This window comes from Eubalaena glacialis, chromosome 13 (assembly GCF_028564815.1).
Source record: "Eubalaena glacialis isolate mEubGla1 chromosome 13, mEubGla1.1.hap2.+ XY, whole genome shotgun sequence".
Taxonomy (NCBI): Eukaryota; Metazoa; Chordata; class Mammalia; order Artiodactyla; family Balaenidae; genus Eubalaena; species Eubalaena glacialis.
Genome location: NC_083728.1, coordinates 30847637 through 30904290, shown reverse-complemented (window position 1 = coordinate 30904290; position 56654 = coordinate 30847637). Strand labels below are relative to the sequence as shown.

Sequence of the window (56654 nt, the reverse complement as noted above, 5' to 3'; positions counted from 1 at the left end):
CTTGCAGTGAAGTGTCCTCCCTACATTGGCTTTGTCTCCCTGTCAAGACGGTGCCCTGGAGGGAGCACCATTTCTCAGGTCCCCTTCACAGCCCTTAGGATGGGTGGACCAGCAGCGAAGGCACGGATAAGGTGTGACCACCCTGATCACACTGATCGTCTCCAGTGCCCCCAGGGACGGCCGTCTGGGGCCAAGTCCTCCTGGAAGTCTCGAGAGTCTCTTCCATGCCTGGGTTGCCCATACCCACTCAGGTGGGAGCCCCCCTACTTGGGGAGGTGGAGGATCACCCTGGCTCATCTGCCAAAGCTCTGGCCTTTTCAGACCAGCTCCTCACATCCATTTCTCCTAACAGGCTCGTCTATCCATCACTAACTCTCCTCCTGAGAACGCTTTCTAGATATATCTCTATTATAAATGCATGATTACCTCATTGTGCAGATAAGAAACTTGGCTTAGAGAATTTACGTGACTTCGCCAAGGCCATAAAACCCTGAGTAGCGGTCTGAGATTCGAACCTGTATCTAGGCTATTAAGTGACTTCCAGAGCCGTCCATCCACAGCGGTGTTTTCCCTCCGCAGGTCCCGTCTCTGCAGCAACGTCTTCCTGTGGAAAACATTCTTGGAAAACGCTGACAGAGTCTTTTGAGCCTCGGCCGCACCCGTCACTCGCGCAGCATCCGGAAGTAGCGGGCAGTTGGCCGGAAGTGGAGCTGTGCGGCCCGGGTGTAGCTGGAGAAGTCGGCGAGGCGCGGCCACTCGCGGGAGTGGCGACTGGTGTTGCGGCGCCGGCGCTCGACAGGCTCAGGTGAGTAACGGCGGCCAGAGAGGAGGCCGCGGCGGCGCTGCCTGCCGAGCTGGGCTGCGCTTCCCGGCGCGGGCTGCGGGCACCTGTCCAAGGCCCGGCTCTAGGGAGAACCTCGGCGACCCGGAGTTCTGTGGCCTTTGGCAGGCTGCTTACCTGAACCTTGAGTTTTCCTCTGTGAGACGGAGATATAACAGTACTTGTTTCACAGGTCTGTTGTGAGAGCGTAGTGAGATATTCTGCCGCTTCTCTTATCACACTTCAATATGCATGCGATTCCCTGGAATCTGGAGGTTCGGATTCTGTAAGCCTGGGGTGGGGCCTGAGATTCTGCGTTTCTCACCAGTTTCCAGGTGAGGCTGATGCCGCTGCTCCGCAGGCCGCACTTTGAGCAGCAGGGCCCTGCGGCATTTTGCTTAGTACCTGGGACAGGTTGAGTCTTCAGTAAATATCAATACGATATATACCCTTTCCCCATTTTTTAACAGATAGTTTCTGGTTGCACAAGTCTAAGGGTGTTACTGATGTCCCCCTCCCTTTTTTTTTCTCCAGGGATAAGAAAAAGAATTGCCATTTCTCTTTCCGTACAAATCATGACACAGCTCTTCTTTCCTGACTCAGGGAGTTTTGGGGCCTCTCCATACCAGTTACGTTCATGGGCCTCCTCGGGTGATGCTTCATTGCCCACTCACTGGAGACCCTTGGACGGTGCTTCATCCTGTGGAGCTGGAGCCAAGTGCTTTAGCACCAACATGGCTAATGTTTTGTGCTTTAGTCATTTGTTGCTGCTGGAATCTGAATTTATGTTTTCTGCACTTTGCTCACACTTTGAATAGTAAGAATGGTCGCCTAGATTCTGTGACTCACTGCTCTGAATGGCCTTGGGCAAGCTCTGGGATGAATTTGCTTCTGCCTGGTAGACCAGAATAAAACCTAAAGACTCTGTGCTGCATAAGACAACTGAGAAAGTGAGGTTTTTGGCAGTTATGCACATCTAACTTGTCAGTATGATTTTCTTCCCCATTCATTGGTTTATTTTTCCTGGTCCCCAACAAAGCCTTGTCATTCATCATGCAAATAAATCAACTTTGATACCAAAGAATTCTGATGTTTCCCCTTCACTTGTCTGAAATACTATACTGTGCAGCCTTGCAAATCTAGGAAAACAGATAAAACCAAATGTTTGGTTGTGCTAACAGTGATAGGTACTTGGACTGTTTATTTGGAAATTTTTTCACATGATTGTGGGTGCAGGTAGTTTACATGTTGGGATTTTTGTCAATCCTCTCGTAGACTGCAGTGCCTAGAGAAAGTTCGTTTTTTGCTATTTTAATTCTCAGGACTACTCAACACGTTATTTGCTAAAAGAAAAATGGAGTTTGAAGTATCCATTTATTTGTGGTAATTTTATCAGGATATAAGTGGGTTAAATTTTTCTAGCAAAAGAATCAAATCAGAATTAAGGGATGAGATCCGGTAACTGGTAAATTGAATATGCTGAGGGTGTCATATACTTAATCTACAGTTAGCATGGCTGCCTTCCTCCGCCTGGCTCCCCTCCTCTAACTTCTGGACTGTAGTTTAAAACGAAGCTATTCAGCCTTGCTCAGACCTGTACCTGGAAGGTGGAAAGGTAAGATTTCTCACTCTTGTGAAATCACATCATTCAGGGTGGTTTGGACAGTGCCTTTCAGAACAGCCATGGTTGGTCCAGTGGTCTCTGAGGCTCCACTCTGGTTCTTTAGGACCCCTAAAGAGGATATGGAAAGGAGAGTATCCTTGGGGCACTTAACTAGGAAAGGGGTTTTGTGAAATGATGTCACATAAATTTGAACCTTTAGAGGAGGCATCGGGAGTTATTGATTGGGCATCTCATAGTGTTCTCTTTCCAGCTTTCTTATGGATTGTCTGGGAGCCCTTAAGTAAGGAGGAACTAACTCTCAGCTATATTTTTCTATATCTGGGCAAAACATTCTGGCCTCCTCTCCTTTGTAGTGCTTTTTCCCCCCACTCTTCTGCTTTATTGATTCTATATCTTCCTTGTGTTTCTTCCCTTTCCTTCTCCACAGTACTTAATACCCAGCTTCTGAAGTGGTTATATTTCAGATCTGTATACATAGATATGGTGTCTATACAGTTGTGCTAAAAGTTGCATGGTGAAAAAGTGAGTAGCTGCTGTTTGCCATTTGCTATTTCACTCTGCATGGCTCTAAGATTATTTATTTTGTCATCGTTCTGTTACTGGGCATCCACAGAGAAGTTCTACAGACAATAGGAAGTGCTTGTACTAGAAATAACTTTTCAGCATTTTCCTTGAGTATGTAGGTTGCTTTCTCTATTCACTGATTGTCTTTTTTCTTTTTATATATTTATTTTTATTTATTTATTTTGGCTGCACTGGGTCTTAGTTGCAGCACATGGGATCTTCGTTGTGGCATGCGGGATCTAGTTCCCCGACCAGGGATGGAACCTGGGCCCCCTGCATTGGCAGCATGGAGTCTTACCCACTGGACCACCAGAGAAGTCCCTGATTGTCTTCTTGAAGAACACTTCAATTTCCTGTTAGAACATGCATTTTGTAAATTTAAGTTTTTAAATTAAAAATACATGGCTTGGGGCTTCCCTGGTGGCGCAGTGGTTAAGAATCAGCCTGCCGATGCAGGGGACACGGGTTCGAGCCCTGCTCCGGGAAGATCCCGCATGCCGCGGAGCAGCCAAGCCCGTGTGCCACAACTATTGAGCCTGTGCTCTAGAGCCCGTGAGCCACAACTACTGAGCCCATGCGCCACAACTACTGAAGCCCACGTGCCTAGAGCCCGTGCTCTGCAACAAGAGAAGCCACCGCAGTGAGAAGCCCGCACACCACAACGAAGAGTAGCCCCCACTCGCCACAACTAAAAGAAAGCCCACGTGCAGCAACGAGGATCCAACGCAGCCAAAAATAAATAAATAAATTTATTAAGAAAAAAAAAATATATGTGGCTTATGTAGTTAAATTCCCTGGTGGCCCAGTGGTTAGGACTCTGCGCTTTCACTGCCAAGGGCACAGATTCAATCCCTGGTCCAGGAACTAAGATTCCACAAGCCATGCAGCGCCGCCAAAAAAAAAAAAAAAAGGCAAATAGTTTGACAGATCTTATAACACTAAAATTAATTCCCTTTCTTTTCTCCCTCCATTTTTGTTACCCAGAGGCACTTTTCAACTATTTGCCTGTTTCTTTTGGCATTCATTGGTGTATTTCTAAATAACATTTGTGTTTCTATTTCTTGATTTCTAGGATATATCTATGTCTATAAAATCTTTTGACTTCTTTGTTATGGACTTTGATGCTCTAGGTCTCTTGTATCACTACTCAGTTTTCTTCTACCCCACTTCCCCTCCCTTTAATGTCCCAACATAGGTTGCTCATAATTTTTGGTGAGGCAGATATTCAAGGTTTATATAAGTAAGATTATGTTATTATTGTTTACAGCTGAGTAAGGAGAGTAATATGATAACATTTTCTGTCTTGTACAACTTTTTTGTGTTGTTTGGAATTAATCATTTTTGTTGGTCCTCAGATTACCCGTCAGAAATGTAAATCTTCTCTCCTATGTAATATCCATCTCCTCCAGCATAAACTAGTTGCTCTTTGTGTCTGCTCACAGCTGTAGTCCTGGGATCTTCCTTCATCATTATCCTGGGGTTTCCCTTTACTTCCCTTCTATGTTGAACTTATGTACAAACTTCAATTATAGTTCTCTTTACCTTAATACTGGGGCATCTTGTAAACTCATTCCTTCATGTAGATTTTGGTCTTTGAGATCTTCTTTTTGTTCTTTTTATAAGTAGTATATACTAGTGATAGCTAGGATCTTAGACTATTAGAGGTATGAGGAGCTTTTGGGCTCACCTAGTTCTAGTCCTCTAGCTTCCTGGCACCTGGAAACCGTATAGATTGTTTGGGGTCCTCCCCACACCCCTGTCTGGAATCTGACTCCCCTTCTTGTCTCTCCAATACACTAGCAATGTGGGTTTTGGAATCAGATAATCTTTGATGTGATGTCAATCCCCATTCTGTTCCTTGGCTGTGTAATCTTCAGCAGGTTTCTTAATCTTGTGAAGACTCTTTTTCCTTATCAACAATATGGAGATAATAAAACTTACCTTACAGAAAAGTTGTAAGGATTGGAACTGATGCAGATAAAGCAGCTCATTCAAGGCTTGGCACAGTGGAGACCCTAAGACAATTGTGGCTCTTGTTATTTCCATCTTGGGACTTAGCTTGTATTTTTTTTTTTTTTTTGGCTGTGCCGCGCAGCATGTGGAATCTTAGTCCCCAGACCAGGGATCGAACCCACGCCCCCCTGCATTGGAAGCGTGAAGTCTTATCACTGGACCAGCAGGGAAGTCCCTTAGCCTGTATCAAAAAGAGCCACATCAAGTCAAAACACTGGATCTACACCAGTCAAACATTGATGTTCCACATGGTTCTTTTGTTCATTTCAGGACCACATACAGTAATCTCATTAAGTACTCTTGGGTAGTATTAATTACAGTAACTTAAATTATTTAATGTGCTTCTAAAATTATATTATTTATAAAAGTATTTGTTAAATTAATCCATGTACTCTTCTATTTAACAGTTTTAACCCCAATAAAAAGGGAAAAAAAGTTAATTTATCAAAAGTGTAGCAGAAAGTCTCCCAACAAAGAAGCTACATAGTTACTTTCCTTTTATATAAGTATTGGGTTGGCCAAAAAGTTCATTTGGGAAAACCCGAATGAACTTTTTGGCCAACCCAGTATATTTTAAGTGATGGCACTTGTTGTGTTCTGTTTGTTCCACTGACTATTTGTATGTACTTTTCCATGTGTTGATGCCTGACATACACGTATTCTGTAAATCACCCTCCTCCTTCTGGAGAGACATATGGGTTTTCAGTTTTTTGCTACTGTTAAAAAAAAAATTTTGTCTTTTTTTTTTTTTAAGTTATTTCTTCAGATCTAGTTCCCAAGATGAGAAGAAGGACTTTGAACAATTGCTTTAGTTGCACGTTGTGTTGAACTAAATTTAGATTCCAGGTTCCAAAACAGGTATTCTTTATTTATTTTTTTTTTAATATTTATTGATTTATTTATTTGGCTGCGTCAGGTCTCAGTTGCGGCATGCAGGACCTTTGTTGCGGCATGCGGGCATTGCGGAGTGCAGGCTTCTCTCTAGTTGTGGCACGCAGGCTCCAGAGTGCGCGGGCTCAGTAGTTGCGGCATGCGGGCTTAGTGGCCCTGCGGCATGTGGGATCTTAGTTCCCCGACCAGGGATCGAACCCACATCCCCTCCATTGGAAGGCGGATTCTTAACCACTGGACCACCAGGGAAGTCCTCTGAAACAGGTATTCTTAAAAGCCCTGTTCTGTCAGCTGAAAAGTTCCATTAATTGCTCTCTCCTTTGTTCCCACCATGCCTGTGCTGCAATATTAATTGAGATTCCTAGTGACTATTTTGAGGCATAAATCTTTAATTATCATCTAAGTGTTAAAGAAAAAATTATTTCAGTACTGTTTTTCTGATGTTTTCTAATTTTTAAAAAGTTGGCGGTATGCATTCATAGGAGTAAGCTAATGGTCTATAGCAAACTTTTTCTGTAAAGGGCCAGATAGTAAATATTTTATGCTTTGCAGGCCATATATTCTCTGCCAAAATTACTCAACTCTGCTCTTGTAGTGAGAAAGCAGCCATAGACAATATTTAACAAATGGCCTGGCTATGTTCCGATAAAATTTTACTTACAAAAACAGATGGAGGGCTGGATTTGGGCTCTGAGCCATAGTTTGCTAACACCTGATCTATAGCATCTGGACCCACAGATTGAAACATAGTGGGCAGAATGGTCCCCAGGCCACAGTAAGAAACCAAGCATATAAAGATTTGGCATGAGAGAATTCCGTTCTGGTTCACAAAGAAATTAGAGCATACATTTCTGCCATCCAGAGAAGCCTGTGTAGCTGGGCTACCTGAAAAAAGTTATTGGCCTGCCCTGCAGTCCTCTATTTCTTATGCTGTGGGCTCTGGAAGGAAGGGACTGACAGGGGAGTTGCTTAGGCATTTCAGAAAGTCATTCTGGCACCCTTAGAACCCTCATGGGATTTTCTGCAGCAAGAGCCCTGTCTGGTCCATATCTTGGCAGCTTAGGGCTCCCTGGGTGTTCTTTGTCAGGCCTTGGCATTTCTCAAGTGGAGGGAAAGACAATAAACATTGAAAGCAAGAGTACAGCAGAGTCATTTTCATAGCCTCTCATGGTTTCTACTATAGGAGAAAAATGGGACTTGTGCTGCTCACAGGCAGGATAATCAACACCTGACTCACTGGAAGCATTGCTAATCTGCCTCCTCCAGAGGAAAGCTGTGCTGCCCCCTTGTCAGCAGGGCAGTTGCATGAATTGGTGCTCCCTGAGCCCAGCTTTGAGATGCTCTTTGTGTCCCACCCATGAATTGACAGTGAGTAGGGCCTGAGCCTTCTGCCCTCCCCCACCAAAGTGGGTGAGTTTTTTTTTTAAATTTTTTTGGAGTATCGTTGCTTTACAATGCTGTGTTAGTTTCTGCTGTACAGCAAAGTGAATCAGTTATACATATACATATAGCCCCTCTTTTTTAGTTTTCCTTCCCATTTAGGTCACCACAGAGCACTGAGTAGAGTTCTCTGTGCTGTACAGTAGGTTCTCATTAGTTATCTATTTTATGCATAGTAGTGTATATATGTCAGTCTCAATCTCCCAATTCATCCCACCCCCCACCCTTGGTATCCATACATTTGTTCTCTACGTCTGTGTCTCTATTTCTTCTTTGCAGATAAGTTCATCTGTACCATTTTTTCTAGATTCCACATATAAGCTATATTATATGATATTTGTTTTTCTGACTTACTTCACTCTGTATGACCGTCTCTAGGTCTATCCACGTCTCTGCAAATGGCACAATTTCATTCCTTGTGAGTGAGTTTTTGAGTTTACTTCCCAAGTGCATGACTACTCTGCGATAGTGATTTAGACTGGAGAGGTCTGGAAGGAGGATAGGCATCTTCTAAGAGGTACAGGAGCAGCATTAGAACAACCAAATTCTGTAATCAAAAGGAGGAACAGGGAAGGTTATTGTGGGTATAATTAATTAAACTTTACCCCAGATCCCACTTTTTACTTTAGCTGTTAGTATGACAGCTTTTACCAACTTTCTTATTCTCCAATTATGCTCTTTATGTGTTGATATCAAAGAGGTGGAATAGATTGCTCACTTTTGTTCCCAGCTTTCTTTTTGGAAATCTGCCTGCCTCTTTCCTGTTGGATGTTAGTGGAACAGCTGTTTCTAAGCATAAAGGAAATCTGTCCAGAGGACAAAGGAAGTTCAGACTGAGGAGCAGTCCGAAGAACTGCCCAATAGTACCCTGGGTTTGGGGCTTTCCTGTGCCTTTATGCAAGGTACTTGGGGTTTATCCTTGATGTATGCTGTCTTGTGGTTTGGGCGTTCACCAGCATTGAACTTACTTGAGTGGACAGTGGTGTAGTTTTAATCCATTTTTTATAGTGTGTAAATTTTGGTATTATGATAGGTGGAAGCCACTTACTCTTCATCTACCCTTCTTTCAGTATCTGGCACCAATTCTGGCCCAGTCATTTGTGATCCATGGCTCTTGTGATATGCCGAAGATTTCCAGGCAGTTTCTGTGGAATGCCTTCCCATCCAGCTCTAATCAAGAACCATGTAAACAAGAAATTGCTTGGTCAAACCTGTGAGGACTGTGTTCTGACTGCCAAAATGATCAGTACTGACACCAGAATGGCAGCCACTCCCAAGCTGTTAAAACCTTTAGGATATCGAGCTTTTTGCAATCCTTTTACCTACAGTGCAACCCAAAGTGTGGCATGTTGGAATATGAGAAGCTGCACGTGGCGCAAAGGACAGGACTCTCCAGAAAACAGCCTCTGCCATCCTGCCAAGAAAGTTAACATTTGTAGCACCTCTGCTTCTGGGAGAATTCTGACAATTAGCAGTACCCTCCCCGGTTTGGAAGTCAGCAGGGCTTCTGCCTCTAAGGCCAGCACGTTGAAGCCGGGCTCACCCAGGGCCATGAGAGTTGATGAAGAGGATGTAGAAACTTTTGATTCCTTTGAAGACCCTCGAGTTTTCCTACAGCTAAGACCAGAATACCAGCTTCACAGCTATAACAGGTCTGAGACTTGTCAGCCCCTGTCTGTTTCAGAAGGTGAACTAATTTTGCACAAAGTCACAGTTTATCAAGATAATCTCCAGCCTCAAATTATTGCTGACTATTTTTGTAAGCTGAGCTCTTTGCCTGCAGAGCAGCATCCTGTTTTGCTGTCCAGTGCCAGCTTTGCTCTGCTCTGCCAGCTGAGTGTGAAAAACATAAATCTCTTTGATGCCCCAGATCTGATCAGTATTTTGAAAGCCTTTGTCAGTTTAGGAATTCCTCATTCCCATTCAATGCTAGATGTGTTTGAAACCAAATTTTGCCATAAGGTATGGGAGATGAGTCTGGATCAACTTCTCTTGGTGGCTGACCTCTGGCGGTACTTGGGCCGCAGAGTACCTCGGTTTTTAAAAATCTTTTTTAGTTATCTTAATTTGCACTGGAAAGAGCTATCCTTGTCCCAGCTGATTCACTTAATTTATATTATAGGTGAAAGTCGTCAGGCACCTCAGGACCTAATGAAAAAATTGGAGTCATTAATCCTCAAGTATATAGATTTGATCAATTTAGAGGAGGTTGGTACAATCTGTTTGGGGTTTTTTAAATCAAGTAGTAGTCTCTCTGAATTTGTCATGCGGAAAATGGGAGACCTGGCTTGTGCTGACGTGCAGCATCTGAGTAGTTATGCCTTAGTGAATATTCTTAAAATGTTCCGTTTCACTCATGTGGATCATGTAAATTTCATGAAGCAGTTTGGACAGATTGCTCCTCAGCGAATTCCTTCCCTGGGAGTTCAAGGTGTCATGCACCTGACTCTTGCCTGCTCGGCCTTACGCATCCTGGATGAAGGGGTAATGAATGCTGTGGCTGCTTCTTTGCCTCCTAGGGTAGCATACTGTCGAAGTAAAGATGTTGCCAAGATTCTGTGGTCATTTGGAACTCTGAATTATAAGCCACCCAATGCAGAAGAGTTTTATTCTAGCCTGATAAATGAGATTCACAGAAAGATGCCTGAGTTCAACCGATACCCAGAACACCTGCTCACCTGCCTGCTGGGCCTGGCATTTTCTGAGTACTTTCCAGTAGAGCTCATAGATTTCGCTTTGAGTCCAGGATTTGTCAGGTTAGCTCAGGAGAGAAGTAAGTTTGAGGTCACCAAGGAGCTGTATACTCTTGATGGTACAGTTGGCATTGAGTGTCCAGATTACAGAGGCAATCGTCTTAGTTCTCACCTTCAGCAAAAGGCATTGGAAATGCTGTGGAATTTAGCAAGGAAGGATATGAACTCAAAGCCTGAATTCCTAGAAGCTCTCTTTTTACTTGAGACCATGTTGGGTGGGCCCCAGTATGTCAAACACCATATGATTTTGCCTCATACCCGATCTTCTGATTTAGAGGTTCAGCTTGATGTTAACATGAAGCCATTACCATTTAACAGAGAAGCCACACCAACTGAAGATGTAGCCAAATTAAGGCTTAAGCATGTGGGAATCAGCCTCTCAGATGATTTGATGAATCAGCTACTAAAAGGGAAATCAAGAGGGCATTTGCAGGGGGAAACTGAGTCAGACAGTGGGCAGCAGCCCATGAAATTAGAGGAGGAGGCGGCCATACCTATGGGGAGCTCCCTTTGCAATACAGCAGACAGATTGGAGGCCATGGAGATGGCTGGCCTGTGCCCCCCGGCCTGCAGGCAGGCCCCACAAGTGAAGCTGGCTATTCAGTTGACAAACAAGAACCAGTATTGCTATGGTTCCAGGGATCTGCTTGGACTACATAATATGAAGAGGCGGCAGCTGAATCAGCTTGGGTACCATGTGGTGGAGTTATCTCACTGGGAATGGCTCCCGCTACTGAAACGAACTCGCTTAGAAAAGCTGGCCTTTCTCCATGAGAAAGTGTTCACCTCTGCTCTCTGAAGGGCTTTCAGGGTCATTTCTAGTCATAAATGCTGTAGATGTGCACTGTGCCAGGTGTTGTGAAACAGTTATAAAAGCCAGAATGTAGATTTGGTAATAAAATCATCTGTTGAGGAGACTTAGTTGTGTTCTTGTCTGTGGCAGATAGAAGCTAGCCTACGTTACTGTGAATTAATTGTAACCTGGTTCAGTTGTATAAGTTGCTGTTAATTTGTGCAGGTAAATAATAAACATCTTAAAATGTCTTATGGTCAAGTAACTCCTATCTCATTTTCCTTTCTGTTTACCGGCCTCATCTCATGGTTATTTTGAATTTTTAGGACAGAAGTGTAGTCAGGCATTGTCTAAAGCTCATTTTAAAAAAGTGGTTTTCTTATACTTCGTTTTAAATAAGAATCTTTTACAGCTTCACTTACATTTCACCATTTTTCCCCCATGCATGTTTTCTTCACACCCTCTAAAATTAAAGTCCTTTTCATTTTCGTTTAATTTGGTTGGTTGTCCTTAGTTGCTGGTTCTTCCTGTTTCAAAGAACCATTTCAGAACTAGCTTAATATCTTCCTCTTAGCCCCCTCGTCTGCATTTCTACTTCTCTTACATAATTCCTCCTCGCCCCACTCCCAAGGATATTTTCTCCTTAAATTTGGACCTAGAAGAGTAGAATTACATGAGTGCCTGTTGGGCCAGTGGTTCCCAAATCTGGTGACCAGGCAGAATGTTTTTCATGGCAAGTAGCTCTGACAAGAAGGAAATGTATTACTCCCATAATATGTAGTCTAGGGGGCTTCAGGTTTGTATTCGAGCCGCAAGCATAAGAAGATTATATATATGTAAGAAACAATACAGGTAACTTTTATAAACACTTGGGGTCTATGAGAATTTGTTTTAAAATGGACTCCTCCCACCATTATTTAGGTTCTTCTCAAAAGTCACTTCCCCATCCATGCTAACTAAAATTACCCCATTGGCCTTTGATCATGCTCTGTCACCTTCAGCTTCATTATCCTCATTGCATTCAGCAGTATCAGAAATTATTCTTTATTTACTTACTGGTTTCCCTGTTGGAAGGTAGCTCCTTGAGTTAACTTTGTCTAGAATTTATCTGCAGTGCCTAGAATGGGTCCTGGGACATAATAATGTTTAGTGAGTGTGGTCGGGGAATTTAGAGTGGTTGGGCATTGCTGGAGAGTTGGGGGTAGAAGGAAGGCAGAGGGTGGGGCTAGAGAGAGAGAGAGAATATCTGGGTCACAAGCCTTATGGCCTTGTTAAAGAGCCTAGGTTTACAGGGGCTAGAGTGCCTCTAAAGGGTCTAAGTCAGGGAGTAGTTGAGAGATTCATGTTTTAGAAACGTTAGGTAAAAAGCAGGATAAAACTAGACTGAGTGGTGGGGGTGTGCGAGATCAATCAGGGAGAATATTTCACAAATGTGTGCAAGAGCTCATGTGAGAGACAATGAAGGCCAAAATTATGGGAATGGAAAGTTTAAATTTCAAAGATGTTTGGAAGGGGAAAAAGATCAATACTTGCTAATTGATCAGTTTGGGGAATGATGATTTTAGTGCCTAGATTGATAGGGAGTCAGCAACTAAAATTGAGACTAAAGCAGGAAATGTGTTTGGGTACAGAGTTAATGCTGAGTCTGCCCGGGTCATGCTGAGATGGGCCTCTAGGCAGAAGGGTCCAGGCTGGGGTCTCAAATGGGCATGAGGTCAGATGGCAGAACCATGAGTGAAATTGCCTAGGACAGGTGGAAAGTAGGTTATTGCAGGTAGGGAGGGGAAAAGATGACCAAGAGTAGAATATCAGAATTTATAGGGAGGGCAAAGCAAAGGGATCCAGTGATAAAGACAGGAAAAGAACAGTTAGATAATCAGACTTAGGAAAAAATAGGGGCATAGAAGTAAGTCTGGGCTCCCCAAGACCGCTTTGACTAGAATGATTCACAGAACTAAGAAAAACTTATAGTTGTGGTTTATTATAGTGAAAGGATACAGATTAAAGTCAGCAAAAGAAAAAGGCACACAGTGTAGAGTCTAGGAAAGGCCAGTCACAAGCTTTCAGTTGTCCTTGTCCAGTGGAGACATACAGTCTGCTCTTAGTTCATCCCAACAATGATGTTTGCCAATATGTACAGATATTGCCAGTCAGGGAAGCTCACCTGAGTCTTGGTGTGCAGGGTTGTTATTTGGGGTCAGTCATGTAGACATGGAGTGAGTGCCCACATGGCTGACCTTAGTTACTCAGTCCCCAGCCCCTCCAGAGGTCTAGCTTATACAGCGAGACCCAAGGCTCCCACCATAAATTACTTTGTTAGTGTAAACTATCTGGTGTGGCCCAAGGTCCTAGATGTATATACGACAGTCGTATCAGGCACAGTGTTCCAAAGGCTTAGAGATTATATCCCAGGACTTGGTGAAGTTTCTTTGGAATGTGCAAGACTTGAATACCCCAAACCTGCTGAGTTAACCTTTCACTGCACAGAAGCCAAGGGTAAAGAGTATTTCAAAAAGGAAAGGGTTTGTATAGTCAGTTGCTAGGGAGAGAGCAATTAAGGCAAGAACTGAAAAATCTTCAATCAGTTTAGCAACTTGGATATCACTGATGACCTTAACAATAGCAATTTGAATTGAATTGTCAGGGCAAAAGCCAGACTGCACACCTGTTGAATGAGTGGAGTTAAGGAATGGATTGCAAATATTGAGGCAATTCCTTGGGAACCTTTGAAGGGATGGGGAAACTTGAGCAGGATTTAGAATGCGACTAGGATTGCCAGATAAAATATAGTATGCCCAGTTAAATTTGAATTTCAATAAGTAGTGAATAATGTTTTGTAAAATACATGTAAAATTGGCCATTTTAAACAAAGTGTACAATTCAGTGATATTTAGTACATTGATAGTGTTGTGTAGCCAGTCATCACTATCTACTTGCAGAACAGTTTCTTCACCCCCAAAGGAAACTCCATACCCATTAAGCAGTCACCCCACATTTCCCCCTTCCTCAGACCCTGGCAGCCACTAATCTGCTTTGTCTCTATGGATTTGCATATATGGATATTTCGTATAAATGGAATTGTACAATATGCAGCTTTCTGTGTCTGACTTCTACTTAGCATAATATTTTCAAGGTTCATGCATGTTATAGCATGTACTAGTACTTCATTCCTTTTTATGGCCAAAAAATACTCCATTTCATATATATACAATATCTTATTTATCCACTCATCAGTTGATGGACATTGGGTTGTTTTCACATTTTAGCTATTATGAATAGTGCTGCTGTGGACACATATACAAATTTTTGTTTGAACACCTGTTTTCAGTACTTTTGGGTATATACCTAGGAGTGAAATTGCTGGGTCATGTATTAATTCTATGTTTAACTTTTTGAGGAACCACCGTACTTCTGCAGTGGCTGTACCATTTTACATTCCTACCAGAATATACTAGGGTTCCAATTTCTCCACATCTTTGCTATTTAAAAAAAATAGCCATCCTAGTGGATGTGAAGTGATATCTCATTGTGGTTTTGATTTGCATTTCCCTAGTGACTGATGATGTTTAGTATCTTTTCAATCTTAATATCAAGTATTCCAACCCATGAACACAGGATGTCTTTCCATTTACTTAGCTCTTTAATTTCTTTCCTTTTTTTTTTTCTTAAAATAAATTTATTTATTTATTTATTTAGGTTGTGTTGGGTCTTCGTTGCTGTGCACGGGCTTTCCCTCTAGTTGTGGCGAGTGGGGTGCTACTCTTCGTTGCGGTGCGCGGGCTTCTCATTGCGGTGGCTTCTCTCGTTGCAGAGCATGGGCTCTAGGCGTGCGGGCTTCAGTAGCTGTGGCATGCGGGCTCTAGAGTGCAGGCTCAGTAGTTGTGACGCATGGGCTTAGTTGCTCCGCAGCATGTGGGATCTTCCCGGACCAGGGCTCGAACCCGTGTTCCCTGCATTGGGGGATTCTTAACCACTACGCCACCAGGGAAGTCCAGTCTTTAGTTTCTTTCAACAACATTTTGTAGTTTTCAGTGTATAAGTTTTGCACCTTCTCAGTTAAATTTATTCCTAAGTATTTTATTCTTTTTGATGCTATTGTAGATGGAATTTTCTTAATTTCCTTTATGAATTGCTCATTGCTAGTGTATAGAAATACAACTGATTTACCCTGCACCTTTGCTCAGTTCTTTTATTAACTCTTCTAAGTTTTGTGTATGTATATGTGTATATTCTTTAGGATTTTCTATATATGGGATCATGTCATCTGTGTATAGAGATAGTTTTACTTCTTCCTTTCCACTTTGGATACTTTTTAATTTCATTTTCTTCCCTAATTGCTCTGGCTAGAACTTCTAGACAAAGTTGAATCGTAGTGGTGAAAGCAGGCATCCTCGTCTTGTTCCGGATCTTAGGGGGAATGCTTTTAGTCTTTCACCACTGAGTATGATACTAGCTGTGGATTTTTCGTAAATGTCCTTTATTGTGTTGAGGAAGTTCCTTTCTATTCGTAGTTTGCTGAATGTGCAATAAATAATTTTTTAGTGTATGTCCCAAGTAGTACATGGAACATTCTTATACTAAACAAACAACCAAAAAAATCCATTGTTTATCCAAATTTCAGATTTAAGTGGGCATTTAAAATTTTTATTTGCTAAATTGACAACCCTAGGAAAGACAAGGCTGGGTTCTTTTGAGGTGGCCGATGGGGGCAGAAGAGACTTGAATGTTGTTTACATGTTGAGGAAAGGGTCCAATAGTCAGAGATAAGTTGAAGATTCAAGAGAGAGGCAAGAACAGATGGAATAAGGCCCTGGAGGAGAAGGACAGAGTTAGGGTCAGGTTTGTATGTGAGGAGCTTGGTTGCCTTACCTGGGTTCCCATATGATTTTTCTGACACTGCTATTAAGGTACCGAGTAAATGGTATTAGAACCCTTCCCCATCTGTGCCTTGTTTTGATCCTGTGAGTTTCTTAAGAGTAAAAACTGTGTCCACTTGTGCCTAGCAGAGTGTCTTGCACATATTAAGCTCTTGAAGGGTGAACTGGCTCCAGGTGTATAACATTGCAAGCTTCTTTTGGGCCTACACCTGTGTTCTGGTCTTCCTGCTTCCCTCTCATCGGTGGGTGACTATGTGGGATAGGCTGGGACAGCTGTCTTTCATTTTAACCAGCTATAAAAAAATGCACACAAGTCAGATTTTTTACTTGGATGGACCAGTAACTCAATTTAGAAATTATAAGAAGTATTGTACTTCTTTAAAAGCTGAAGTGCCCAATTTATGAAATTGCTCAGTGCCTTGGTATTCTACCCACTCTTTGATGCTAAATGCTTTTCTCTTATTTGACAGGTAATCTTTTTTTTTTTAATTCTGTAACCTGTTTGAGCCTAGTCTTTAAAATATGTGTATTTGCCAGAATTACTTTCCATTACATTTTCATGAGACTCAAAAATCAGCTTGTATAACTCAGCTATGGCAACTTCTTTGTAAGCCAAAGGAAGATGGATGCACAGGTGTCTAGAAAGTGTTATGGTCACCTTATTCTCTTCTAAGTTATCCCTCCACACTTCCCCACCTCTAGGTTCTGAGTCTTCAGCAACAAAAAGGTTTGCTTGGCTGCTTTAAGCTCCAAGGAAGCACAGACAGAAACCTTCCAGATAGGATGTCCCAGTTTGCTTGGGACTTTCCTGGTTTTAGCACTGAAAGTTCCACGTTCTGAAAAAAACCCTCAGTCCTGGGTATACCATATTGTTGGTCACCCTACCTCTGGGTCCCTTCTCAGTCCTTCCCTTGCATTTTCCCTTAGCCTGAGTACAGGGAGGCAGAGGAGAAAGGTCTGTCTGCATGTGGACATCCAGTCCTATAGGGGCTGTCAGCTGCAGGAAATACTCTGAGCATGTATCTAGAGCCTCATTCTTCTTTTTCTTTTTAAAATTTATTTATTTATTTATTTATGGCTGTGCCCAGGCTTTCTCTAGTTTTGGCGAGCAGGGGCTACTCTTCGTTGCAGTGCGCAGGCTTCTCATTGCGGTGGCTTCTCTTGTTGTGGAGCACGGGCTCTAGAGCGCAGGCTCAGTAGTTGTGGCGCATGGGCTTAGTTGCTCCACAGTATCTGGGATTTTCCTGGACTAGGGCTTGAACCCATGTCCCCTGCATTAGCAGGTGGATTCTTAACCACTGCACCACCAGGGAAGTCCCTCAAGTTTGTTTCTTATAGTGTGGGTAGTGGAATTAAACTGGAGTCTTCAGTTGAGGAGCTTAGATCTGGGTGAGGAACTTTAAGACTTCTGTGGTAATAGAGTATTTGGATTTATAAAAGGACAGTACAAGGGATCCTTGTGATGGAACTGTTCTGTATCTTGACTTTGGTACACACAAAGTGATTACATAAATCTGTGCATAGAATAAAATTGCACAGAACTTAATAAACAGGCACACACAAATGAGTACATGTAAAACTGGTGAAATCTGAGTAGGATCAGTGGATCGTATCATTGTCAATTTCCTGGTAGTAATGTTGCACTATAACTATGCAAAATGTTATCATTGAGGGAAACTGGTTAAAGTTATGTGAGATCTCTTTGTATTGTTTCTTACCAAGCACATGAATCTACAATGACCTAAAAATTAGAAGTTTAATTAAAATTTTTAAAAATAAAAGATTTCTTAGAAGGTAACTTTGAAATCCTTGAGATACTCAGTAATATGTTATATACATAGTTCATTTTTCTCCTTCGTCCTCTTAAAAAATCCCTTCCTTTAAAAAAAAAAATAAAGAAAGTGCCAAGGGAAAAACAGACTGCTAGTTTATTTCTAAGTAGTTTGTACTTTGATATTCTTCTTTGATATCTTCAGAAAGCCATTTGCAAAGATAGCCCCTCATATAGTACAAAAAAGATAGTGTGAACACATCAGCCAGAGGAAAGGAAAACCACTTGAAGGGTGAATTGCCTCTAAGTGGTGCAGAATTGCTGTTGTCATCTCGGAGGTTAATGGCAGACTTTTTATTAGTGTCATTTCTCTCCCTAGTTATAAGCCTTCTATGACTTTCCTCTGACCAGTAGCTTTCAAATTCTTTTACTACAGCGCTTAGTAAGAAATACGTTTTTCATCAAAACCCAGAATAGAGTGTTTCATATGTACATATATCTGAAACTAAAGTTTCACAAAATACTGATCACCCTCATGTATGATGCATTCTGACCTTTTCTTTCTTTTCTCCTTAATTTTTTAAAATGCTGGTTACGGCTCAGTAATTTGAGTTCTTGATTCTTGATCTGCGGTTTGGAAACATACTGCCTCAGCGCACCAGGTAAAGTAGGCTAAAGCCCCTTGGCATGTCATTCAGGGCCCTTCCCATCACTACCATCTGCCTTTCCAGCCCTGCTTCCTCCAGCTAAGTGGCATATTCAGCATTTCCTGGATTGGCCTCACGTTGTCCTGTTTCTGTGCCTTGACTCTTACTGGTCCTTCTCCCTAGTGCCCTTCCCATTTTGTTCCTGTTCTTGTCTCTTGGCTCCTATAGTCAAGCACATATTGTACTATTTACCACTAGTATGTAGTATCTGTCCTTCTTCAGAGTTGCCCATGAGGTCAGACATGTGTCAGTTGTCTCTAGTTCAAACGTTACTCCTGTGAATTCTTCCCTGACTTCTGGGTATACCTTTGGCCAGTGTTTTCAGTCTTTTTCATCAAAAGCCACAGTACATTTTATATTGAACCTAGTATATATTTGTTATATGTATTTGTATAAAACTGAAACAAGAGTCTCATGAAATAATGCACTATGTGCACTTTGGTATTTTGTACTTTTTTAATTCATATTTCTTTTCTTCAACCTATAACTTGATTTTAAAACAACAAATTGAAAAACATTGATTAGACCATCCTTCCCTACTCTTAATGTCATCTGTGAAAAGCTCTGTTACAAACCTTTGTATTCCATAATCACTGTTGGAAGGAAGTTTGTAATGCTTCAAGACTTGAGGACAGGACCATGTTATTTAACTTTTATTCCCAAAAAAAGACTTATAGAGAATATTTACTGCAGCTTTTTTTCATAGTAAAAAAATTAAAAATATAAGTATTAGGTCAATGGAGAAATAAACTGTGTTTTAGTCATACAGTGGAATACTATGAAGAAGTTAAAATGAACAAACTAGATATACACATTTCAACATGAAAAAACTTAAAATAATAATGGTTAATAGAAAAGCATGTTGCAAGATAATACATGGTAAATTATCATTAAGGTACATTAATGAGACATGAACGTGGCAAAATGTTAGCCTTTGCTAAATCTAGGTGGTGGGTAGAAGAGTGTCTACTATGTTATATTCTTTACCCTTTTTTTTTTTTTTTAAATTTTTTCTTTTTTATTTATTTTTATTTATCTTTGGCTGTGTTGGGTCTTCGTTTCTGTGCGAGGGCTTTCTCTAGTTGCGGCGAGCGGGGGCCACTCTTCATCGCGGTGTGCGGGCCTTTCACTATCGCAGCCCCTCCCGTTGCGGGGCACAGGCTCCAGACGCGCAGGCTCAGCAGCTGTGGCTCACGGGCCCAGTTGCTCCGCGGCATGTGGGATCTTCCCAGACCAGGGCTCGAACCCGTGTCCCCTGCATTAGCAGGCAGATTCTCAACCACTGCACCACCAGGGAAGCCCTATTCTTTACCCTTTTATCTAAAATATTTTGTAATGAAAAAATCTTTGTAATGAAAATTGATATCTGCTTATAAATATTTATTATCTTGCTATCTTACAATGCCATATTGTCTGGCTCCAAGCTGCTTCTCTGAACTGCAGGACACTTTAGCCATGATCTGTGGTCCCCAGCTTATACTCAGACACGGTCTCTCTTGTACTTAGATGCCAAATTTGGATAAGGAGCCTATAATTCGTGAGTATTCACTGGAGAGTGTTTGCAGTGAATTCAGGTAGCTTGGCTATTTCCTAGGCAGAGCTGAGGAGGCCGTCTTCCTGGATGAGACTGCATTTTCATATGGTGAGCCATTCTTTTTTTTCTGTGTTAAGCATAAAGGCAGGAAATACTTGCCTTAAAAGATCAGGAGTGTTGGAACCAGAGAGAGGAAAAGATCATACACAGACCTCAGTGGCAACCAGAGTCATATAGAATCCTACAATGTTTGGGCATCACTATTTCCTAAAGAAACAGATACCATGATTTGTAAGATTTTCTTTAAAGGGTCTGCTACTCTAATCCTGTAATGGCACAGTCACTTGTTTTAGTTTGCTCTCCAGTCCTAATTTGTTTTCAGTCACTTTTTCCCCAATCATTCTTTATTATTATTATTATTATTTTATTATTATTGTTATTAGACTATTTAAGAGTAGTTTTAGGCTTACAGAAAAATTGATCAAATAATACAGAGTACCCATATACGTCCTCTCCCTTGCATACAGTTTCCCTATTATTAACATCTTGCATTAATATGGTATATCTATTATAATTGGTAAGCCAGTATTGATATATTATTTTTATCTGACGTCCATAGTTTACATTAAGGTTTATTCTTTGTGTTGTACAGTTCTGTGGATTTTCACAAATGTATAATGCCATGTATTACAGTATCATACAGAATAGTTTTACCACCTGACCATTTCATTTTTATCTCCACTCCAGTTCCTAGCATAGGGCTTGTAAATGTTACATGAATGTGCAGTGTTATCTCATCTAGAATTAAATATGACCAATCAAATTCAGTAGAGTTTGAAAAACATTTAAAGAACAATCTTCCACAACCAACTAGAGCCTATCTTAGGAATAAAAAGGTGGCTTAAAATTGGAAATTTTGGGACTTCCCTGGTGGCGCAGTGGTTAAGAATCTGCCTGCCAATGCAGGGGACGCAGATTCGATCCCTGGTCCAGGAAGATCCCACATGCCGCGGAGCAACTAAGCCCATGCACCACAACTATTGAGCCTGCACTCTAGAGCCCACGAGCCACAACTATTGAAGCCCGTGCACCTAGAGCCCGTGCTCCACAACAAGAGAAGCCACCACAATGAGAAGCCTGTGCACTGCAACAAAGAGTAGCCCCCGCTCGCCGCAACTAGAGAAAACCCACGCCCAGCAACGAAGACCCAATGCAGCCAATAAATAAATAAATAAATAAATAAATTTATTTTAAAAAGTTGTACTAAGACAAACAAAAAAGACAAAATCTGCTTAATATTTTTATCTTAGTATTACATAATAATAGTAAAAAGTTGCAAACAACCAAAATGTCCACCTATAAGAGGATGGTTTGTTATTTATTTATACCCCATCCTGTTCCAAAATGATTTTAAGGTAGCTTTCACAACATACATTAAAAATAAGTGAAGAATTCAGGCAGAGAGAGATTTGAGGGATGGGCCACAGATTTCATTCTGAGTTTTCTAGTAGCCAAAGTAAAGAAAAGATCATGATCAATTATATGATTCATATTCGTACTTAAAATATTGAGTTGATTGAAAGAAGCAACTGTTCCTAGTACTGAGACCAAAGAGAGAATTTTCTCATGGGTCTCAAAGAGAGGATGCCATGCAGAATAGAGAACGATCATTTTGACAACCTAATAAAACAGCACCCAACTTTATAGAGCTGTTTCGTATAAAATTCCTTGCTAATAGCCACACAGAACCAGTGAACTATTTGGTAAAGAGCATTTGCAGTGGGGCAAGGAATGTGGTCACATCTGGGCAACTGCATCTCATGCTACCATTTACTATTGAGTTGGGTACTCAGATAAGTTTTGAAGGCTTTTCCATTTGGCTTCATACTCACAGGAAAGCTCTTCATCATGGCTCCAAGAAAACCCCCGCCCAACTTCTTCTGGTCCTGGCATTTACATTCTCAGATAAATGAATATCATGATATGTAGAATAAATCAAAGTGAAGTGTGTAAGTAGATAACAGAAGATAGGAAGAATGTATATGTTAGTGAAATCAGTGCCTCCCACTGAGAAATCAAATCAGTACTTCAGTGGGTTGGCATTGTTACCTCTGCCAGAGTTTGTTTTTGTCTCTGAAAGTCAGAGAAAAAGCCTCGGATGTGGACTGTGGGGATAGAAATGATTGCAGACTAGAGATGATTGCCTTTATCTTACTAATATGAACCACCTCTCAGTATTTTGGTATTGTAACACAGTTTCTTTCTCTTTGTTTTTTCTTACCAAAGCCCCCTCCCATCAGGGCAAAGAAGGGAGAAGAGAACTGCCTGTGACAGTGAAAAGAAAACCCTTGCAAACCCCAGAGCGGGCTAACTTCACGGCTTTACCTAGGACCAGCTTAGTTCTGCACTTGGAAATCTGTCGTGTCACCACCTGTGTCAATATCATATTGTCTGTTTTCCTTTGGCAAATCTTAGGCTTGCTTTTTTAGGAGAAATGTTTTGTTTCCTTGGTCTGGGCTGTATATTCATTTTAATACTTCTATATTAAATTAAACTCAATGGCTTAATTTTTCATTTAAAACAAAACAAAAACTTAACAAGAAGCCACTGGCCTAGTTGGGTGGGAGAACTGAGGGAAGTGCTGCTCTAAATGAGCTCTGGTTTCCTGACCAAAAGGAGGTACATACAAGGGCCCTGAGAAAATTTACATATGTAATACCTCACACACTTATTTTTGAGTTATTGTGGAGAACAAGAAGGTGTTAGAAGCCTGGAGATATTAATATAATCTTCCAAAAAAGGAATTCTATCAACTAGTCCATGTTGATTCCAGGGCAAATTCTAGGAGGCTCTGGCAAAGAGATGGCATATATGCCTCAAAAAGTGAGAAGCACAAAGAGTTTCAGCACACGTTCGGAACAAAGACTAAGAGACTTTAGGCCAAGGATTCTCTACCGCATCAGATTCATCTCTCTTTTAATACATATTTTGTAGTGTACTGTCCTGAACTTAAAATCAAAGATAATATAACCTTCCTATATAGTTATAAAACAAACATATATATGTGCACACAAATGCTTTAACAGTAACTTAAAGTAAAAACTTTGAAGTGTGATAGTAAAATTTATTCTCATGTATGAATGTTTAGGTATGACCATACTGGAAGGCATAAAGAAGTAATCAAGTGGGACTTCCCTGGTGGTCCAGTGGTTAAGAATCTACCTCCCAATGCAGGGGACTAAGGTCCTACATGCCGCAGGGCAACTAAGCCCGCGCGCCCTGGAGCCTGCGGGCCACGACTAGAGAGAAGCCCGCATGCCGCAACAAAGAGCCCGTGTGCCACAAGGAGAGATCCTGCATGCTGTGACGAAGATCCCACATGCTGTAACTAAGACCTGACGCAGCCAAATAAATTTTTAAAAATAATAATAAAGAAGTAATCAAGGGAAGTCCCTGGTGGTCCAGTGGTTAGGTCTTGGCACTTTCACTGCCTGGGCACGGGTTTGATCCCTGGTTGGGGAACTGAGATCCCGTGAGCTGCGTGGCACAGCCAAAAAAAAAAAAAAAAGTAATCAAAAGCTTTTACCAACATGTAGAATCACCATGAATGCAGACTTCTACAAATGTGGACTGTTAGATATATTAGCATTTCTGAATACCACAGTGATGTGGTTTTCAGAAGTGAATGCTTCTTGGTAAAGACCTGAAGTAAACAAAGTATGATCTTCCTGTGGTTTACATGGAAGTTCCCTTCCTAGAAAATTCAGCATGTATTAAAACCATGTTAAAAAATATTCTGTGTTTATATGTAAAACTGACATAGGGGCTAGGCTGAGACAGTAAACATTCACAGGTCTCGTGGCAGATCTTCACTGTGCAGAAACTACTCACTAAAATGTTGCAGGATGCCCAACATGCCTGGCCTCTGCAGGTGGCACTTATGGAGCACGACAATACCAAGACCCCAGAGGGTGGCCCTGTTGCTATTGGGAGTTTTTCATGGCCTTGTCTGTTAGATGGAAAAGCACAGAATGGCTGGCTGGCCTCATTCAAGGAGTTCAAATCCGTTGCAGAGGCTTACCACTGGGAGGGATGTTTCTAGTGCCTTCCCTACTTCTCTACAGAGAAAAACGAAGGCTGTTGGACATTAGTCTTTTTCTTTCAGTCTTATTGAGCTATAACTGACATATAACATTGTATAAGTTTAAGGTGTACAACATAATGATTTAATATATGTATATATTGTGAAATGATTACCATAATAAGCTTAGTTAACATCTATCACCTCACATAGTTACATTTTTTTTTTTTTTTTGTCTTGTGATGAGAACTTTTAAGGTCTGTTCTCTTAGGAGCTTTCAAATATACAATACAGTGTTAACTGTAGTCACCATGTTGTACATTACATCCCCAGAACTTATTTATCTTAACTAGAAGTTTGTACCTTTTAACCACCTTCATCCATTTCCCTTACCCTGCTTATTGGTCATCAAAATGACTACAGTTGACCCTTGAACAGCACCGGTTTGAACTATGCAGGTCCACTTACATGTGGATTTTTTTTCACTAAATACATACGACAGTACCACACAATTTGAGGTTGGTTGAATTCACTTATGTGGAAACAATACAGAGGGCAGACTGTAAAGATAAACGTGGATTTTCAACACCTGTGTGGAGGGTCAGTGCCCTTAAACCCTGTGTTGTTCAAGGGTCAGATGTGTGTGTTTTAATTTATTTATTTTTGGCTGCATTGGGTCTTCATTGCTGCACGCAGGCTCTCTCTAGTTGTGGTGAGCAGGGTCTACTCTTCATTGCAGTGCGTGGGCTTCTTATTGCAGTGGCGTCTCTTGTTGCAGAGCACAGGCTCTAGGCATGCGGGCTTAGTTGTTCCGCGGCATGTGGGATCTTCCTGGACCAGGGATCGAACCCATGTCCCCTGCATTGGCAGGCAGATTCTTAACCACTGTGCTACCAGGGAAGTCCCGAGGGTCAGCTGTATTTGGAGTAGATGTTCTTTTTTTTAAATATATATATATATATATATATATATATAAATTTATTTTTTATTTATTTTTGGCTGTGTTGGGTCTTCATTGCTGCGTGCGGGCTTTCTCTAGTTGCGGTGAGTGGGGGCTACTCTTCCTTGTGGTGTGTGGGCTTCTCATCTCAGTGGCTTCTCGTTGCGGAGCATGGGCTCTAGGTGCGTGGGCTTCAGTAGTTGTAGCACGTGGGCTCAGTAGTTGTGGCTCGCGGGCTCTAGAGCGCAGGCTCAGTAGTTGTGGCGCACGGGCTTAGTTGCTCCACGGCATGTGGGCTCTTCCCGGATCAGGGCTCAAACCCATGTCCACTGCATTGGCAGGCGGACTCTTAACCACTGCGCCACCAGGGAAGCTCCTAGATGTTCTTTTAAGGTGCTTTTCAACTCTAAGATTTTCTACTTCTCAATAACGACATTTTTGGTTCTTCTAATTGTTTTCGTGTTAATAAGAAAACATAATTGCATTAACAAGTGTTAAATGACAATGATGCATAGCACCACTACGATTATTTTCTGTGACCCTTTTCGTTCTAAACCTTCTGGCTAAGTAGTCCTCTTTTTTCTTTGAGCTCATCCACTTTTGACCCTCTCTTTCCTGTGGGGAGCCCCCTGCAGAGCTGATAGGCTCTTGCCTCCACTGGGGCTTTAGAACAGTTGTCATCCGGAGAACCAAACTACACAGTCTGCAAAAGAAATCTGCTTTGTAATTTTTCAGTGACTAATTTCCCAGTATCCCATGTAGTATACAAAAAGAGTGAGTATAGACCATGAGAATGTGTGTGTGTTAAAGTTTTATTGTTATCCTGTTTGATTCTCATCTCTTTTTTTTTTTAACATCTTTATTGGAGTATAATTGCTTTACAATGGTATGTTAGTTTCTGCTTTATAACAAAGTGAATCAGCTATACATATACATATATCCCTGTATCTCTTCCCTCTTGCGTCTCCCTCCCTCCCACCCTCCCTATCCCACCCCTCTAGGTGGTCACAAAGCACCAAGCTGATCTTATGAATCAACTCCTAAAAGTTTAGATTTGAATTTTAACTTGTCTAATACCAAGTTTTATTTTTTCATTTAAGGCTATTTCTGATGCTTGGAAGCTATCCTTTCAGCCGTAAGGATGGTAATAAATCTTTGCCTCCCACAGTTCAGACCAAGAATTTACTGCAACAAGGTAAACAAAACAAGTATATACACATAAATAAATATATGACATCTATTTTTCATGTTTTTCCCCATTTCCTGCCCTCTGTATGTAGACTTAATTCAGACTTAATGTGCTTTCACCCTCATTGTTTTAGAGTCTACCAGATGATATTTAGGTAAGCATGGGTCAGACTGCACTTCTAGAGTCAGACAGCACCGTTAACAAGCTGAGTTGTGACTCATTTTGTGGAGGGTTCTCTTCCCTTTGACAATAAATTTTAATTTCACTCAAGGTCAAAGTGAAGGTAGAAATTCTCTCTCTCCCATGCTGTTGTTCTTGCTAACTTCTCATGCTAGAAATAATGGCTTATATTTGTTATATGGATTCCTTGTTCTTTATTATTTGAATTAAACTGCCTCGCCTTTTGTACAAAGCTGGATATCTTCCACAGTCCAGAGCAGGGAGTAAGGATACTCCAAGGGGAGAATTGAACTTCTTCCCCAATTTGGAATTTCTGCACACAGCACATTATTTCAGGTTCCCAGATTGTTAAGCTGACTCCTTCAGACAAGGATATCTTAAAATTTCCATTGGTTATAACAAGTATTGGAAACATTAAAAGGGAGAAAGGAAAAAGCTACTCACAATCCCACCCCTAGCACATTCACTGTTTTAAATTTCCCATAGTCTTTTGTGGTCCTTGTCTCTGTGCAAACTTTTTTTTCCAAGTTTCATCATTCATAGATTTACAAGAAGTTCCTTTGTTATGCCTTCCTAGGGAAACTCTTATAATTGATAGAGTCCAAATACAAAATTGAGAACTTCAGTGAACATCTTTATTTTTCCCTAAATCTGTACATTTTCATCCTCTGAATTTAAAAACAAAAAAAACCCCAAAACCCAAAAGCAATCCAAAAAACACTTGTAAATCTGCCCCCTTTTCACAGACATGTTATTTTGAAGGGATTTTTTTGTTGGTTAGGCAGAGTTTTATTGCTCATTTTTAAGGATGGGCAGTATTTGGGGACACAGTTGCCCTCAGCCTTTGACCTGATCTTGGATGCCTGCCAAAAAAAAAAAAGAAAACCCCAGGAAAATTTGATGTAATAGAGGAAATTTCAAATGAGGAACTTCAGATTTTCTTTAAAGAGTTTTCTTAGAAGTGACAAGTTGTTGAAAACTAGTTGTCTTCATTTGGATCTCGTCAAATCAATGTGTCTCATTTTTGTCATTAAATCTAGATATCAGCTGATGGTTATGAAGTAGAAAATCTCATCTCTGAAGACCTCACAAAGAGAAGTCATGGTTTTAGGACAGAGTATTTCATTAAGCCACCAGTCTATGTGACAGTTTCCTTTCCCTTCAATGTGGAAATCTGTAGGATTAACATAGACCTCACAGCTGGGGGAGGCCAGAATGTCACTGGCCTGGAAATGTATACATCTGCCTTGTCCAGCAGAGTGTCTTGGAATACCCCCGAGTGCCAGACCCCAGGCCCAGATGAGCCATCCATTCCGGACAAAGAAGCATTCACTTTGGTGGGCAAAGTCTTGCTGAAAAACCAGAGCCAAGTGGTGTTTAGCCACAGGGGCTTCAAAGCCAGGCCACCTTTTGGCCCGATGGAAGCCACACTCCCCTCCCCTGCTGTTGTGGCCCAGGAGCTCTGGAATAAAGGGGCTCTTTCTCTTAGTCATGTGGCCCATCTCAAGATTTGTATCACCCATGTGACAGGCAGTGGTATCCCTTGTATCAAGCGGTTGGAAGTATGGGGTCAGCCAGCCAAAACCTGCTCTCAGGAGGTGATAGACAGTGTTTTGCTGGTTGCCTCAGAGAGCCTCCCTCAGGACTTGTCTCTACAGGCCCCAGCCTTGCCCATGGAGAGTGACTGTGATCCTGGGGGCCAGTCTGAGGGCCAGCAGGCCCCCTCCAGCCTACTGGAGCTGGCTGAGGTAATTCAGGATGTACCTGAAGAGTTCCTGGATCCCATCACCCTGGAGATCATGCCTTACCCCATGCTGCTGCCCTCAGGCAAGGTCATTGACCAGAGCACGCTGGAGAAGTGTAACCGTAGTGAAGCCACATGGGGCCGAGTGCCCAGTGACCCTTTCACAGGAGTAGCCTTTACTCCACACTCCCAGCCCCTGCCTCACCCCTCCTTGAAGGCCCGGATCGACCATTTCCTGCTCCAGCACTCCATCCCTGGCTGCCACCTGCTTGGGAGAGCACAGACTGCATTGGCAGTGACCCCTTCTTCCATTGCTCTGCCCTCTCAGAAAAGGAAGATGGAGCAGGGTGAACATGCCCCAGACAGTAGCCTTGGCTTAAATGCTTCCTGTTTTTCTACCACAAGCCTTCTGGTCTCACCCACTACCTCAGAGCACACTGCTAAGAAAATGAAAGCTGCCAGTGAGCTCATGGATTGTTCAACAGGTAATCCCTCGTCTTATGTCCAAGCCCGTCGTCATCTCTACTCCTCCCGGGTGACATTTGGCACTTGCCCTTTGTTTTATGCTTTGCTGGCTTAAATTACACCAAAACTTACTGGCTTAAAGAACCACACATTTATTATCTTACAGCTTCTCCGGTCAGGAATCTAGGCATTGCTTAGCTGGTTTGTCTGCTTCAGGGTGTTCCAAGGCTGCTATCAAAGTGTTGGCAGGGCTGCAGCCATCTCACGCCTTGACTGGGGAAGGATTCACTTCCAGGGTCACTCGTGATTGTTGCAGGATTCAGTTCCTTGCTGAATTGTTGCACTGGGGGCTTCACTTCCCTTTTGTCTGGTGGCTGGATTCTGCCCTCAATTCCTTGCCATATGGGCCTCTCAAGGGCAGCACACAACATGGTAGCTGTGTACACCAGCATGTGCAAACAAGTGGAAGTCAGTCTTGTAGAACCTAATCACAGAGTGACATCCCATCACTTCTATTGTATTCTGTAAGAAGCAAGTTACTAAGTTCAGGTGGGATTCATTGGGGGCCATTTCAGACACTCTCCGACACCATTGATTCCTATTTTATTCAATGTATTTACCCAAGATTGGTGGTTGGATTTTGTCTAATGTCTTTTCAATATCAGTAGAGATGATATTATGATTTTTCATCCTTAGATCTTTTAATACAGTAAAGTACATTAATAGGCTTCTTAATACTGAACCACTGTTATATTCCTGCAAGAAACTCCATTTGGTCATGCTGCTTTTAGTGTACTGCCTAATTCTGTTTGCTAGTGTTTTTATTTAGGATTTTTGCCTTCACTAATGAGATTGGACTGCAGTTGTGTGTGTGTGTGTGTGTGTGTGTGCACGAGTACACATCATCTTCTGTCAGGTTTTGGTATCAATGATTTGCTCCATAAGAAGAATTAGGAAATTTTCCTTTTCTAAACTCTGGAACAATTTAATAGTATTAGAATCATTTACTCTTCCTTCCTTCCTTCCTTCTTTCCTTCCCCCCTTCCTCCCTTCCTCCCTTCCTCCCTTCCTCCCTTTCTCCCTTTCTCCCTCCCTCCCTCCCTCCCTTCCTTCCTTCCTATCTATATGTCTATCTATCTATCTATCTATCTATCTATCTATCTATTTATCTGTCTATGCCGGGTCTTAGTTGCGGCATGCAGTATCTCTGTTGCTGCGTGCGAGATCTTCGTTGCGGCATGCAGGATCTTTTTTTCTTTTTAGTTGCGGCATATGGGATCTAGTTCCCTGACCAGGGATCGGACCTGGGCCCCCTGCATTGGGAGCGTGGAGTCTTAACAACTGCACCACCAGGGAAGTCCCTCATTTACTCTTTACATGTTTGGTAGAATTCCCCTGTGATTTTCATTGCTTGGTGCTTTTGGAGATAGCTCTTTGACAACTTTTTCTTTTTCCTTATGAAAACTAGTCTGTTTAGATTCTATCATTCTTTTTTTTTAACATCTTTATTGGAGTATAATTGCTTTACAATGTTGTGTTAGTTTCCGCTGTATAACAAAGTGAATCAGCTATATGTATACGTATATCCCCATATCCCCTCCCTCTGGAGCCTCCCTCCCACCCTCCCTATCCCACCCCTCTAGGTCGTCACAGAGCAGCGAGTTGATCTCCCTGTGCTATGCTGCAGCTTCCCACTAGCCATTCATTTTACATTTGGTAGTGTATATATGTCAATGCTACTCTCTCACTTCGTCCCAGCTTCCTCTTCCCTCCCGTGTCCTCAAGTCTGTTCTCTACGTCTGCATCTTTATTTCTGTCCTCCCACTAGGTTCATGAGTACCATTTTTTTAGATTCCATATGTATGCGTTAGCGTACAGTATTTGTTTTTCTCTTTCTGACTGACTTCACTCTGTATGACAGACTCTAGGTCCATCCACCTGTATCATTCTTTAAAGTTCCTCTCTTAGTCTAAAAGGCTTATGCAGATAGCACACTTAAAGGTTACGTATGTGTCTTCTCGGACTTTGAGTGTAAATTTTAGTTAACAAGACCCCCAGAAACTCCTGGAAGCATCTGAGGTGCAGTGAGGCAAGATGAGGAGAAAGGTACTTAGACCTTGATATTTGTGGAGGTCTCCAGTGGCGTTGGCCTTGACAGATTTGTTGGTGACACAGGACCACGCTGACCAGTGCTCCTTCAAGGCCTCAAGCTGATATCCTATGTCCTACATACTGTAGACCAAACATTCCACTCCCCACTTTGGGGTACTTCTATGGTGCCACTTTGGGGAACCCTGCTATCAGGCAGATCTCTAGGTCCTTTCTTCGGCAGCTGTCCCCATCTCCTGTTACCTTCACCCTCAGCCCATATCCAGAGAAGGCCCTATAGATAGTGGAGTGGGCAGAGTGAGGTCTTCATTATTCCACTCGATAATAACTGCTTTGCTTTACCTAGGAAGCAAGAGGACACGAACACCAAGGGAGTGCAAGCCAGTGGCCCTGCAGAGTTGAGGGGGCCCTAGCAGGGAGGAGATGGGGAAAGAGCAGACTAAGGCTGTTGGGGAGGGAATGGGGGCAGGGAGCAGGGGTACAAAACTGGGCGTTTACTTGCCCCAGTCATTTCCTTGGCAGGCAGGGAGGCCTTCAGAAAGTAGGGTACAGTTCTACAGGTGAGCCAGGAGGTGGCCCAGGCCTGCCCAGCAATTTGTACAGGAGGAGAAAAGCTAGCGCAGAGTCCAGGAATCCTGAAAGCAGTGTGGGATGGGTAAGAACTGCCAGGGACCCCAGGGCTTTAACTCCTGGTATCCTGTCGTCACAGTCTATTAGTAGACATTAGGGAGGACCTTCTTTATGTTTGTGTCTATTTGAAGTTAGAAGTACCATTTGTGGTTCTCAGAGGACTTTGTGTTTTGGTCTTCGCTTTTGCCAAACCTCTCTGGATATTGTGGTCTGTGCGTCTCTCAACAGGTCCAGTATCCCATGAGCAAAAGCTGTCACAAAGCTTAGAAATTGCCTTGACGTCAACCCTTGGCTCCATGCCCTCCTTCACAGCTCGGCTGACCAGGGGACAGCTCCAGCACCTCAGCACAAGAGGGAGCAGTGCTTCCTGGAGGCCAGGCTCCAGCTCGGGTAAGAGGGGCCCTGTCTATCTCCTCAGAGCCCTTGAACAGGATGCCGGGCCATGCCTCTGGGGCTCTGTGAACCTCTATGCCCAGGCTCCTTAGCTCCAACACCCAGGCCTTTCCTTTTCCAGGGGGAGTTCAAGGGCTGCCTTTGAAGTTTAACTCTTCACAAGAAAGTCTTTCTTTAGTCAATTCTTAGTAATTCTGTGGCGTTGGGGATTGGTATATTTTGGTAAGATCTAATGTTAATTACTCTGTCCTGAGGACTTTTGTTTGTTTCTCCCTTTTTGCTTATTTTTCTGTAGGCAAAAATGTAGTCTGTCTCTCATCTGACATCTGGGGTACTTTATGTAAATGTGGAGGGTGGTTTCAAGTTGAGTATGTCATCTTCATCCCTTCCTATTAACATTTTCACCAGTATCTTAGAACAGTGATAGCTTACTGTGCTAAGTTCTGCCTAAAATGAACCTGGGACCACAACGGATGATAGGATCGGTTAGGATACAAAGTGAGAGAACCTGGAGCATTTTTTACAAAATGAAGTCTGGTGGGGCTAATGATAAGGTATACACTTGCTTCCTCCTGCCTATCCAAAGTTAGTCTGTTCTCTTATTGCCTGCCTCCCAGGCCATCTTACCTTTTCTGCCTCTTGTCCCCTCCACCCCCTGTCTCTCTGATTATGTTTCCATCCTAATCATTCCCAGAACCTGTCTTGTCCAGGTGACCAGCAATTTCCATGACTCCAAATTCAATGGTCACTTACCCTCTCAGCAGCGTCTCTTGTGGCTAACCAGCTCTCCTTCCTGAAACACCTTCTGTCTTGGCCTTCCAGATGTTATGCTCTTTTTCTCCTCATTTTCAACGGTCTCTCTTCAGTTTCCATTGCTGATTCTTCCTTCTCTTCCAGACTCTTGTCTTAGACCCTCTTCTCTATACTCTGTGTCACTCAAGTGAGAGCCCACTTGGCCTGTGACTGCCCATATTCACCTGTAGCTCCTTCCTCTCCTTGGAACTCAGATCCTGACCTCCCTTACAGCTTCTTGGCGCCTCTATGTGGGAAACTCATGGATATCTTAAGTGAATTTCTAAGTCAGAACTGCAGGCGCCTCCAAAGGTTTTTCCCCATAGCCCCCCATCATCCAGTCACTGGTAAAAGAGCAAGCATCTTCTACCCTGTGGTCAAGCCTATAACATCGAGGTCATCCTTGGTTTCCATCAACATTCCTGACATTCTATTCATCATCAAGTCTTGTTTACACAGACTCCAAACTAGATCCAAAGTAGATCTCTCTACTTTCATCTCTACATTTCTCTCTCTACTTTCATCTCTACTTTCATCATCAAGTCTTGTTTACACTGCTCCAAAGTAGATCTCAGGGATGTCCTCTCTGCTCCATTACTCTTGCTGCTACCCTGGCCCCAGCTCCCCCTTGCCTTGCCCATCCTCCTCATAGGAGCCAGAGGGATCTTTTTATGTAAGCCAGATCATGATACTCCACTTCTTAGAATCCTTCCAGGGTATCCCGTTGAACTTGGAATAAAATATAAATTGCTGCCTGTGAGGTCCTGCATGTTCCAGCCCTGCTCCACCCTCCTCTGCCACTCTCTCACACATCACACCTTTGTCTTTTCTGTTTCTTTAATGGACCAGCCACTCTTTGTAGTTGCTGTCCCTTTCGCTCATGCATGGCTGGCTCCCTTTCATTCTTATGGCTCTTCACCCGAAAGGTCATCCTTGCCCTCTCCAGATGGGTGTGGATTGGGGAAGAAAGAGCAGCCTCCCTAGGCAAGGGCCACGAGAGAAGAGCAGCAGGTATAGCTTGGGGAGGAGGGGTGGCAAGACCTGCCCACTGTGGCCCTCATTCAGGAGACCCTGTGGGAAGCATGAAGGAGAGAGCCTGCAGCACAAGAAAGGGATTGATGGGTCAGGAGGGGAGTTGCTGGGCTACAGGGCTAAAGAGACTCAGGTGCCAGGCTCAGCAGGCAGGTCTGCTACAGACAGACCTCAGCCCTGCCCCTCTGGTGACCTCCGTCCCCCCTTGACCTGCCCAACCTGGGCACCTCAGGCCATTTTTTGCTTTTTCTTCTTGTCGCATCTCACCTTTCTTGCAGTTTATCAAGGTTGTCAGGGTGAGCTTGTGCCTTGCTCTGACCTTGGCAGCCTATCCAGGGGAAAGTCCATCTTGCTGGGAGAGCAGCAGGAAGGGCCCAGTGCTGCCCGGCAGCCCTCAGAAGCCAGCTTTTCTTGAGCATTCATTGGAGCACCGAGAGGAGGCTCCCCAGATTCTCAGGCTCCCTGGCATCCTCTCCTCCCAGATCAGTCAGGGGCGGCCTAGGGAGGGAGGAAGCCAGGCTGCTGAAGGGATGCAGGGAAGGGAAGCTTCTTGTCCTACTCCAGGCACATGCCCGCCTCCAGGATGGAGCCTGGACTGGGGGCAGCTTTTCCTAACCCTGGCCTATTTTCTTCCCTGATTCACCAGAGCAGCCTGGGAGCATCCTGGGCCCCGAATGCACATCCTGCAAAAGAGTGTTCACTCCCTACTTCAAAAAGGAGCCCATTTACCAGCTTCCCTGTGGCCATCTCCTGTGCCGGCCCTGCCTGGGTGAGAAGCAACGCTCCCTGCCCATGACATGCATAGCCTGCCAGCAGCCATTTGCCAACCAGGACGTTCTGCGGGTTCACTTCTGAGTGACTGGCCTCAACCTGAGAAGACCCATCGCTGGGAGGAGCTGAGGAGGAGCGAGTAGGGGGTCAAAGCTCCTGAGGTCTGGCCAGGCCCCAGGCACAGGGGGGCCTCTGCTTTCTCGCAGGCTTTCCCTTTGTCTCCTCCCACAGCGTAGCACATGGGCCTGCGGAGTGAGGGGTCAGGGAAGGGGCTCTCCACGCCCGCTCAAGTGGCAATAGGATAACAAGGCCATAGTTTGAGCTGGGAGGGATGGGGGAGATGTCCCTGCCCTCCCGTGCCTCCCTGCCAGCAGCCCCTGCCAGAGCCCAGGGCCTGCTAGAGCCAGCCCCACCCTCTGAGGCCCCCCAGGTCGTCTGCACACACCCCTCAGCCTACAAGGTGGATGTGAATGTGGCTCGGGATCTCAGAGAGAGCCTCCACCTTCAGTGTCACCCAAAAGTGGAGCATGGCAAGGATCTGTGGAGTGAATGACTCAGCCCCTCTGACTGGCAGACCACTCCAAGCCTTAATAAAGCAATGGTTGACGTCTGCTGTGGGCTTCCTCTTGTCTGTGTCATCATACTCCTCTATCCCACCTGCACCCACACAAAGTGGGACTGTCACAGGGCAGCCGTGAGCAGTCACTGCAACCCAGTCAGATTGTAATTTGAGTCAATGGCCTGAAGGGACAAGAAGTTGCATTTGCAGGTGCATCTGATGCATGAGGGTTTGCAGGTGGGTGTGCATGCCAATTGGGAGGGTTGAGCAGCTCCCTAGGCTGGTGACGGCTTGCTTAGCTGCGTGTTGGCAGAGCTGCACTGCCTTCCGAGGGGAGAAGGTACCTTTTCTGCATGGGGCCTATTTCAGCAAAGATACTTGTGGATAGATGCATTTTTTTTCCCATTCAAAATTTTGGAGTCCCAGAGGGAAAATAAGTATTCCTACAACTGTTTACTGTATGGAGTAGATCCTAGTCATGGAAGGATATCCGTGAGAAAATACACTGTGCTAGTCCCTGTTCCCTCTGAGCATGTTTGGGAAGGAGGAGCACAGCGATGCTTCTTATTTTATTCTTGAGATTTCATCCCAGCCACCGGTGGACAGGCTGCGGGGGTCCCTCAGGCCACTCAGGATACTGAGCCACCTGCTCTCCGCTACTCCCACAGGCCTGCTGCCTCCGCTTTGCTCTAGTGGGACCCTCCAGGGCAGAGGCCAGCGTTCTCTCTGGCTTCCACACTTTGCTCACAGGGCAGAGAGAACTATAGTTCTTACACTAATGGGGGAAGGAGGGAGCTTATTAAAAATTCCATTCTTGGACTCCAGATCGTAAGAATTTAGAGATCTGGGGTTGAGGTTAGAGAATGTGTTTTTAATAGTTCCTAGAAGGTGTGTATGGCCACAAAGGTGGCTGTGGAGAGGCAATCCCACCCTCCCCTCTGCCTCCTGGTGACACTTCCCTTGACCCCTCCTCACATGAGCCTCCAAGGTCTGCATTGGTGGGCTTTCCTCTTGGCTGGCGAGGCTCCCGTGTGTCCTTTGGCTTTAAATGTCTGGGTCAGTCCAGATTATTGCCTTATCTTCCTTGTGTGCTTGTGTTCTAGGAAAAGCCCCACCGTTGCAGCAAAAGCACTGCTACAGAGGGGAGGGCAGTTCCTACCCTCAGCCTGTCATGGGCTCAGGGTAACAGCCTAGTTCCCCAAGAGCAAGTTCACTGCTGGGAGGCCTTCCCTCTGGGGTTTGTCTCGTCGCTCCCAACCTGGGAGCCTGAGGAAGCCGCCAGCGTGGGGTCAGCATAAAGCCCAGAGTGCCCAGATGAGGGCAGAGGTTCCTCCCCTCCTGCAGGGGGCCTGGTGATCTGCATTTTGAACAGGCTTCTGCTCCCCAGGTAGCTCTGGGAGGAAGCCAGGCATGGGAGCCCCTGTGATGGACAGGTGGAGCCATATCCACATCCTTGGAAATGCATCCATTTTTATCTTAAAGAGTCCCCTAAAATGAAGTGGTCTTTTCACCACCCTTGCCAGAAACACACAAAGCACTGCTGGGCTCTGTTTCTCTCCCCTAGAAAATGAGAATAACTTTTCTCTTGCTGCCAACTAGACTCAAAGGATAGTTTGTTTCTCACCAGAGCCCAGGGCGGGCGCAAAGCAGCTAACCAATAAACTCAAGGAGCTGGACTCTACTGACTCTGAGAAGACTCGGTACTTCAAAGCCTTGTGACCCCACTGCCCCCTTGCCTGACCACAGGGTCTGGGGGGGCACATGTCCCCTTTCCTGTAGCATTTACTCAACAAAAAGTCCATTTGGGGGCACGCAGCCCTGGGCCCTTTGAGAGCAGGAAGCTGGGCCCCAGCGGCTGGTCTCCAAATCTTCATCCCCAAGGTGCAGAGTGAGGCCTTGCCCCACATCCTGGCCGTCCCCTTGTGGGGCCAGGGCCCCAGGCCTTGGCTACTCCGCCCTCACTCATGCTCGCTCTGCCTTCACCCTCCAGCCCCAGGGGCAGGCAGAAAGGAGGGCCACTCAGAAGTAGTCCTGAAGGTAGAAGAAGTAGGAAAACCAAATCACCAAGAGGAGCAGCTGCTCTGTGCCCGAGTACTCCATCTCCAGGCGTCTGCGTCTGGGTCCTGGAGCTGAAAGGCTCCCCCATCCCCTCGTCAGCCCTGCTTCCTCCCGTGGGTCTCCAGCCTGAGGCCACTCAGCTGCTGGGTGCTTTTCCATTCCCCAAGAAATGGTCCTCTGCTGCCTGGCTTGCTGTAAGTAGGTCTGCAGACAAAGAGACCTGCCCCTGGAGGGACCCCCCTGACAGGCTGCCGGGCTGCCGGGCTGCTGCTCACCTCCCGTCTGCAGTATTGTGATGCTGGGCTGGCTGCCTGTGTGCTGGCCACTGGGGCAGGGGCGGGGCTGCTGGTGTGCTGGGCCCTCCCGCGGAGCTGCCCTCTCCCCTCTCCAGCCCACACCGGCCTGCTTGGCCGCTCAGTCCACTTACTTACACAGGCAGGATCTTTCCTTCCAGTTCTAGGCTGGAAGGGGAGTGGCTGGATTGGGAATTGGCCAAAGAGGCACTGGCCAGTAGAGTGGCTATTTAAAGTAAATAAAAATAACTCAGTTCCTCAGTCACACCAGCCACATTTGAAGTACTGGATAGTCACATGTGCTAGTGGCTACCCTGTTGGACAGCACAGATACAGAACATTCCACCATCAAAGAAAGTTCTATTGGACAGTGCTGGCCCTCGGTGTTCCCCTTACCGCTTAGGAACTTGTCTCGCGGGAAAGTAGGGAAACACCCCTACACGGGGGTGGAGCTTGTAACGGAGAGCAGGACAGTGGGGTAGGGAATCAGATGCGCCCGCACCTTGCTGGCCACCCCCACCCCCGACCTGGCAGAGGCCATGCCCCCAGGCTCCTCCCTGCTGTAATGCGCTCCCTCCCTTACAAAGAGATGCCTTGGCCCAGAGGGTGACAAAATCTCCAGAGTGGCACAGGGAGGAGGTGAGGAGGAAGGAGGAAGAGGCAGCCATGTGGCAGTTGGCAGGTTTTTTCCACCAAGGTTTGCATCAGTAACAAGGTAATGCTACCCATAGCCATACTACTGAGAGATGACCACTCAAACATGGCTCTCTTGGCTCTTTTCCCTTCCAATATTTTTTTATAAGGAAAAAGAGACACGTGTATATACTGTGTGGTTCTGTTGCCTGCTGTTTCCCTTAACATTATTTAATGGACATTTGCCCTCATTACACACTATTCTTATTATAAAGATGATTTTGAAGACCAAGCCAGAATAACTAGAAAAAAGCTGAAAATGAACAGTTTGATTTGGGGGTGGGGAAAACTAACCCATGAATACACAGACAGAGCAATGAAAAAAATTTAAAAATCCAGAAACAGGCCCAACTGCATATGGAAATTGGGGCGGGGGGACCTCTCAGTAAGTGGTGCTAGAGTCACTGGAAGAAGGAAACCATCTAAGAACTAGAAGAAAATGGAAAATGAGGAAATTCTTGTAAACCTGGAAGTGAGAAAAACTTTCTTGAATTCAGAATCCACATATAGTTAGGGGAAAGATTGATAAATTTGACTACATAAAAAATTAAAACAAAAAAAACCTCTTACATAGAAAAAGAAAGCCACCATTAGCAAAGTAAAAACACAAATTACAAACTGGGAAAATACAATATGTAAGTTGTATTACAATGGTTAATATTCCAATATATAGCTTCTAAAACTAAAGACACACAAAGAAATGCAAATGGCCTTTTAAGCATGTCAAAAGATGCTCAAGGGCTTCCCTGGTGGCGCAGTGGTTGAGAATCTGCCTGCCAATGCAGGGGACACGGGTTCGAGCCCTGGTCTGGGAAGATCCCACATGCCGCGGAGCGGCTGGGCCCGTGAGCCACAACTACTGAGCCTGCGTGTCTGGAGCTTATGCTCTGCAACAAGAGAGGCCGCGATAGTGAGAGGCCCGCGCACCGCAATGAAGAGTGGCCCCCGCTCGCCGCAACTAGAGAAAGCCCTCGCACAGAAACGAAGACCCACACAGCTAAAAATAAATAAAATAAATAAATAAATTTAAAAAAAGATGCTCAACCTTGCTCATAATATGATGAAATAAAAAATAAGCCTGAAATACCATTTCTTGTTTAGCAGATTGGCACAAATCTCAAAATGTGGCCACAATCTGCTGGTGAGGCTGTGGGAATGCAAGGGGTACACCCTCTGTGGAGGAGAATATCTAGCAAAGTTACATACTCATGATCCCTCTGACCCAGCCATCTCAACTATAGGATTCTAGCCCAAAGATTCTTTGGCAAAAAAGAGAACGATTCCAACCCTACCAACAGGCAGCCTGAGCAGCCAGGGCTGGTCTGGGGGGCTTAGAGCCACATCATCCCCTGTGGAGTGGCCAGCTGTGTCCAGAAGATGGGCCCAGGAACAAGTGGTTTGCACACACATGATTTTGCATGTATTATCAAGGAGATTATAGAGAATTTGAAGCCCATCCAGGTATGAAAAACAACAACAACAACAACAAAAACCTTTTCATTCAGAAGTCTTTCAGGTGGTCCAGTGGTTAAGAATCTTTCTTGCAATGCAGGGGATGCAGGTTCAATCCCTGGTCGGGGAACTAAGATCCCACATTCCAAGGGGCAACTAAGCCCGCACGCCACAGCTAGAGAAGCCCGAGCACCACAACTAAGACCCGATGCAGCCAAAAATAACAAATAAAAATAAATAAATAAGTCTTTTAGAAAGTTTCTATATATTGAGCATGCCGTCCTGGGAATTGTGCTAAGCACTTCATACATATTATCTCATTTAATCCTCACAACTCTCAGTAGAAGGAGTAAGCCGAGGCCCAGTTCCATGAAGAGCTCATCTGACTGACTCCAAGGCCACCAACTTAACCCCTGAGATGCTCTGAAGGTAGTAGAGGCTGGCAAAGATCAGACTCAGGTCCCCTCTACAGGGGTGGCCTGGATGTTGTCACCACAGAGCCACTAAAGATCCCTCCATTGAACGGGAGCCTAGTGCAGGGAACGGGTCACTGCCAGCACTGATCTGGTGGGAGACCACCCAACTCCACGACCTACTGGAACCTTTCCACTTGGGCCCAAGTCCACCATGAGACCCAGAACTAAAGGCACAAAAAAGTCTATGGAATAACAACTCATGACCAAGCTACAGCACAGCTTTTGAAAATTCAAAAATATTATACCTCTAGGCACAAAAAATAAAATAATTCCCTTCCCCCCACTACCGCCAATAAAGACTCAGCAGCATTAACTTCCTGTAAATGGATACATCTTCTGGTTGAAATGAAAATGGAAAAGTACCCGTCACGTACAATTACTGAAAGAGGTGAGTGTGGGAAGGAGCAAGGAGACAGATGGAAGAGTGGCTCAGGAATGGTCTCTGGCAGGCTGCGGCCAACGGCAGTGGGTGCTAGGATCCTGAGATGTGGTTGCCATGGTACAGACAGCAGCTCCAGTTGTGTGATGTATGTGGCTGAGGGAGAAAGAGAAAGAGAAACTGGGTGACGGGGAAACAATAACCAATGAGCTCTATGTGGTCCTGGGCGGGTGGGCAGGCATAAGGGATGGACAGACTGGGGGACAGTCCCGGGAAAATATCAGGAAGCAAAGGTAGGAGTAGGGAGGAAGGGGGGCTGCTGACACCCTCTAAGGTGGTAAGAAGAACTGGGTTTGAAAAGAGAGGGTCTAGAGAATGAGGGTCAGGGAGGCAGAGACACAGCCTGGCCTCCGCCTCCCATGATTCCTCATATTCTCCCCTTGGGGTCGGGGCCCAGACATCAACTGTGACTCAGCTGATGAAATGCAACCTCATGGCTCATTAATTAGGAAGCCTGTAATTAGCCTGTCTCAGAAACCAGGATCCCCCAGAGAGAGCCCCTCTCACCTGCCTTCCTCTCCCTCCCACCCCAAGAATGAGATCAGGCTTGAGGGGATCTGGCCCCTGGGAATGAGGAGGGGAGAGGGAGCATGAACACCAGGGGTAAATGAGATGCCGAGGCATGCGTTTATGCACCAGGCGGCCTTGGCAGACTGACCTTCTGTAATGAGATGGCAGAAATGATGGTAAGTGCCTCAGCCCCTGAAAGTTTCCTCGACTCAAGAAACCTGTGGGCAGGCTTGAGCGGCCTGGGTGGACCTGTTCAAGCTTGGTCTGTTTAAGGCCTGCAAAGCTGTGGCCCACACGGCTCAGTCATGGAGTGATCTGGAGCAAGAATACAGATTCAGCCGCCAAAACACAGTTTCACATGATACGTGATGTCTGTCAGCAACTCTTCTTCAAATTCCCCCTTTATCCTCCCATCTACCTCCTGCAGTCCTTTTGTGCACCTGCTCCCATACCTATTTTTCCAGTGCTCCCTAGAAACATCTATTCCAAACGTTAGTCTTCATCCTTTCCTCCTTACTTCACACCACTGGGACGATTTCAAATGATTGGTTGCCAATTATTCAGTGCTCCTCCCACCCAAAGGGGCACTTTGTTCCTTCTCTTGACCCTGGACAGGCTTGTGGCTGCTTCGACCAATGGAGTGTGGCAGCAGTGACCCTACGAGATTTCTGAGGCTACCAGTCTGCTTTGTTTGCTGGAACACTCACTCTTGAAGCCTTGAGCCACCAAGCAAGAAGTCCAACTATCCCAAGGCCACCAGGCTGTGAGGAGCCACACAGAGAGGCCACAGGCAGGCAGGCAATCCAGTTGGCAGTCCCAGCTGGGCCCAGCCTCTGAGTCATCTCAGCCCAGGTGCCCAGGCATGTGCATGAAGAAGTCTCCAGATGATTCCAGCCCCAAGCCATTCACTCTTTCCAGCAGGGATGCCACACATTGTGGGGCAGAGAAAAGGTGTCCTTGCTGTGCCCTGTTGGGACTCCCGACCTTCAGAATCCATGAGCATAAAGAAATGGTGGTTGTCTGGAGCACTGCATTGTGGGTGGTTTGTTACACAGCAGTAGTAACAGGAACAACCACAGAATCCTAGACAATTGCTGCAGAGGGGGCTGGGGAAGGAGGAGGAGAACCTGGGAGCTCAAAACCAGAATCCTCTTAGCAGAGAGGGGAGGGGAAAGCCTGAAAATATTCCTATGCTAATATTTTGTACCTGACCGTGGGCAGCCAGCACAGACAGAGGATCCTAATGCTCCCGGGCTGGCCAGCACACTGACTTGGCCATTTACTGAAGAGCCAGTGAGGGGCCCGATGCAGGGTCCTGGGGACACAATGATGAAAGAAACACTGTCTAGTGGGGCAGGGAGACAGGGAAACACATGATTAAGGGATGTCTAGGTACGGTACTACATCAACCTGCAAGGAGAGTCAAGTATGCTAAGGTCAGGGATGGGGGCAAGAAAGATGGGACTCTGGTACTGATTTCAGAAAAACATCTCAGTGGATTTTGGGGGGAGGCATCCGCTGACTCTTCATAATAGCATCCTGATTTTCTTTTAAGGCACTACCCTTTCTCCATTGGCTACAGACTGAGGGAGCTTTAAGGAATGGACATATGACTCTCAAGAACATGAGGGGCAGGTAGGATTGGTCAGGAAGGGGCAGAAGGCAGTGAAATGGGTGTTTACACTCTGGTTTGGACCCTGGTGTCCTATGACAGGCGAGGAGGAAGCAGCTGAGTTGTTGGAGCCATGTGCCTACTGAGGGCAGGGCTCTGGCAGACTCAAGGACCATTAATGTCTAAGACCCAGACAAGAGAAGCCCTTACAGGGCCTTCTCTGGCTCTCCTTAGGGTGAGACCAGGGGACATGCCCACACAGAATCTGTGCACTGAGGGTTGTGGCCTGGAACCTGCTGCCTAACTTTCCCATGACTGTATCTATGGCTGGGAGAGTCCTCTTCCCTGGGTCTGTGGCCCAGGTGGACTGCCCCTCAGCTGTGCAAATGTGCCTACGTGGCGGGAAGGGGAGGCGATTTGTGAGGTGCACAGGCAGAGCTCGGAATGTCCACCTGTGTGCCTGTCCCTGGGATGTGGGACAGAACAAAGCTGTAGGGAGAGACCAGCCCCCTAGGCTGGTTCTGCTGCAGACCTCCAAATCTGAACATGGACTTCAGGTCATCATGAACATATATTTTTCAAGGTAGGAGGACAGAACACATTTCATTTTACATTTTGTTAGCGTGACGTACAACTTTTATATATTTAGTCATATTTTACCCCAGGTCCTAAAAAAGGTGGAGCTGATACTTAAAAAAAAACACAAAACTTTTTATTATGGAAAATTCCACACACATACAAAAATACAGATTAGTATAATCAACTCTCACGTACCCATCACCCAGTTTCAACAACTCTCAATTCATGGCTAGTCTTGTTTCTTCTTCTTTTTTTTTTTTTTAATTTATTTATTTATTTATTTATTTTTGGCTGTGTTGGGTCTTCGCTTCTGTGCGAGGGCTTTCTCTAGTTGCGGCGAGCAGGGGCCACTCTTCATTGCGGTGTGCGGGCCTCTCACTATCGCGGCCTCTCTTGTTGCAGAGCACAGGCTCCAGACGCGCAGGCTCAGTAGTTGTGGCTCACGGGCCCAGTTGCTCCACGGCATGTGGGATCTTCCCAGACCAGGGCTCGAACCCGTGTCCCCTGCATTGGCAGGCGGATTCTCAACCACTGCGCCACCAGGGAAGCCCCTCTTGTTTCTTCTTTACTTACCTTCACCCAATTCACCCCTCTCATGTTATTTTGAAGCAAGTTAGGGTGGTATCAGATTAACACATTTAGGACATCATTTGTAGGAGCTCCTGGAGTTCTGTCTTCCCAAAAAAACAGCACATCACAACCTGGGATAACCCATCAAAGCCTTGAAAGGCGCAGGGGTGGGGACCCCTCTCCCTCAGGGGTACTCTGGTGTTGGGGTCCTGCTCTTGCTCCTTGCTGGCTGTGGCACTTCAGGAAATTGTTTAACCCTTTTAAGCCTCAGTTTCCACATCAATAAAATGGTGATAAACGTATCTTCTGACATTTTTACACAGCTTATAGTGTAGTGCTGGGAACACACTGTCAGCTTGCAGTAATTGTTAGCTATTCCCCATCACCCCTGTTTAGGCATTTTCCCTGTTTAGTGTAGAAGATGGACAGATAAGTTTCTCCTCCCTGAGAAAGGAGAGGCTCGGAGGAGGGCACCCATTTTGTGACTGCTTCCCTTGCCATGAGGAGGGACACCGAGACATGAAGAAGGTGCCAGAGGCAGTAAGGATTTCCCAGGTGACATCCCTGGACCCCAAGCCAACCTCCAACCCTGAATCCTAAATAAGTTATAAATGTCCTGGCGATTTAGTCACTGTTAGTGGGTTTCCAGGCAATGGAGTGGTAAAGAGCACAGACTTTGGGGCCTGTGTTTCAATCCCAGGTCTGCTGTTTATTACCTGGGCCTCCTGCGGCAACTTCTCGGTCCCCCAGTTTCCTGTCTACAAATGGAGATAAAAATGACTTCCTCCTTCCTAGGGTTTTATGCGGATTCAAGGAGGAAAGGTTTGTAAAAGGCTGAGAACAGTACTGCCAGGTACTCAAGGCTATGGAAGTCTCTGTTGTTGTCGGGGGTTCAACAGGCCTGTTCCTCCTGTGTTATGTCCCGCCCCCGCCCCCATGCTTAGATCCTCTTCCTTCACACCTTTGCAGCACAAGTTCTCTATCCTGCCAGCTGCGCCCTCCTTGCCCCCTCTTCCCGGAGCTCCCCACTCAGCCTTCACTCTCCAAACTACAGGTGTTCCGGGGGGACCTGCCCTGTGCCGTTGCCCCGCTGCCTGCGCCCCGCGTGGCCGCCCTGCGCGCTTTTCTCCGCCGGGAGCGCGGGGCTGGGGCCGGGCCGGGCTGGGCCAGGGCGTCAGATGGCGCAGCGAGATTCCTCCTGGGAGCCCCAGCCGGCGGGCCGTGCGCCCCGGCAGCGCCGCCCGCTTTGTGCTCGACCCCGTCAGGTCCCCGAGGCCCACGAAGCTTCCTGACTGCGCTTCTGCTCCCCTCGGCCCGGGGCATTTCTGGCCAGTCGTCTGGCTGAAGCGTGGGAGAAGCGCACGTGGCCCTCCCCTGGCTCTTCCCCAGCCGGCCAAAGGGGGCCACCTCGGTCGCTCCCGGAGCAGAAGCCTTTGTCCCCAGCGGGTGCTCCAGGCCAGCCCCGTGGGCCCCGGAGCTGGAGGCCACAGTCCCCAGACGTGAATCCACCCACCTGGCTGCTGTACAGGCTTTTAATACAGAAAAAAGTCTGTCAAAAATATTTTTCCTAGGTTATGTTGCTTTTTACTTAGGTTATTTTTGCAGGTAAGACTTTTTATGATGACCTGTCATTTCTGATTTCTTTTAAGCTTAATGTAACCCTCTTTAGAGATCTCATATTCACATTCAGCTCCCTCCTGTCTGATGAAGAAGTGAAAGCTTTTTTAATTTTTATTTTTTCCTTACTCCTGGTGCAGACCCAAGGCAGTTTCATGCTAAGGCCCAGCATTTTTCTTATGTTTGTTGCCCCTGCTCAACGCGCCCGCTTCGATTCATTCAGTCAGCAGTTCTTGGGCTCCTACGTTTGCTCACTTTCGTTCCTCTGCATAGTTCACAGAGCATTTGTGTGACCACACTGCCGAAGTTCCGTGAGTCAGACTAATAGGAAGCAGATGAGATGACATGCTAGCAGACCTGTTTGAGAATGAGGCCACCCCTTTCGGAGGGTAGCAGAGATGTCATTATAGTACAAGCACTGGGTTGACCCTGAGAAAAAAGGAATAAGAAACAGGAGTAGGGGGCAGTTGTTACCTGTTCTCAGAAAAGAGGATCTAAGGGTAAGGAAGTACTTAAAGAACATTCTGAGATTTGGGGTTTAATCTGGAGGCTTGCAACTCTTTGTTATGTAAAGATTTCTGAAAATTCTAACCCCTTATAGCACCTGCAGGTCTGATTCCCTTAAGACCTCAGTGAGATAGGACATGGGGTCAGTACATAAAGCAACCTTGGGAACAGGTGTGACTCGCCCAAGGTCACACAGTAACTCCCTGGAGAGCTGAGGCTGGTACCCAGGGCTCCCCTCCCTCCCTTCCTCCTTTCCATAATTTATTGAAAACTCACTGTGTGGCAAGCATGTACCAGGAGTGGGGTTACAGTACGGAACACAAAGGATGGAGTCCTTTCTGCCCTGAGGCTTTCACACTAGAGGGGGTACAGCCATACATACAAAATAATAATAATAATAATAAACAAATGAACTGCAAGTTGTAGTAGGTGATATTAAACCCATCAACATAGACCCAACTTAGAAAATAACTGAGCTAGGTGTGAGGTATGCTCCACGTGGGTGCTCAGGGAAGGCTCCTCTTGGGAGATGACACTTTAAAGCAACAAGGTGAACCCCAGGGATAGGTAAGGGTAGGCAAGCCTTTTAGGACAAGGAGACAGTAGCCTCTGAAATTCCAAAGCAGGGATGGAAAGAAGCAGATAGTTCGAGATAGATTTTAGAGGTAGGACTAACAGAGTGAGGGAAAGCAATGGATCAGGGTGAGTCCCAGGTTCTGGGAGGACCAGCTGGCTGGCTGGTGGTATGATTGCAGGGCTGGAGAACCCTGGGAGAGAGCAGGGGAGCAGCTAAGAATCAGGAGTTGACCATGTTAAGTTGGAAAGGCCTATTGAATATCCAAGGGGAGTTGTCATTGGGCACTTGGGGGAGAGGCCCAAGATGGAGGTATGAATTTGAGAATCATTAGTTTGTAGAAAGTATATAAAATTATGGGGTTAGAAGCAATCACCTAAGAAGAGAAGAGAAGAGAAGGGACACAGGACTGAGTCCTGGGATATTCCAACATTTAGAAGTCAAGGTCAAAGAGGTAAAGTCAGAAAAGGAGACTGAGAAAGAACATCCAGTGTGGTGGATTTTAAAAGCATATATTTAAAAAGGACAAATGCAGAATTCTCTGGCTATCCAGTGGTTAGGACTTGGCAGTTTCACTGCTGGGGCCCAGGTTCAATCCCTGGTTGAGGAACTAAGATCCTGCAAGCCACAAGACGTGGCAAAAAAAAAAAGAAAAGATAACTGCTCAACCATGTTGAATGCTACTAAGGCATAATGTAAAATGACGACATGGACATGACCACCAAATATGGTAATACAGAGGTAGTTTATGACCTTGATAACAGGAGTTTCAGTGGACTGGTTTGGGCAGAAGCCTGAGTGGAGTGAGTTGAAGAGTAAATGTTGACTTCTGGATAAAAATGGCAGTTGGACAACAATGAAAAACAAAGGTGATCACTAACTCCAGGGAACACAAAAAGTTGTTCAACGATGGAAAGTTCATCATAATATACCATATGGTTTAGCTTGCAGTATAACTTGTAATAGTGACCTAACCATTATGACATTATTATATCAAGAAAATGGTGTGGGAGGGTACTGTGAAGGGTGGTGGGGAAGGACTGGTAAAAGAGTTAATCCTCTCTTTCTAAGTGACACTGAATCAAGATCATGAGCTAAGTTGTAGAAGATGTAAGGGTGGCAGAGGTGTGAAATAGTAGTTTTGGAAAGGGAACATATAAGGGAAGTGAAGAAGGAAGGGGTGGGGGTGTCCTCAGGGTCCACATGACCTGTGAGGTGTTATACTGGAAATGCAGCCAGTCAGCACAGTAACGGGACTTTTACCAGCCAGTGTGGGTTCCAAGAAGGTGGTATTGGGAGAAGCAGGCTCTCTGGTATCTGTGTGGAGGTGGGATTTGGGATCTTCAAGGGGCCCTGGTATGGGAGGCAAGTCTTAGAATGGTGATTCAGGTAGACACGGCTAGTCAGGACACAGCTTGTACCAGAGCTTGAGCCCTTCATTTCCTGTAGCTCCTTCAGTTTTCAGTTGGTAACTCAGACCGAAAGTGCAGAGAGGGTAAGGTGCTGGGCCAAGGCACAGCTGACCTAAGCCAGGCCTCTGGCCGCCCCTCTCAGTCTGCCCCACAACGCAGAGTCTCAGGAGGGCAATGTCCAGACCAAGTTTATTTCTAGGCCATGAATGGAATGAAAAAGTTTATCCTGCATTAACTCAGGAAGCTACTATCTCTGGAAGAAATCTCTTAAGGTCTTATTAAGAATAATGGCATTAATAATACTACAATACTACTATTAATTAACTTTACAGTGGTGCAGGCACTTTTCCAAATCTCTCCTACCTTACATTATCTCAGTCCTCACGACAACCTGGTGATGTGGGTGCAAGTATCTTCCCCACTTCACACTGGAGAAAAATGAGGCACAGAGAGGTCAAGTGATCTCCCCGAGTCATGATGCTTTGAGGAACAGAGGCCAGATTTCAACAGGCTGCTGGGCTCCAGCATCCTCACAGCCCCCCATCTCTGGGACCTGGGACCCTGCACTGCACGTGGTGGACAGGAAGCAGCTGGAGCTTCCCGGCAGCACTCTGGAGAGGAGGCCAAGCGTCTGGGGGCTGGGTGAGCTGGGGGCTGTGCAGAGCCTGAGAGGTGCAGGGTGGCTAGCTTGGATTCAAGGACCAGAGGGCCACTCAGGCGGCCCAGGGAGGGAGACTTCCATCCCTTAAACCCACCAGCCTGGGGTCATAAACCAAAGGCTGCTTCTGAGGCTGGGCCCATTTGGCTGTGGCTCTGCCCCTCCCTGAGCCTCAAAGCCCCCTGAGGCCCCAGGCCTGAGCTGGTACCTGCTCTGGTCCCCACAAACTAGCGTCCTGGTCAGGGTAGGGATTGGGGCAAACTGGCTGTCAGTTTACCCCCTGACCTTTGAACCTTACTGGGTCTGGATTTCCTCATTCCCCCATAGATGCTCCCCTTACCCCATGCTCCTGCCTGGAAGGGGAGTGATGGGGACATGCCAAGAAGCTGTCCCCAAGGTCCCCAGTCCCTGAGTCTTTGGACCCTGGTGTGGGTGTGTGTGTGGGGTGGGAGCATCCCCAGCTCCCCCCAGGAACCTGCCCCACCCACCAAGTGGGAATGGCCCCCTGATTCCATGTTGGTCTCTTGCCTCCATTACACGGGGCTGCAGGCAGCACTTTCTGTCCTAGTGCAGCCGGTACAAAGGCCTCTGTCTGCACCACCTCGAGTGTGTGCCATTCTTGGTCACTTGTCCTTTCACAGGACTAATGCTCCTGATGGGGTCCTGCATACCGACTGTCCCCTGCTCATCACTCCTGGGCTGGGGCCTGACCTGCTCTTTACACAGCAGCCCCTCGGGTCCCCCCGCCCCCTTCTCTGGGGTCTGTGTTGGGGGACAGGGCCTGTTGACACCCAGCCTCTTCTGGGCACCAGAAAGCTTGGAGACAGTCTGCAGGTGACCGCCCCCCCCACGTCTGTCTCTCTCCCTGAGTCCAGAGAGTCACAGTTACAGTCACAGCAGCTCCTGTCACACCGCAGCCACACCACCGCCAATGACAGCCCAGAGGCTGGCACCCCTCCCCCACCGTCCCCTGCACAGGTCCACGTGCGTCCCCAGATGCCTGAATCACTGCTGACGACTGGGACCTGGTGGCCATGGGCTCCTGGGGAGCCACTGGGGAGGGGGGCGCTGGCCACGTCACCTCAGAGGGAACACCTGCAGACATAAATAGGCGGCCAGCGAAGGCAGCACAGCACAGTCCACAGAGCAGCGCTGCAGACTGTGCCCACCTGTGCCAGGATGCCCGACGCCACACTGCCTGCCTGCTTCCTCGGCCTGCTGGCCTTCACCTCCGCTTGCTACTTCCAGAACTGCCCAAGGGGCGGCAAGAGGGCCATGTCCGACCTGGAGCTGAGACAGGTATGACCGAGGCCCATCTCAGGGCTGCTGGGCCGGGGCAGAGGCCCAGGGATGGCACCACAGTGCAGGGGATAGGAAGGGAAGTCGTGGGAGAGGCAGGCTTTAGGGGAAGTGCCCAACAGAAGAAGGGAGGCTTGGCATGGCCAGACAGAGGGGACCAGGCTGTCGGGCGGGCTAGGACGGGCTACAGGACTTCCTGAACACTGTCCCCATCCAGAGAAGGGATGCAGGAAAGTGAGGTTTCCCCAGTAACTGGACTTGGTGCTGGATCAGGGAGAACTGGATGGCAAGACCTCCTCTGTGCCCATGGCGGCCTCTCCTCCAGGACTAGCTGGAGCTTCGGAGGCTCTGTCTTCTCCAGCACTTGAGGCCTTCCCTGTTCAACTTCTGGCCTCTCCTAGCCATGGGCCCCAGCCCCCCAGCCCCCAGAAGCTGGCCATTGCCCTGAGCTTGCCTGAGTGGGAGGTGCCACCCAAGTATCCTGTAAGGAAGTTCTGCTGGGTACCTAGCCCAATTCTTTCATGCTGCATGTCCAGTGATTCCCTCTTATTCCACCTTCAGCAGAGCTAAAGGAAATCCAATCACCATGCTCAATTCTGCCAAGGCCACAGGTGGCCAGTTTTGAGCTGCTGAACAAACTAGGGTGGGTAGGTGGGCAGCCCCCACAAACAACCCTTCCCTCTGCTAGGCAGCTTTGGAAGCTGGAGTCACCTAGGTGCCTCATGCCCTCCTCTAGGGCTCATGTCCCTGCCACCCACAGGGTCAGTCCATAGGTGAGTGAGCAGAGGTCAGGGCCCCAGTGAGACGCACTGGCTTGAGGGGCAGGGTAAGACCAGAGAGGGAACAGGACATGGGAAGAAGGGCCTGAGTGTATTCTGGAGGGGGGCAGGGGCCCTCCCTGCACGGGGTGGGGTGGGTGTGGAGAGGGGGTGCGTGCTAGAGATGGAGATGGAGCAACGCGGGCAGAGGAGGAAGGTCAGCATTAAGGGGAGGGTAGTGGGCAGCTGAGAGAGGGGTGGACACCAGGAGGCCCCAAAGCTGAGAAGGAAGGTCTCTCCCATGCAGCCCATGAGGGACCCCTCCCTCACCGAAGGGGGAGGATGCTGAGGGCTGTCACTGAGAGCTGTTCCTCAGTCACCTGAAAGCCAAGGCAGCCGAGTAGCTTTTGAGTCCCCTCCTTCGACCGCTTCTGGGGCCCAAACAGCGCCAGGGAGACCCCGAACCTCCGGCGCTCCTCTGCCCTGTCCTCCCCCACCCGGCTCAGCCCCCCGCCCCGCAGGGTCTCCCTCCTGGGCCCGGGCCCCTCCCCGCCCGCGGCTCACCCCCGCCCTCCCGCCAGTGTCTCCCCTGCGGCCCCGGGGGCAAAGGCCGCTGCTTCGGGCCCAGCATCTGCTGCGGGGACGAGCTGGGCTGCTTCATGGGCACGGCCGAGGCGCTGCGCTGCCAGGAGGAGAACTACCTGCCGTCGCCCTGCCAGTCGGGTCAGAAGCCGTGCGGGAGCGGAGGCCGCTGCGCCGCCGCCGGCATCTGCTGCAACGACGGTGAGCGGCCGGGTCGGCGGGGGGCGGGCGGGGCGCTGGGGCCGGGCCAACCTGGGTCTGGCGGGGGCGGGGCCTGGGCATCTTGTTGCGCACCTGCGCCGCGCGCTCAGCCCATGCTCCCCGCAGAGAGCTGCGTGACAGAGCCCGAGTGCCGGGAGGGCGCCAGCTTCCCTCGACGCGCCCGGGCCAGCGACCTGAGCAACGCGACCCTGCTGGACGGGCCGAGCGGGGCCTTGCTGCTGCGGCTGGTACAACTGGCGGGGGCGCCGGAGCCCGCTGAGCCCGCCCAGCCCGGCGTCTACTGAGGCGCCCCCACCCCACCCCCCGCCCTCGCAGCACGAAAAATAAACGGTCTTAAAGGCATTGGCTAGCGTGCGTCTCCGTCTCTGGGGGTGGAGAGGGGAGAGAACAGGAGGGTGGGGGACCAGTTCCCGGACCCTAAGTCGTGGGCAGACCCACCCCAGAAAAGGGACAGATCCTGTCGGGAAGCGATCTTGGGCCAGCACGATTCTAGATAGAACTACTGACAGGGCGACCTGGGGGGCGGGGAGGGGAAGGGCCACTGTCCGGGAGTAGCCGTGGAGAGGCTGGGTTGGGGATCTGGCAGAAGGATGGAAATAAAGGCAGAGAGGGGGAAAGACATGGGTGGACAAGATAGCAAGAGACAGAGGGACAGCAGAACGATGGAGAGAGAGAGAGAGAAACATTGAGAGTCATGGAGAGAAGAGTGAGAGAGAGAGGCAAGGGGATGCACCAAGGGTGACCGCAGTTCTCGTCCCCGTTTACATCCCGGGAGGCTGAGGCACAAACAGCTTCAGGAATTCCCAGCCTATCTCATCCAAGGCTGTGCTTTATGTGCCCGCGTGGAGGGGACAACATCACCCCAGACCCAGCAGAGAGGGGGGCCAGGTACTGTCGGTCCAGGAGGAAACTAAGCATCCCCATTTTGGCCACTCAGCCAGCATGAGAGACAGAGCCCACGGAAACCCTAGGTACATCCCCCCTTCCCCCCAAAACAGCCACACCAACCACACACACACACAGCCAGACAAACAGACAAGAAAAAAATTGTTTGGGACATGCCTGGTGATCTTTGACCACAGTCAGAGATACAGACCCTGAGATACACATTGGGAAGCACAGACACACCCAGAGAAACACAGACCCAGCTGACTGGACCATAGACAGGCACATGTACACACACACACACACACACACACACTCCACACACACACACTCACATTAGGACCTTCCAGCCTTGACTATGCAGCTTCAGGGTAGAAGTCTGCTAGCATTTGGCAGATCCTCTTCTATGTCGCTCTGTCCCTCTTTGTCCCCCTCTATCCCATCTGCCCCTTTGTCCCCTTTCCCCTCACTGGTCTCTTTTCCCCTGTCCACCCCCCGACCCCCAGCTCCTTGGCCCTCTCGTTCCTCTTGCTTCTCTCCTTATCCCTCTTCATCCCTTCCTTGCCTCTTCTGCCCCAACTTTCCCCTCCGTTACCTCCCATCCTTCTCTCTCTACCCCCTCTCTTCTCTGCATCCTCTCCTTGGGATTTCTTGCTCCAGGTCTTGGGACCACAGGGGCTGCATCTCCTCTGGAATCCTCCCACACTTGGAGGCCAGGAGGGAGGCCAGGAGGGAGCGCAGGCAGAGAGAAGTCACTCTGAGCCCTGACCCCAACACCCTGCTTTGGGCGGAGCCTGGTGACTCAGTCTCAGTCAGCCCCAAGCTCTCTTCTGGTCTTAGAGCTCTGCTCTGCCATCATCCTGACCCAGCTCAGTGTCCAGCATGATTAAGTCTGGTCGGGGCAGGGCCCACACTGGCTTCTCTCCCTGCCATGGCCTCCTGCCTCTACCCTAGTGTGGCACACTCAGGACCAGTCCCCAGGTCTAGGAAGACCTGGGGCAGGACCAGACCTAATAGGAATTAGGAATTAACCCATCCAGACAGAGGGCGGTGGGAAGAGGCAGCTTGGTTTTTAAAAAAGGATCATATGCTCAACGTCGCTAATTATTACAGACATGAAAATCAAAACTACAATGAGGTATCACCTCACACCAGTCAGAATGGCCATCATCAAAAGGCCTACAAATAATAAATGCTGGAGAGGGTGTGGAGAAAAGGGAACCCACCTACACTGTTGGTGGGAATATAAATTGGTGCAGCCACTATGGGGAACAGTATGGAGATTCCTTAAAAAACTAAAAATAGGGCTTCCTGGGTGGCGCAGTGGTTAAGAATCCGTCTACGAATGCAGGAGAAATGGGTTCCAGTCCTGGTCCGGGAAGACCCCACATGCTGTGGAGCAACTAAGCCCGTGAGCCACAACTACTGAGCTTGTGCTCTAGACCCTGCAAGCCACAACTGCTGAAGCCCAAGTGCCACAACTACTGAACCCCGCGTGCCTAGAGCCCGTGCTCCACAACAAGAGAAGCCATCGCAGGACTTCCAAGTGGCGCAGGGGTTAAGAATCTGCCTGCCAATGCAGGGGACATGGGTTCCAGCCCTGGTCCGGGAAGATTCCACATGCCGCGGAGCAACTAAGCCCGTGCGCCACAACTACTGAGCCCACGTGCCACAACTACTGAAGCCCGTGCGCCTAGAGCCCGTGCTCTGCAACAAGAGAAGCCACCACAATGAGAAGCCCGTGCACCGCAATGAAGAGTAGCCCCCACTTGCCTCAACTAAAGCCCGCGCGCAGCAACGAAGACTCAACACAGCCAAAAATAAAATAAATTAATTTAAAAAAAATTCTCTTTAAAAAAAAAACAAAAACAAGAGAAGCCATTGTAATGAGAAGCCCGTGCACCGCAATGAAGAGTAGCCCCCACTCGCCGCAACTAAAGAAAGCCCGCGTGCAACAATGAAGACCCACCGCAGCCCAAAAAAAAAAAAAACTAAAAATAGAGTTGCCATATGATCCAGCAACCCCACTCCTGGACATGTATCCAGAAAAGACAAAACCTCTAATTCGAAAAAAGATACATGCACCCCAATGTTCATAGCAGCACTATTCACAATCACCAAGACATGTAAGCAACCTAAGTGTCCATTGACAGATGAATGAAAAAGATGTGGTATATACATATACAATGGAATATCACTCAGCCATAAGAAAGAATGAAATAATGCCATTTGCAGCAATATGGATGGACCTAGAGACTATCATTCTAAGTGAAGTAAGTCAGACAAACACAGATATCATTTGATACCACATACGTGGAATCTAAAAAAATGATACAAATGAACTTATTTACAAAACAGAAGCAGACTCACAGACATAGAAAGCAATCTTATGTTTACCAAAGGGGAAGGAGGGGGGATAAATTAGGAGTTTGGGATTAAAGTATACACAGTACTATATATAAAATAGGTAAACAACAAGGACCTACTGTTGCACAGGGAACTATATTCAATATCTTGTAATGGACTATAGTGAAAAAGAATCTGAAAAAGAATGTATAGAAAAGAAAAAGAAAAAAAGAATATATATATTCGTATATATGTATAACTGAATCACTTTGTTGTACACCAAAAACTAACACAACATTGTAAATCAACTATACTTCAATTAAAAAAATGGATCATAGACTTAAATGTAAAACCTAAAATTATAAAACTTATTTTTTTAAAAATTTATTTATTATTATTTATTTATTTAGGCTGTGCTGGGTCTTCGTTGTGGCGCACCGGCTTCTCTAGTTGCGGCACGCACACTCTAGAGCATGCCGGGCTCAGTAGTTGAGGCATGTAGGCTTAGTTGTGGTACATGGGCTCTTAGTTCCCGACCAGGGATCGAACCCAGGCCCCATGCATTGGGAGAACAGAGTCTTAATCACTGGACCACCAGGGAAGTCCCTAAAATTATAAAACTTCTTGAAGAAAATATAGGGGAAATTCTTTAGGACCTCAAGCTATACAAAAATTTCCTAGCTCTGACACCAAAAACAAGATCCATAAAAGAAGAAATTTGATACATTTGGAATTCACCAAAATTAAAAACTTCTGCTCATTTTATTTAATTAATTAATTAATTTTGGTTCATGATACGTCATATTTAAGACAATATATAATGTTTTTACAGCGGAATGACAATTTGGTTGTGTACAACTGGAACAATTTTGCCCACTAAATATATAAAAAAAGTCTTCAATCAAAGAATAGACATCTGCTTTAAGAATACTGATGACTGGATTATTGGACATGTCACTAATTTGTCTGTCAGAAATATTCATACATTATCCATGAACATGTAGTTGTATTACCTTGTAGAAATTTTGAAGTTTTGTCTTTCATACATGAAATAACTGAATCCTTGGAAGACACAATGAGCATGTGTTAGCTTCAGTCCCAGGAGTGGCTTCGAACCTGGAAAGTCTGCCTCTTAGAGAGTCCAGATCTGACCTGAGCTTGCTGTACCTCCAGAGGAAGTGCTCCTGTACAAGGAACAAGTGCACTGACCCCAGCCCCATTTTCATTCCAATGTCACCATCCTCCAACCAGATTGGGGGAAGGAGAGCTAACCACGCAAATCAATGTCTAAGGGGGTGTGAGAAGCAATGGGACCGTCCCACAAGACTGGGGCGCGTGAGGAGGTACAATTGCGGAGACAACACTTTACCACGATCAGGTACACAGGACAGGAACAGGACAGTTTTAAAAGCTTTCTTTATATGAAAACAGAACACTCTGAAGTTCTTACCATACTTTGTTAGAGTACTACCCCAAAGGTACCCTGAGTCTAATCCTTGTGACCCATGAAATTCTATTACGTGGGAAAAGATACTTTACACATGGAATGAAGTTAAGGATCTTGAGATGGAAAATGGCTCTGGAGTATCCGGGTGGTCCCTCCATGTAATCTCAGTGTTCTTACGAGAGAGAAAGAGGCAGAGGGAGGCTGGACTGTAGGAGTGTGGACGTGGTCATGAGAGCAGGAGAGAGCGTCTGCTCTTTAAACTACACTGTTAAGAGAATGAAAAGACAAGCCACAGACTGGGAGAAAAGATTCACAAATCACACAACTTAAAAAGGACTTATACCCAGAATATATAAAGACTGCCCTCTCAAAACTCAATAATAAGAAAATGACTCAACTTTTAAAATGGCTAAACAATTTAAGCAGATACTTTACCACATAAGATACATGGATGGCAAATAAACACATGTAAAGATGTTCAACATCATTAGTCATTAGGGAAATGCAAATTAAAGCCACAGTGAGATATCCATTTCAATGTCTTAAAAAAAAGGGGGACGCTGACAATATCATGTGCTGACAGGGATATGGAGCAATCGTAACCCTCATATATTGTGGATGTGGATACAAAATCATTCATCCACTCTGGAAAACTGTTCTATAGTTTCTCGTAAAGTTAAACTTACAATTACCATTTAACCCACCAGTCCCGTTAACAGGTAGTGATCCAAGTGAAATGAATATCTATATTCACACAAAAAGCTGTATGTGAATGTTTATAGTGGCTCTATTGTAATCACCGAAACTTTATAAGTTTTAAACAGATTAGAATTTGAACTATGATCCATTTTGAGTTAATTTTTGTATAGGGTGCAAGTTGTGAATTGAAGTTCATTTTTTACATCTGGTTATTCATTTGTTCCAGCTCTATTTGTTTGTTTTAATTTTTTTTCTTTTCTTTCTTTCTTTTTTTTTTTTTTGGCCATGGGGCTT

General features: G+C 46.1%; 3 protein-coding genes across 15 annotated transcripts; all 3 read left to right on the top strand.

Moving 5' to 3' along the window:
• The first annotated feature begins 699 nt into the window (after positions 1-699).
• Positions 700-34718, top strand: UBOX5 (U-box domain containing 5). 13 transcript variants are annotated; one of them, XM_061209045.1, is made up of 10 exons: positions 700-805; positions 2328-2435; positions 5776-5879; positions 18150-18208; positions 22074-22236; positions 25909-26003; positions 27218-27514; positions 27836-28406; positions 31354-31515; positions 33989-34718. In XM_061209045.1, exons 6-10 carry the CDS (start codon positions 25950-25952, stop codon positions 34195-34197), a joined length of 1293 nt encoding a protein of 430 aa, XP_061065028.1. In that variant the 5' UTR covers positions 700-805; positions 2328-2435; positions 5776-5879; positions 18150-18208; positions 22074-22236; positions 25909-25949; the 3' UTR covers positions 34198-34718. The 13 variants fall into 13 exon arrangements, with proteins under 13 accessions (XP_061065028.1, XP_061065029.1, XP_061065019.1 ...); XM_061209046.1 differs by having other exon boundaries at positions 27218-27925; positions 28250-28406; XM_061209036.1 differs by having other exon boundaries at positions 22074-22222; positions 27218-28406.
• FASTKD5 (FAST kinase domains 5) lies at positions 8427-11014 on the top strand. The gene has a single exon (XM_061209034.1). The coding sequence runs from the start codon at positions 8460-8462 to the stop codon at positions 10902-10904; it is 2445 nt and encodes an 814-aa protein (XP_061065017.1). The 5' UTR covers positions 8427-8459; the 3' UTR covers positions 10905-11014.
• Positions 34719-49301: 14583 nt separating the features above from the next.
• On the top strand, positions 49302-51286 carry AVP (arginine vasopressin). Its single transcript, XM_061208779.1, has 3 exons — positions 49302-49421; positions 50761-50962; positions 51089-51286. Exons 1-3 carry the CDS (start codon positions 49302-49304, stop codon positions 51265-51267), a joined length of 501 nt encoding a protein of 166 aa, XP_061064762.1. The 3' UTR covers positions 51268-51286.
• The last annotated feature ends 5368 nt before the right edge of the window (positions 51287-56654 follow it).

What these genes read in the sequence shown, in the direction of transcription:
- FASTKD5 (XM_061209034.1), top strand. Translation starts at nt 8,460, where the DNA reads ATGGCTCTTGTGATATGCCGAAGATTTCCAGGCAGTTTCTGTGGAATG.
- UBOX5 (XM_061209039.1), top strand. Translation starts at nt 25,950, where the DNA reads ATGGTAATAAATCTTTGCCTCCCACAGTTCAGACCAAGAATTTACTGC. An exon ending in CAAGAATTTACTGCAACAAG is followed by an intron (nt 26,004 to 27,217) that starts GTAAACAAAACA and finishes CATTAAATCTAG; the next exon opens with ATATCAGCTGATGGTTATGA. An exon ending in GAGGCCAGGCTCCAGCTCGG is followed by an intron (nt 31,516 to 33,988) that starts GTAAGAGGGGCC and finishes CTGATTCACCAG; the next exon opens with AGCAGCCTGGGAGCATCCTG.
- AVP (XM_061208779.1), top strand. Translation starts at nt 49,302, where the DNA reads ATGCCCGACGCCACACTGCCTGCCTGCTTCCTCGGCCTGCTGGCCTTC. An exon ending in CCGACCTGGAGCTGAGACAG is followed by an intron (nt 49,422 to 50,760) that starts GTATGACCGAGG and finishes CCCTCCCGCCAG; the next exon opens with TGTCTCCCCTGCGGCCCCGG. An exon ending in CGGCATCTGCTGCAACGACG is followed by an intron (nt 50,963 to 51,088) that starts GTGAGCGGCCGG and finishes TGCTCCCCGCAG; the next exon opens with AGAGCTGCGTGACAGAGCCC.